The 72,089-nt window shown below is 40.6% G+C and overlaps 3 protein-coding genes and 1 long non-coding RNA gene across 6 annotated transcripts; all 4 read right to left on the reverse strand.

Annotated features, from left to right (window-relative positions):
- Positions 1-1,800: 1,800 nt before the first annotated feature.
- Positions 1,801-10,238, reverse strand: LOC307152043 (eosinophil peroxidase-like; the record flags this gene model as incomplete). Of its 2 annotated transcripts, XM_079860436.1 has the most annotated exons (14): positions 1,801-2,246; positions 2,457-2,510; positions 3,687-3,883; positions 4,148-4,385; positions 4,538-4,708; positions 4,797-5,055; positions 5,155-5,315; positions 5,462-5,819; positions 5,913-6,119; positions 6,220-6,349; positions 6,435-6,567; positions 6,669-6,844; positions 6,936-7,029; positions 10,181-10,238. In XM_079860436.1, the coding sequence occupies 14 exons, from the start codon at positions 10,236-10,238 to the stop codon at positions 1,801-1,803; spliced, it is 2,682 nt and encodes an 893-aa protein (XP_079716562.1). The 2 variants fall into 2 exon arrangements, with proteins under 2 accessions (XP_079716562.1, XP_079716563.1); XM_079860437.1 differs by lacking the exons at positions 1,801-2,246; positions 2,457-2,510 and adding an exon at positions 3,444-3,481.
- A 10,564-nt stretch (positions 10,239-20,802) lies between these two features.
- Positions 20,803-22,430, reverse strand: LOC307152044 (fish-egg lectin-like). Its single transcript, XM_079860438.1, has 6 exons — positions 22,338-22,430; positions 22,179-22,240; positions 21,791-22,018; positions 21,459-21,670; positions 21,137-21,261; positions 20,803-21,035 (listed from the first exon to the last, which is right to left on the reverse strand). Exons 2-6 carry the CDS (start codon positions 22,234-22,236, stop codon positions 20,891-20,893), a joined length of 768 nt encoding a protein of 255 aa, XP_079716564.1. The 5' UTR covers positions 22,237-22,240; positions 22,338-22,430; the 3' UTR covers positions 20,803-20,890.
- A 3,669-nt stretch (positions 22,431-26,099) lies between these two features.
- LOC307152045 lies at positions 26,100-27,367 on the reverse strand. Its single transcript, XR_013819960.1, has 4 exons — positions 27,273-27,367; positions 27,014-27,207; positions 26,693-26,894; positions 26,100-26,515 (listed from the first exon to the last, which is right to left on the reverse strand). It is a non-coding gene; the product is annotated as an uncharacterized lncRNA (long non-coding RNA).
- Positions 27,368-49,498: 22,131 nt separating this feature from the next.
- LOC307152042 (eosinophil peroxidase-like) lies at positions 49,499-55,442 on the reverse strand. Of its 2 annotated transcripts, XM_079860435.1 has the most exons (16): positions 55,396-55,442; positions 54,978-55,037; positions 54,573-54,666; positions 54,307-54,482; positions 54,074-54,206; positions 53,859-53,988; positions 53,513-53,719; positions 53,061-53,418; positions 52,762-52,922; positions 52,404-52,662; positions 52,141-52,311; positions 51,750-51,987; positions 51,304-51,500; positions 51,031-51,068; positions 50,575-50,628; positions 49,499-50,421 (listed from the first exon to the last, which is right to left on the reverse strand). In XM_079860435.1, the coding sequence occupies exons 2-16, from the start codon at positions 55,033-55,035 to the stop codon at positions 50,407-50,409; spliced, it is 2,289 nt and encodes a 762-aa protein (XP_079716561.1). In that variant the 5' UTR covers positions 55,036-55,037; positions 55,396-55,442; the 3' UTR covers positions 49,499-50,406. The 2 variants fall into 2 exon arrangements, with proteins under 2 accessions (XP_079716561.1, XP_079716560.1); XM_079860434.1 differs by lacking the exon at positions 51,031-51,068 and having other exon boundaries at positions 49,505-50,421.
- Positions 55,443-72,089: the final 16,647 nt, after the last annotated feature.

Consider the following 72,089-nt stretch of genomic DNA (forward strand, 5'->3'; position numbering starts at 1 on the left):
TAAATTTCAGATGGTTTCAGCATGTGGAGAGAAGAGATTGGGGAAGAGGGGGTGAAGGGGAAAGAAATGTAAATTAAGACAATACTGAGGTGATTGATTATGATTGAACATGTTTATTTCCAGAAAGGTCCTTTGTTTTCTCAGTGAGCATAGAGCCCTTTTCTGGGACTAGTCTTACATGTTTAAAAACAGTCAATTCATATAATCAACTTATTGCTTATTGAACTGATGTATAAAATGAATATCACATTTGTAATTGTGCTGATATTGTTATGATGATGAGGAAGGAGAACCCAGGCGCAAACAGAGTACACCAAACACACGATTTATTGAAGACAAAAAGGGGAAAATAAAGCCCACAATGGGGTAAAACAAGACAAGGCAGAGGATGACTAACTAAACTATGATCTTGACAGATGACTAGACACTAACTAAGACAAGATGCTCACAGGTAATATTTAGCAATGACTCACACGTAACTTTAGCAAACACAGGCAGGATTCACAGAGTAACATCACAGCACGTTTCACAATGAACTGACACAGGACAACAAACACAAGGGGATTAAATAGGGAGAAACTAATGATGACAGGTGACACAGGTAAAGCAATAATGACTAAACAAGGGTAACAAGGGGGCGGGGTTACGTGACGAGACAACGCAAGCACACATAAAACATGGGTCTGTCATGATCCTGCCTCAAGACCAGGGAAAATTAAAGACTAGATGGCAGGATCATGACAGATATTTGATAAAATAGCACTCTTGCTCATGTAATAGCCAACTGCTTAACTGTATTATGTTATAAACACTATATACAATAACTCATTCAAGGGCAATTCATATCTCAATTTTGGGGGCATTTTATTAATTTTGGTGGCATTTCCAACCTTGCACAATGTTATTTTGTCTACAAAAGTAGACAAAAATATTCAAAAAGTATTCAAAAAATACACAATGTTATTTTGTCTTTTTGCTTGTTATTGCTTAATGGATGGCTATTGCGTAAGTTAAGCTGTATTGAGATGTTTTGATAGTGGTTTAATTTAGTGATGACAAACAGTGCCGAAGTTTAGGACAAACATGATTGTTACCTCGCTGTGTTGTTGGGCACATGCTTATATGTGAATTGGTGCCATGGGCCAAATTAAAACAAAAACAAACAAAAAAGTCTTGCAAAAAGCGCACTTATCTAATCAGAGGCCAAAAGGGCCGGTGTTTGAGAACCACTTGAAGTCTATCTGTGCACGTGCCTAATATTTTCCCTTTTGGTTGTGTATTCACACTCACAATTTAGAAAGTAGAACGAGCCCAATAATTAATTAATACGATTTTTATTAAAAAAAAAATTAATTTCACTTTGCTAAAAGCATGCACATAAATAACTGTCACAGAATGGACTACAGAATATTTTTGTTGCAATCTGACAAGAAAAATAACATTTATCATCATGCGGTGCATTAGCGGTTACATCAATGTACCTAAATTATGAATCGTTTTGCTTTTAAACAATTGAAAATTCCAACATTAAGTATAATTGAACCCTTCATTTTGCATAGCTAACATAGTCATAGTCATCTTATTAATAAAAAACAACAGAAACAACTACTTTAGAAATCACAGTAAGAAAAAATCAGTGTTTTAAAAGACAATGGAAAAGTAGCAGTTTGCGTTTTATAGGCTTTTTTTTCTGGTTATTCTTATCCGTAAGATATGTGCATTTGTACGCAACTGCATTTATAATAAATAAAAACAACAACTACATAAAAGGAAAATAGTAATGCATTAAAAGTAATAGTCTCAAACAGGGAAGAGAATATGGCCTGAGAAATAGCTGGAACTGCCTATAACATTAGCACCCCGAGAAGCCTCTATCCACACACGGTCTCCTATCTGTAGGTTCAGTATCACCTTCCCTTCAGCTAATGATCGAGTATTAATGTTGATTGTTTCAGCAGTTAGCTGTACAGCATTATTTCTCTTTAAGGTCACTGTGCCCAAAGTCTGAGTTCCTATGCATGAGAACTGGAATTCATATACACCAGGAATCTGGCAGAAGAACAGCCCTGATTTTTTGTTATAATGGTTCTGTCCATTGTAAAGGACCCGACTGAACACAATCACTTTAGCAGAGGCAGGAAGGTTGGTGCCAACAAAAGCAAAGAAGGCAGAATGTTGTCCTGTAGTGTTAATGGGGGGTCCTGGGGGTCCTGGAGGTCCAGGTGGGCCTGCTACACCTTGTGCACCTGGGAAAATTAAATATTAGAGAAAACATTAAAAAATATTTAAGTGATATTGATAACATATTGAATATCTTTTTTTATTTGCGGTAGTTTAAATCTTGGCTCTGTTGGTTTGTTCAGTTATCTGGCTTAAAAATGAAAACAATGAGCAAGGTTGGTGGCTTTGTTGAAGAAATATTTTAATTTAGATAGTCTGATCTATGACCTGCTTACCAGGTTCTCCTGGAGGTCCTCTGGGTCCCGGAGATCCTTGGAAGGACTCTGTATCTGAGGGTTAATGCATAGATGTTATATGTTTGTACTATACAGAGATTAGAAAAGTACACACATCCTTCACTCAAGACGAAGTTTCAGGCTGGGAAATCACACTCATCCAGGCCATCCTAGACACCAATAACAAATTCTGAAACCATGGACAACCCTATTTTTTTGCATGATGATATTAATGGGGTGCTACTGCTAACAGTTGTTAGCAGTTTAATGCTTAACTAAGCAAACAAAAGACAAAACCATAGTAGCATATTAAACTGAACTGCACTTGAAGTCTTGAACAGATCAAGTACTTGAACGGAGTCTCTCGCATTGATTACTCTGATCAAAAGAAACCTTTTGCCGTTGGTGCGGAGCCAAATCATAGCATTTGCCAGTCAAGACTAGCCAATTCATGATTTATTAGAGATGCCACCAAATAGAGATTAAAACTAAAGTAACGAGCCTGGTTTGAAAATGTAAGGAGAAAGTACAAATATTTGTCTAAAAATGTAAGGAGTGAAAGAAAGAAAAAGTACTGATTTCAGAAAAATCTACTTAAGTACACTAACAAAGCATTTGTGCTTCGTTACTTCCCATCTCTGGTACTATAGGCCTAACTGTTTGCACTAAAGTAGAATAAATCTGTTAAATGCAAAAGAGGACCATAACCCAAGCAACATTCTTTGAAGCATACAAAAGGTAGAAAGAGGGATTAAACAGCTTACAAAGTTTTGGTGCAGTTCATGTGCAGTCATAAAACATTGCTTGACAGTTGTGACATCCAAATGTATTAATTTATGTCAATGCACCAGTCCAGTGTACAGCAAAGAAGAAATTACTCAAGCTGTGTCCAGTCTAGAGGTTTTGCAGTGAATTAATTGCCATGTGCACAACATCAACATTCGTTCTTTGTTCTTGCAATTAAGAGAAAACAAACACTTGTTTATCCTAATTTCCAATGTCTGAAATGTTGATGCCACTGTCACCTGCAAGGTCAAATACCAAATCACAGGTGAACCAAACCATGGTGACCATGCAAACAGATTATACAATTTCTACAATAACTGGTATGTGCCTATACTACCATAAATGAGGTACTCTACAAGCAAAAGGTAGTAAGAAGCTTAGGCAGAAATTTGCAGTCAGAGGAAGACAATTTATGTATGACCACATAGCACATAAGCACCTTACCAGTTTCAATCCAAGGGTTGAGGTCCAAGGCGGGGATATCCCCACAGTTAACGAAATCGGCTGAACTTGTGAAGCGGAAAGGATCTCTGGGAACTCTGCTGATTCCTGTGTTGTCACAGATGATGCGGGCCAGCGACACAGAGGCCAGTGATGCTTTTTGTTTGGTGGTAAACACTCCTTTGTTCTCCCACCAAAACCTGAACAAGACATGACACCTGACGTTAACACCACTCAAACACATACTTTTGTCTCATAGATTAAATCAGGGGTGTCCAATCTTGCTCCTGGAGGGCCAATGTCCTGCAGAGTTTAGCTCCAACGTGCCACAGTGCATTTACCTGGAAGTTTCCTGAAGACCTTGATTACTGGGTTCAGGTGTTTTTAATAAGGGTTGGCGGAGGATAGTGGTCCTCCAGGAGAGGGATTGGACACCACTGGACTAAATACACAGAAATCTTTACCTGTCACCCTCGCGAATGTGGTGGAACTGTGTAGAGATAAGGCAGGCAAAAAGAGAACCAACACGACCACCAGGAACAAAAGGCTCAGCAACACCTCCCAACCAAATGTCAATGTTCTCAGGGGTGCCATAAAGCTCAATCAGCCTGCGAGCCAATTCAGTGTTGTTCATCACCACAGCCAATTCTTGCTCATTCTGAGGTTCAGACAGTCCACAGAACCGACGCCATGCATTATAGCCTTATGAGGAACAACAGATGGATACCGGTAAGTCTTCTCTCAAAAACACATGCAGTGGTAATGCACCATGAAGCTGAGTTGGCTTCACATGGTTCAGATTAAAGGGTTCTAAGACTTGGTGTGCATGTTGAGTATGAGTCCAGAATATTTACCTGGTAATGCATGGTCACGGCCTCTTTGGATATCAAGGGCAGCCAAGTCAAAAGCAATGGGGACTGTAAATTCAAACAATCTCTCTCTAAGAGCATCCACCATCATGTGGTCCTGCGTATTCAGTTTTGCCGGCCGACCAATCAGTCCACGCAGCAGAGGATCGATGCCCCCTAAGCAAAAAGCAAAGCAGAAATAAAGATAGAAAGAAGACAGATTTAAGTCTCTGTAGGTATGCTGTAACAAGCCTCACAAACACACCCTCGAATATCACCCTCCACGGTGAGAAGAAGGCCTCGAAGAGGGGAATGCCTGGAAATTCAGGATGGTTCTGGTAATTTTCATCAAGACGAAATATGATAGGTTGGATGGCCAGGTGGCCAAAACGGAAAGCTGCAGTGGCAAATACGTTTGCAATGGTAGGGTCCACATTTTCATTGTAACCTGGATATTGTCCAAGGCGTCTATTATAAGCATCAGGACCCACAATTATCGGCAAGTAGTCCTTAATCACCAAGATCTAAAAGAGAAAGGAGAGGTTGAATATATGAATATATGTTGTACTCCTCATGTAACTGTTTGTGCTTGTGTTAATGCACTTTTCATTGAGTGTCTTTACCTGGTTGTAGGCACCTACAATTTTTCTTGCCTCTTGATAGAGGGTTTCACTACTCCAGGTAGGATTGAGCACATGGAGGGCACGAGCCAATCTATTGTGCTCTCTCAAGAAAAGTGCGTGTAATGAGGTAAGACCAATGTTCTCATCAATACGAACATCCCCTACACGCATCAAGAGTTTATTAGCAATTGCAACATGAAGTTGTGCAAATAACATACATTTTAAATGCTGGATTTACCAATAACGACTATGCCTGATAATTGGATATGAAGGCATAAGATTTGCTAAAAATTTAAAAGTTACTGACCTGCAATGAAGCAAGGCACCTCTGTTAGGGTGGTGTCATTGAGGGTTGTCCTACGCGTGGCACAGACGTTACTTTGAAAATTGGTGAAGGGCAGGTGCTCTCGTCCATTGTCCTGGAATTGATCATTGACACGTAGAAGACCACCATCATTAGTCAGGTCTCGCAGTTCCTTTGCTAGCCCATCCTCTGCTCCATAAACCTGTCCAGCATCTAGGAAAGCTGTACGAGCATTTATCTGTTCCCGAACTTTAGGGACCCTACCAAAGATCATGGCGGTTTTCCCAGAACCACAGACCGGTGATGAACGGAAGAAAGAGAGACAGGAGTCAGGAAGCAGGCGTTGATCTCCTAGAGGAGCCTGTGTTTTGACAAAAAGTATAGCATGAATTATAGCTATTATACAACAACCAGAGTGGGACAATCATTGACAGAAGGACAATCTTTGACTGACTGGAATTGGGAAGCAGGGTTCAGAGCGCTCACAGCTCTCGTCACAGTTGAGGCCACTGCTAAAGGACCTAATGCTTGGTGAGGTGGGCGCTAAAGTCAGATCGTGGTCAATCCATTGCCCAAAAGTGGAAAGCATGGAGGTAAAGTCAAGATCACTCTCTATGTCAGCATCTGCAGTGCTTAGAATTAGATTGGAAACCAGTCTGGCCTGAAATCAATAAGGTAGACAGAATTCAGACATTGTTAACTTATTGATGGCCTAGTTGATTGTCAAGTAGACTTCACTGAACTATTCATTATCATCATACCAGGGGCAGCGCTGCACCATTAAACAATTTGTTGGGATCCCACCCTTTGGCCTGGGAGATGTCATCCTCATAGACAGCAGGCAACCAGCTGGCAAAAGGGGTGTTGGATGCACCAAGAAGTGGGTTATTCCTGGGAATGATAAATTTAGTTGCTTAGCAAGACAAACACTGAGTCTTTGAATTAGACTACTCTGAATAAGGAGGGCAAGACAGACCCGTTGTTGCAGACATTGTTGGCAGTTCGATACTTGTTTATGTGGGGTGTGGTCCTACAAGAAGGTGGCCGGACTTGAGCAGTACAGCCGGTCAGACGTGTAATCGTGTTAAGCTCGTCTTGAGTGAGCAGATCTAGGGGAAAACACATAACGACAGTTTATAACAAGGAACATCAGTCAGTGATGGATCTTTTCTGAGCTTTGCTAGTTTGGCAAAGTTTTTTGTTCTCATACCTGTAGCATTGATGGCCCTCTTGTGTATATGATGGGCTTTCTCACTGATCAGTCTGAGAGTTTGCCCCATGTAGTCTGCGGCTCTCACAGCCTCTCGTGTCTTTCGAGCTGGCTGTTTCAGCAGACGTAGCTTGTCGGAAGGCTTGATGGCATCTCCACGCACCCTTGCTAAACTCCTGGAAGAGGGGAGATTTACAAAAAATAAAATAGATCAATGACTGATGATGGCACAGGAATATTGAGCAATATTCTTAAAATTTTACTCACTCATCACGAGAATACTTGTAAGCAGCATTTACTATTTTCTTTGCTTCCTCAATTGAATCCAGAATGAAACGTCTCCCGGGACTCTCTTGTTCTGCTAAAAAAGAAAAGGGTATTTCATAATGATATGGTCCTAGAAAGGCTAATAATGACTAATTTTAGTGAAGCCTGTCATTTATTTATTTATTTTGTAGGGTAGATGAATTTACTTCACTTAGTCTATAGATATTTACACCTGGTATTAAAACAATTCTTTGTTTATTTTCTACAAAATGGAGCAATTGTAAAAATGTTGCTGTAATAAATGAATCACACCTTGACAATACAATTACAACAAGCTTTAATATAACTTGCAGGAAAACTCAGAAGAATAAGGGTACACAGCTACTGGTAGAACGAGAACAAACAAAAGAACAGACATAAACTCAGTGTATAAATCCATGAGGCAAACAAAAGAGTATGATCAGGTTCACAGCTGAACAGAATAGCTAACAGCCAGGATGGAGGGGACACCCCAGAGTGGAGTCGAAGACAGGAGAAGGCATGGTGGAGTTGACTTGATCGAATGTGGGGACAACCTGGGGACGACCGACGAAGATGCAGTCACCGAAGATGGAGACACTGGTGGAGCCAATGAGCAGATAAGCCTACGCAAGACCGATGGCACTGGAGAGGGCGAGGTGGAGCCGTGTCACTGAGCGTCCGAGGTGGAGCCGGCTAACCAGAGAAAAGAGGCAGAGCCGGTGGGACCGAGGATGATGGCAGAGTCGTGGGAGGGGGCAAAACCTGACGAAGGCGCAGGCAGGACGATATCTGACCAAGGCGGAGCCTGCTGGATGAGGGAGTCCGGTGGAGCCGTATGGCCGATGGTTTTAGGTGGGAGGGAGGGAGGAGTCAGGGTGGAACCAAAGCCAGGGGATCCTCTAGGCTTGGTGGAGCTGGTGGCCTGAAGACACTTGGCAGATTCTGTAAGAGGGAGAAGCAGAAGGGCTGAAGGACACTAGCAGAGGCAGGGCTGAGGAACAGGCTGTTTGAGGAGGTGGGAGAGGGAGGCTGGGCAGGTATTCTGGAGAGACAGGGGGTGCTGGAAAGACATTGAATACTGGAGATACTGGGGGACTGGGAATAAGTTCTCCAAAAGGTCCATTAAGTCCTCAAAAATGTCCTTAAGTTCCTCTAAAAATGTAGCAGAGGCCATAAACATCTCCTCCACAGCTGTGGGGTTGTGGGCGGGGTTTTCCTCCCAGTCTTCAAGCTCCACTAGCACTACCTTCGCACCGAGCCGCACATGTCAAATCGCTTGTAGATGAAGGATGGCTGGTCTCTGGCAGTGCTGGAGTGTGGGTAGTGGCGTTGTCATCCTCCGCAGGGCAGATGGTGAGTGGTGAGGTGTTGTTTACTGGCACCCACTCCACGAATAAGGCAAAATCCTCACGAGGACCACTCCCTGAGAGGCGTGCCCGGGACCGCTTCCTGAGACTGGAGAAGTAGAACACACAGAGTGAGCAGTCGAGATAGTGCATTAGGCATGCCAACTCCAAAAAAATCCCTGGTGTGTTACTCCAGGGAGCGGTCCTTCTGCTCCAGGCACAATAACTGGACAGCGGGAAAGTACATGGTGATGGAGAGAAAACAAACAAAAGAAAATGCCACAAAAGTAAACACTGTTTTGGTACGTTCTTCTGTAACAATGTTGCTGTGATAAATGAATCGCACAATGACAGGAGTAAATTCGTGAGGCAAACAAAGGAGACTAATTAGGTTCTCAGCTGAACAGAATAGCTAATCAATGAATGAATGAGTGAATGAGGCATTTATATAGTGCTTTGTACTACTGTACACCCAAAGCACTTTACAATCATGTCAGGGGTCTCTCCTCAACCACCACCAGTGTGCAGCATCCACTTGGATGATGGGACGGCAGCCACAGAACAACGGTGCCAGTGCGCTCAACACACATTGTCCATAGGTGGAGAGGAAAGAGAGTTATAGAGACAATTCAGTTGATGGGGATTATTAGGAGGCCATGATTGATAAGAGTCAATACTTCGGTTTAACGTCTCATCTGAAGGATGGTGCTTACATTTTACATTTACATTTACATTTATTCATTTAGCTGACGCTTTTATCCAAAGCGACTTACAATTGCTATACATGTCAGAGGTCGCACGCCTCTGGAGCAACTAGGGGTTAAGTGTCTTGCTCAGGGACACATTGGTGTCTCACAGTGGATTCGAACCCGGGTCTCTCACACCAAAGGCATGTGTCTTATCCACTGCGCCATCACCACCCCCCTGATTGTGGGGGGTTACTATACTGTTACTGCTTGTTACAGTATAGTGTCCTTTTCACTATACTGGGGCATTAGGACCCATGCAGACCACAGGGAGTGCACCCCCTGCTGGCCTCACTCAGAAACCAAGGAGATTAATGAGAACTCCAATAGGCTGATAAATAGGGAAATTAATGAATATATATATATATATATATATATATATATATATATATATATATATATATATATATATATATATATATATATATTCATTAATTTCCCTATACATGGAGTACTTTCCATAAGATCATCTCTCAATGCAAATCAAACCAGCTATTAGGCTAACTGAAATAAAACCATGCCAATCTCTAGGTATGGTGAAGGGTGTGTGATGATGTGGGGCTATTTTAATTCCAAAGGCCAAGGGAACTTTATCAGGATGCATAGTATCCTGGATCCATGAAGTAACTGGCCTTTAAAAAAAAAAATCTGCCTGCCTCTATGGGAATTTAACATAGGGGTGTCCAAACTTACCACCCTGTATTTTAAGGAAGAACATTTATTTTTGTATGATACATTATTCATTCACAAAGAAAATCTGTGTCCTTAAAGGTTGGATTTTTCCTAATTTTTTTAATTAAGGCATTAAGTTCAATTTCCAAAAGATGGTTTTTTATTCCTCTTTTTAGTCAACTTTAGCATGGGTGTCTAAACTTATGCATAGCACTGTATATATATATATATATATATATATATATATGTGTGTGTGTGTGTGTGCGTGTGTGTGTGTGTGTGTGTGTGTGAAATTGACACTCCAGAAGACGGTTGTCAAACCAGGTATAGCTTAAATGACTAAAGAGCACAAGACTGAATTTCATGCACCAAAAACAATTTAACACATGTGTTTTGATAGGATTTGATTCTTGTTAATCATTAGCCGTTTGATTTTTGATGGCATGATTGGTAAACTTACCACCCATTGAAAGGGCACAACAGCACCCTACCACAAAAAGAAAATTGGAAAGATTCATCTCTGAAACACAAATTGCGACAATTAGAGAGTGAACATAAATAGATATTATGTTTATGAAAATTGCACTGTTTTGTGTATTTCAACCATTTTTTAAGATAAATTCCTCTACATTTAAGATAAATATATATGAGAAATTAACTTGAAACATAAAATACTTAAATAACTTATTAAAAACTATTTTAAACTATTTTTTTCTATAAAAAATGCTATTTTTATACTGTGTAGACATTTGCTATTTTTAAACAAAATTTATTGTTTAAAAATGTTACTTATTTTACATTTTAAGAAAAAAATTATAATACTAACAATTCATTTAAAAAATAAGTCTATATCAGAATAAGTGTCTCTTAAATGTAACAATTATTTACTCTAAATTATTTGCATTTGTAATCAGCATCATAGAGTTGTTTTACATAGAGTACTTTATTACTATTATTATTCCAATTAAATTGCTAAGTAATTTAATGAGAATTTTTGCATTTCTCACCTGGTGACAGGTCTCAGGCTCTCCGGTTCTGGACTCAAGGCTCAGAGTGTGTTGGACTGACTGGATGGAGCAGCCGTGCTTTATACCGTCCCTCATCCTCATGTTAAGCATCACTGAGAGAGTCGTAGGCGGGGCAACTGGTTTACTTCCTTCTTCCTTTTTACTGAAGGGCATTTACCATAGGTGGAGTTTGATTTATTATATATTTATTTGAGTCTGACACATATTTACTCTTCATTGCTCTACATTACAGGAAGTTAAAGATTTCTGTACTTAGCTTCTTAATACTAACACAAAATATTTAGAGGGATAGTTCACCCTAAAAAGGGAAGTTCTGTCATTATTTACTTACCCTCATGTCATTCCAAACCTGTATGCCTTTCTTCTGTGGAACATAAAAGAAGATATTTTGCCAGATGCCTCAGTGTTTTTTGTCCAATGCAGTTTAATAGGATCCTATGTTGTTTGGTTCCCATTGTTCTTAAAAATATCTTAGTTTGTGTTCAGCAGAAGAAAGAAAGTCATACAGGGGCTGTATTCACAAAATACTTTATTTTACCACTAAGAGCTCTCCTAAATAGCAGTAAAAGTTCTGAGGTAATAGTTTCCTCTTAAAACCTATTCACAAAGTTGTTGAGACAAACTTTTACTAAGGAACAGAGAGAAGTCTAAAGCTTAGAGAAAGGGTGGGATTGACCTTGCATAATATGTTTGGTCTAAAACGCAGAGGTGGACAAAGTACACAACTTTTATTACTTGAGTGAAAGTAGAGATACCACCGATCAAATATGACTCCATTACAAGTGAAAGTTGTAAAGACAGATTTTTACTTTAGTAAAAGTACAGAAGTACTTGCTTTTAAAAGTACTTTAGTATCAAAAGGAAAAAAAAAATATATATTTATAAAGTTGTATTATTGTTGCACTGTTGTATGTAATATTTACAATTGGCAACTTTATGCCTATCTGTCGAATAAAGCGCTTTTAGAATGTTACAAAACCTATAGAAATGAAACAACTGAATTGACAAAAAAGACAGCCATAACAATCTTAATTTTTACTATCTCACCTTCCTAACCCCCCTCAGTAAAATTCAATTCTCCCACGATTCTGAATGCCAACTAAACAAAATTGTAATTTATTGGAGGTTCTGACAAAATATTAAATGCTGCAGTCTATTTAAAACTGATTTGAATTAACTATGTTTGAATGATTCAATGACTCTCTTGTTTCATGACTGGATGAATCAGTATTTTTGAATGAATCTCTTGAATGAATGATAGTCACCGAAACAATATAATCGGTAAAATCATTTTTGTAAAGTAAACTTTCAAAAGGTGTTTGTCCTATTTTGATCGTAGACATCAGTATTTATATGCGAACTGGAAACTTTTATCCTATTATTTCTGTGATAATTTAATAATATTTGTAACGCAGAAAGAAATACCCCTAAAAAACACCTACCAACCCAACAGTCTACTAATACTCAGTATGCAGGCTCTAATGAAATTTCTAATCAGCAATCTAGACATCATCTTCCTTACAGAAACATACTCGACAGTAGTCATAACTTTGTCCTAAATGAAACATCTCCACCAGATTTGAGATATTTCAGTGTCCCTAGACTTAATAAGAAGGGTGGTAGAGTTGTCTGCCTGTTCTGATATGCTGTCAGCATATTTTTCTGGTGGATTTTGAATCATTTCAATAGAAGAACATCTGAAGAGTGAACATTCTGTTATTTTATTAGTTCTCTATCATCCTCCTATAAAAAAGGCTTTCTTGATGATCTTGGAGAACTGCTTTCTAGGATTTACCTGACTTTGAATATGTCTTAATCATGTGGCTTAACCCTCAGCCAGCCAGATATTGTAGATGTTGCCATATCTGACCATTATTGTGTCTTTTTTTGAGATTTCAGTATGTTCCAAAACTGTGAGTGATAAGAAAACTGTCAATAAGCGTTATCTCATTGCTGATTCTGCCACAACCTTCATGGAGCTCATGTCATCCAAGGCTCGTTTTAGTCGCATATGACCCATTTTGGTCGCATATGCTCCCGAAATTTAATCCGTGAGACCTCAAAATATATTTGGGAGCATTTGTGCGAATACACATAATTGTTGTGGTTTTAATTTTTCTACAAAACGTTATAATTACTGCACAGTATGTGCCTGCTGTGAGCTGATACAGTAGTTGTGTCCCAATTCAGGGGCTGCATCCTTGGAATGCCGCGTCCTTCTAAGGACGGACCGAGATTTGTTAAATACTGTAGGGGCGGTATAGCAGATTGTGTCACCAGAGCACAACGAAGGCTGTCCAAATTCCAAGGCACCTTCAAATGCAGCCTACAAATGTGGCCTTCGTTTCCCGTGAAATGAAGGATAGATGGACCCTTCGTGGCCTTGCCTACCACAGAATTCATTTTGAGCCGGTGACAACAGTTTTATTTTAGAGAAATTGGAAGATTACACTTTTAAATGTAAGCATTGAGTTTCAATTAACTTGAATAATCTTATGTCTCTACTGATACAAATGAAAAAAAAGGTTTTCTCTTTATTATGTACATAAAAGTGAAAATTTTTAGAAAGGTTTTCGACCCTGTTTTGATTTTAGGCAGTTGAATATAACTTTAAAAAGTCCAGTACAAACGTTACTGCCGCTCATCAACATCAGCTATCACAGTTGGTGAGAACAGACTGTCCCATTGAACAACTCCTGGGACGGAGCTCTAGTTAGCAACAATTTGTTAATATTGACAATAAATGTTGTTAGTTTCATTTTCCAAATAACCAGTGGTGGAATGTAACAAATACATTTACTCTGTAAAAAGTTCACTTCATATCAGAGACAAATATTGTACTTTTTATGAAATATTACTTTTTGCAAGTTGATATTAGATTTTTGATTTAGATATTAGATATTGTTTTAAAAAATATAAACACTATATAATAGAAACACTAAAAATGTGGTCTTATAGATCAGGGATATGCAATGTCAGTCCTGGAGGGCCGCTGGAGAGTTTAGCTCTGCAGTCATAGAATGGTTTTGCTTGTTAAAATATTCAGAGCTGGGTAGTAACTGATTGCATGTAATCTGGATTACGTAATCCGATTCCAATTTCGAGCCCTGCCATCTCTCCATCCTCTCACAGGTGCTATGTTAGACTGGTTCAGATCCTACTTAAGCAACAGGGAATACTTTGTCACAATGGGCATCTCCAACTCCAGGCATTACATCATCTCTTGTGTTCTTCCTCAAGTCTCAAGTTTGGGTCCACTATTATTTAACCTATACATGCTTCCTTTTGCTGGTGTAATTAATCAGTACAATATTTTATTTCAGACACTCAACTCTATCTTTCACTTGCTCCAGATGCCCACAATTCAATTTCCAGCCTACTGTACTGTATAGAGAGCATACAACTGTGGATATCACAAAACTTTCAACATCTAAACAAAGATAAGACAGAGGTACTTGCTATCGGCATGTATCGGTATCGGTACTTGCACAGAGAACATCTATTGCTCCACATATAGACTCTCTATCACTAAAAGCCAGTAATCAGGCCAAGAACTTAGGAATCATGTTTGACAGTGACCTCAGTTTTAAAAAAAACATATTAGCAATGTTACTAAAACAGCATATTATCACCTCAGAAACATCTCCAAAGTATGTGACATTCTTTCCCTTCAGACAGTGAAAAACTTGATCATGCATTTGTTACGTCTAGATTTGACTACTGCAATAGTATTTTTGCTGGTCTACCAAAAAACTCTATTAAACACTTACAAAGAGTTCAGAATGCAGCTGCACGAATGCTAACTCACTAGGGTCTTTCCTTGATTTATTTCACTGTTGTATTTTATTATCTTATTTATATTATGTGATTTTATTTTTGGTCATTTTATTATCCTTATTTCTGTGTGTGTATGTATGTGTTATTTCGCCATTGTAAATCACTTTGTAAGCACGTTTTTAAAAGGTGCTATATAAATAAAGCTTTACTTACTCTAATGAGAGTTAGTTAACATGCAGTTAACAAGTTACTTAAAGTGAGTAGAATGTCTGAAGTGGACTATCGAAATAAAGTGTAACCGAAATATTCATTGGAAGTATGGGAATTATATATAGTGGCAAAAGTGCAAAACAAAATAAAACTATCTTATATTTGATCTGCTTCAAAGTCAATTTCACCAATGGACATTGTCTTAAACAACTTCCTGCTTTTTAGACTATATTGGAAGAGTTTAAATGTATGATGGTTACTTGTGGCTGCTTTTAATTAATATGACATATCAAAGTGCCACCAACACACAAGTGATAACCACAGAACATTAACTTTCTTCCCCCAGTGTTAAAATTCCTCTAACATTTCCATTTTAACCTGACAGCATAATGATTTTAAACATCTTTTAAATGTACCTTAAATGTAAATGTAATGTGAGCACAGTGAGAATATGTATGCATACCATCTCAGTGCATACTATTTCCTCAACAGGATCACTCAATAATAAAGTCTTTTAAATCTCTCAGGCAGTCTGATTTGTCTCTGTGGTCTCATTTATGGAGCCACCACACCACCTAGTGTTTTACTCTGGTTAGGTATTTTGTCAGAAATTATTTGCCCAGTTTTCTCTGTTACTTATTTGACTGGTTCTCTTGGTATTCCCGTTCAACTGGACTGTCATTTACATTCTCACTGAAGAATTTAATCACAAATGTCGTGTTCCTTTTATTATGCGTTCCAACAGTGTATGGATCTTGGTTGAATGTGGTTGTCAGTTTGTCTTTCTATTCTTGTCTCATCAGAGCCTGATCTCCCACATCCATCGGAGTATTTTGCCCGATCATAAGATGCGCAATATGTCAGGAGACATGGTGTAACGGTCCTTCACTGTCGGGGAGTTTGAGGAGGACCTTAACCTTAGACATTTTTTGGGAGGGGGCAGTATGCACCAAGCTCCGGTGGCCGTGGAGCTTAGCCCACCAAGTTCACCACCATGTCCAGTGAAAATACCTGCCAAGTCTGAGTCTCTTCACGTCATGCCTGCCGCCAGCCCAGAGCCTCGTCACGTCATGCCTGCAGAGCCTGAGCTTCTTCACATCATGTCTGCCGAGCCTGAGCATCTTCACGTCATGACTGCCCACAGCCCAGAGCCTCATCACATCATGCCTGCCAAGCCTGAGCTTCTTCACATCATGTCTGCCGAGCCTGAGCTTCTTCACGTCATGACTGCCGAGCCTGAGCATCTTCACGTCATGACTGCCCACAGCCCAGAGCCTCATCACGTCATGCCTGCAGAGCCTGAGCTTCTTCACGTCATGTCTGCCGAGCCTGAGCTTCTTCACGTCATGTCTGCCGAGCCTGAGCTTCTTCATGGCATGTCTGCCGAGCCTGAGCTTCTTCATGGCATGTCTGCCGAGCCTGAGCTTCTTCACGTCATGTCTGCCGAGCCTGAGCTTCTTCATGGCATGTCTGCCGAGCCTGAGCTTCTTCACGTCATGTCAGCCGAGCCTGAGCTTCTTCATGGCATGTCTGCCGAGCCTGAGCTTCTTCACGTCATGTCTGCCGAGCCTGAGCTTCTTCATGGCATGTCTGCCGAGCCTGAGCTTCTTCATGGCATGTCTGCCGAGCCTGAGCTTCTTCACATCATGACTGCCGAGCCTGAGCATCTTCACGTCATGACTGCCCACAGCCCAGAGCCTCATCACGTCATGCCTGCAGAGCCTGAGCTTCTTCACGTCATGTCTGCCGAGCCTGAGCTTCTTCACGTCATGTCTGCCGAGCCTGAGCTTCTTCATGGCATGTCTGCCGAGCCTGAGCTTCTTCATGGCATGTCTGCCGAGCCTGAGCTTCTTCACGTCATGTCTGCCGAGCCTGAGCTTCTTCATGGCATGTCTGCCGAGCCTGAGCTTCTTCACGTCATGTCTGCCGAGCCTGAGCTTCTTCACGTCATGTCTGCCGAGCCTGAGCTTCTTCATGGCATGTCTGCCAAGCCTGAGCTTCTTCACATCATGTCTGCCGAGCCTGAGCTTCTTCACGTCATGTCTGCCGAGCCTGAGCTTCTTCACGTCATGTCTGCCGAGCCTGAGCTTCTTCACATCATGTCTGCCGAGCCTGAGCTTCTTCACGTCATGACTGCCGAGCCTGAGCTTCTTCACATCATGTCTGCCGCCAGCCCAGAGCCTCGTCACATCATGCCTGCAGAGCCTGAGCTTCTTCACATCATGTCTGCCGCCAGCCCAGAGCCTCGTCTCGTCATGCCTGCAGAGCCTGAGCTTCTTCACGTCATGTCTGCCGAGCCTGAGCTTCTTCACATCATGTCTGCAGAGCCTGAGCTTCTTCACATCATGTCTGCCGCCAGCCCAGAGCCTCGTCACATCATGCCTGCGGAGCCTGAGCTTCTTCACGTCATGCCTGCCAAACCATAGTTTCTTCACGTCATGCCTGCCGAGCCTGAGCTTTTTCCCGTCGAGGCCGCCCTTCCAGAGTTCTCGAACAAGATGGCCGCCATGCCTGAGTCAGCTCCAGATGATACAGCGCTGATCATCATGGCCACAGCTCAGTGCCGGCTACTGGCCTGTCAAAGAGGGGAAGCTCATTTTCGGCCTACATCATAAAATTGTCCATTTATTTAAAAGTAAATTCTGTCCTACGTTCCTTTTCAAGAAAATGGTCTGTGACCCTGTCGTACCAACTAGGCGTCTTTTCCAGTGACTTGACCAGTGTCCTCTCAATGGCCAGCAGAGCTAGGCTGCTTAAACGGCCTTGGCCCATTGTGTTACGGGTGTAGGACTTGAGCCGCTTTTGTCACGGTTCATCAAAAAATCCTTCTTGTCTCGTGTAACTGTTGTTTTGTGTGTGTGGGTGTGTGTGAGTGGGCGTTACCGCTCAATTCCAGCAGATCGGCGATCCAGCTGATCTCATTCATCATCACCAGCTGCAGCTCTTTCACACACCTATAAGACCTATAAGAATTTCACAGCGGTTTCCGAATCAGTGCCGAAGTTTAGGACAAACATGATCATTATCTCGCTGTCACCAGGTCCGGAAGACATGGATGCTGCTCCGCAGAGCGCTGTGGTGGCTGTCACAAGGGATTTCGGAGTGTATGAGGGACTTGTGTGGTCTCACAGAATTATAAGAATAAGTTGTTGGGCACACGCTTATTTGTCAGTTGGTGCCAAGGGCCAAATTTAAACAAAAACAAAAAAAGCTAAAATAAGTCTTGCAAAAAGGGCACTTATCTAATCAGAGGCCAAAAGGGCAGATGCTTGAACACCACTTGGAGTCTATCTGTGCATGCAGGGGCACCGCTACGGTTTCTGGGCCCCCTGGCTAATTTGTAATCCGTGCCCCAAGGCCCCAAACCCCAAATATCTTATCTTTTTGCCACATGTAACAACAATCATTATCTATAATCATAGCAATTAATGCATATTCATTAAGTTTAAATTCAATTTAAATAGTTGTATTAAATTAACTGAAATTATGCTTTTATAACTATACAAATAATTACATACTGTATACAGTACAACACCATTGTACTGTCTCATACACAGACACTATTTAAACTCCATTTGGATATCTTATAAGCAGTCTTATAAAATAAGCTGTCGACTTGCAAATTCTTATTCCCCAAGTGCCAAGTGCTGTGTTTTTCTAAAAGCAAAATCTTTGATAAGATCTTTGAAATTAAGCTATCTTGCTAAATCGTATTCAATAGACAGCATGGCTAGACCATTTAGTCTTTCCTGAGACACTGTTGATCTGAGGTAGTTCTTTAAAGAAGGCTCTCTCTCCACTTGCAGTGCAAAATATGCACAAGGCTATGCACTTCACTGAAAATCTGGAACCGCATCTTGTAGATTTGATTCAAAAGCTCAAATTTTATTATTATTATTATTATTATCACCAAATGAATAATATGTTTAACACGCAGCAGCTCCAGAAATAGACGTGAAAATTAGCTAAAACAGCGACAGGATAATTTAATCAGTGATTTGAACTCAAGAACCAATTCAGTTCTATTCAAGAAGGAATTTTATCAATAGGAGTTTCTCCTATTCATTCAAATTTACCGACTCAAATCATTAATTTACGAATCGGACATAATTACAATGCTTATTTCATAAACTCTACCGGGACAATTAAAGCGGATGTATATAACTAGAAGCCTACTACATAGTAATTTTAGATCAATTTCTCACAGAAAGTGGTTCCAGGCTTCAGAAAGCCTGAATATAGCTACATCACTAGTTTGATTGTTGCTTAGTGATTTTCCGTCTTTTTTGAAACTCAGTGCTCAATTACTATTGCTCAATTGCAAGGAAAAACACACAGTACTGTAGCCTAATTGTAAATATTGTTAAACTTCCAGTGGATCAACATCGGGATGAGTATTGATAGAATTAGTTTGGGGGCTTTGGGGAAGCTTCAGAATCAGCACAAAACTGGGAACATAAATCACCTTTCTAAATCACCAAACTGGGTGACTAGCTGTCTTCCCCGTCTTGCTCTCTTCTCTTTTTCGTGCTTTTCTTGACTCTTTTGGTATCCTAATTTGCCTGCGCCATCTCTTGCTATACCCGATGCACGACGATCAGAACTGTGAAGTGCACGTCTTAATGGGACACACGCTATAATGAATGCCAGTTCATTATAGCGTGCTTCTTAAAAGATTAAGAAGTCATTTAAATACCAAAATAATACAGAGAATTATGGGGTTCTGCTGGGCCCCCTGTGTCACCAACAGATGCAAGAATCACACAATGAAGATTAAGATCAGGCAAATTATGTAAATTATTAGTTTTCAAATAAGAAAGTTTTCTAAGTTTGGGGTCAACATTATGTGAAGAGTTACTCCTGTATATTCTCATTTAGTTTCATTAAAGTCTCTTGTAAATCGATCATTCTGTGCCACTTCAGAATCAACTACAGAGCACCCGTGCCATGACAGTTTAAAAATTGGTGCTGGAATGACTGCATCAGAGTGATAATGTCATCTCTGTGATTCAGTCTGCTGATGGATCTGTGAGGGGACCATTTCAAATCAATCTTAACATTATCAAGCTTTCAAACAGCTGCATTTGTTTAGTTAGGGTCAGTCATTTAGAGGGTCAATTTAGAAATCAAACAGCTTTTTTGAAAAACTTATTTTAAATTTCAGAATTTTGCAAATGTTAATTCTTTGGTATGTTAATTTGTTAAACATTTTTTTTTAAAAATGTTGTAATTTAACATTTTTGTTAAAAAAGTTAATTTGGTAACTCTGTACATGTGAAATAAGGTTTTTAACACCAGAGAATGATGTTGTGAAGCCGTAATCTTCCACTGCTTTTGATTTGGTATAGTCTAATAACATTTGCTGATTGTGTACAAATGAGAATTAAGAAATATTTTTACTTCATCACCTGCTTCCTGCGCTTCCCCTGCCTTAAATATTTGATATTTGTTTAATCTTAATGAAAAATTTAAAATTATAAAGCCATTGTGTCGAGCAATGAGAGAGAAAACAGCACAAGGCCGGTGGCGGGATTACTGATGAGCGACGCACCAGTCTTGTATCTCTCACAGAGGAGCAGAAGCATAAAAGGAAGAGCAATGACAGTGAAGGACAAGAGAAGCCAGGCCTTTTATGTTAGTTTTATTATATGTGGCAGCAATCATCCGTGAGGTGCAGCTGCTTTTATGTATTTGTTCATTTTATTATTAAAAGTCTTTAAAAATGTTCGTCGGTTCCCACAACAACGAACTGTGTTACAGCCATTAATATACAAATTGCTACATTAGTGTATGTATATAGAAATTAATGAGACAGATATAGAAACAACAAATGAAGTTAAACAGATGAATGTTTGCTCTGTTGAAGCTGCACAAACACAAGTTGCTCAAGTGAATCCTTAGATCCTTCACTAATAACTTCGTGCAACTTTTAAAAAGTGTGATAAAATTAGACAAAAACATGTTTTCTAATCAGACATAAAATGCAGTTGGTGAACCACTGAACAAAATGATACACAAAAGAAACATTGATAAGATGATATCATAATGTTTATTGACTCAAGAGATGAACCAAACTTTTAGATTTGTTAATGACTGATTACTTTGAGGTTTCTGTTAATGATTGAGCTCCGGTTGCTGTAGTGACTCTTAACAGACTATAAAGTACATCTACGGATGGAGCCGTCAACACAGACGACCCACAGTAATCCCAGGTCAAAGCTCACATGCTTGTGGTTATTGGGACAGGCAACCATCGGGATCCAGTCTGTGCCAGCGGGGTTGGATTGAGTGACACCAGTTCTGCAAAAATCATCATTTCTTTAATGTAGCATTTGAGTTATATCAGAAAGTTAAATCACTTTTGTTCATACAACATTTAATATGATGAAGGTTCTGTTCACCTTTGCCATAAGTTCCCTTGAGAGTTGACACCAAAGACACTGCCATCAGTTGCTACTTCAATCATGGACAGAAGTCCAGGAATATTCACAAAGCCGGACCCGGAACAGGCATTACTAGACACATCCTGCACCAGACCCAAAGAGACAAACCAGTCAACCATAATAAAGTCACATGAATTAACGGCGTTTGCCGCTTCCACACCAGTTTCTTTATTTCTTTAGTTATGTCAGAAAAATCAAACGTGTGTGAGGTCTAGTTTGTTAAAAACCTGGTGTATCTAAACTTGAACTCATGCCCTTGTATTTAACATTATGACATCACCTTCAAGATGTAGATTTGGTCAGCGCTGTTCACTCCCCAACAGCTGTACGGGCCACAGCTGAAATACTTCAGCTTTCCATTAATTGAAACCCAAGGAATAGTGCTGGATGGTGATTTGTTGTTAGCATCCATATTTAAGCAGAAGATGTCATCATTCACATTGACACCTGAAATGATCTGATCACCTCCAGCATCCACCTGTTTGAGAAGGCCTAACAGTACAATCAACAGGTTGGATGAGAGATTAATTTGAGAACAACAATAAGATAATGTCTTAAAACAAATTAATGACCGATTAAACATGTATTGATTTCTGTAATTTCTCTTTTCACCTGGAATCTGCACAAAGCTGCCACCCTGCAACTTGAAGATCTTGTCAGCTGTATTCACCCCGAGCTGACCAGCAGGACCAACACTGAGGTGCTTTAGAGACGTGCCAAGCTTTATGAAGACATTATCATTTAGGGCAAACGCTTCATTTTGATCATTCACTCCAACCACTGAACCAGATCCAGCGTCTATCTGCTTCAGTGTGCCATTCATCACTCTACAGATTAAAGCTGTGAAAACATGGAGCAAAATGAGTAAATAGACACTTTCACAAATGAATTACATACTGTTATATTAAACACCAGCAAAAAAAAAAAAAAAAAAAAAGTTCTTTTTTTTTTAAATGGATTTATAATATATTGATGTTACCAAATCACATTAGTAGCTTACCCAGAGTGGGAAGGAACTGGCAGCTGACGAGTAGCAGGACGCTCTGAAAAACCTTCATTGCTCTGTTCATAACCATAAATCATTTATATAAGTGAGTTCAATATGAGTAAAGATAAAACATTATGAATATTAAATTAACATCAATTAAATGAAGACAACCTTCTCTTGATAGATCAGAATTCAGCAATCAGTGTGGATTCTTTTCTTCTGTGATACAAGTACTAGAAATTTGCATCCAATGTTGACAAATGCAGTTGAGGGGTCATTTAAATAGCCGAAATATGTTGCCTGATTAGACTGGGGGCTGATATGTTGCCTGATTATGCTGTTTGTTTCTATAGTTACATATTGCCGTCACCTGCAGCTAGTTTAGTTCCTTTGTTTGCCCAGTGTATTTATACCCCCAGCTTAATTCAATCTCTTGTAGGTTCTTGTTTGGACGTGTAAACTCGGCTCAATCGGCCCAGTGGAGGCATCTGGTCAGCGGGTGAAGGTTTTTGCGTGTTACTGTCTTTCCTCGTGGCAAAGTATTTTGATTAAATGAAATACATTTTCTCATATGCATTAACTCGTTATTTCATCTGACTCCATAAATGAAAAGGTTTTAATGATATATGTTCATCATTAAATGTGAGCGAATGTTTGACTATTCTTTTTCACTCTTTCCTGAAAATAATGTCACAGTCCATTAGAATAAAAATCAAATGTTTACAATTTATGTCAGGTAAATGTATAATGCCAATTTCATAATCACTTCAAAGATAATAGATACAAAACATCAAATGCTCTGGAATAAAGAGAGAAGTTGCGAACCTTGACATTAGGAAATGCATGAATCGCCCTGAGCCTTTTGCTGCATTTCATTATATAGACAGAAACTTCTTTCACATGGAAACATCTGCTAACAATGGCAATTTGCATTCAGAGTTTACACATTTTGGGAACAGAACGCCATTTGCCTGGAAGACACACCCTCTTTTGTGTACAAGTTATCCCTAAAACTCTTAATAACTTATTACAGTACCTTTTGGTTTACTACTTTGGGAATGAGACATTTGTCCCAGTCGCACTGAGATATTTCAAATGATAACAAACATGTATAATACTGTATGATAATTATTCACATCAAACCATATCGATTTTTGGGTGAATTTCAGGTGATCTCAGCATGAAAGAGAGGGGGAAGTGGGAAAGACATGTAGATTAAGATGATTCTGAGGTGAGACTTCGAATGGTGTCTCGAATGGTGATGCTACCTTCACGAGAGTGAGTTCAAATGTAAATTTCTTTTGTTCTCTCAGGAAGCAGACAGACTGGCTAAACCAACCGACCGTCTGCTAGCTGTCTAACGTCACTAAGGTCAGATAAATCCCATCACATAGAGACTCTTTCACCTAGATATCATCATATAGAGACTGTCTGTTCCCCGAATTAGGACATACAAAAAACATCCAAACCCATCTAGGGTAAAAATGTAATTGATGTTCAACAAATAAAAAACAAATATAATACAAATGAGCAAATGATAAAGCTTGGGTTGCTGAACATTCAATCCCTTACTTCAAAAGCACTTATTGTTAATGATATGATTGCAGACAATAACTTAGATGTTCTGTGTTTGACAGAAACCTGGCTAAAACCAAATGATTAAATTACTTTAAATGAGTCCACCCCCCAAGATTATGGTTATAAACATGAACCTCGTCTGAAAGGCAAAGGGGGAGGTGTTGCTGTAATTTATAGTAATATTTTCAGAATTACTAAGAAGTAAATAAAATTCTTTTGAAGTGTTGGTGCTTAATGTAACAATATATAGTGTAAATGATAAATCACGTTTGAGACTTGTGCTGGCTACTGTATACAGGCCACCTGGACACCATACAGACTTTATCAAAGAATTTGCTGACTTTCTATCAGAGTTAGTACTGGTTGCAGATAAAGCCCTAATTGTTGCTGATTTTAATATACATGTAGAAAAAGAAAAGAAAAAGATTCATTGGAATTGGCATTTAAAGACAACCTTAACTCTATTGGAGTTAGACAACACATGTCAGGACCTACTCATTGTCGTAATCACACTCTAGATCTAATATTATCACACGGAATCAATGTTGATGCCGTTGAAATTCAGCAGCAGAGCGATGACATCTCAGATCATTATCTAGTCTTGTGTAAACTTCATTTAGCCAAGGCTGCAAAGCCGACTCTGTGTTACAAATATTTTAGACCTATCACTTCTACCACTAAAGATTGCTTTATTAATGATCTTCCTGATCAGTTTCATCATCTCAGCATCCCAGATAGCTTAGAAGAACTCGATATTGCGACAAACTTTTAACTCTCTCTTTTCCAGCACTTTAGACACAGTTGCTCCTTTGCACTTAAAGAAGATTAAAGAAAATAGTCCAACGCCGTGGTACAATGAGCACACTCAGCCCCTTAAGAGAGCAGCCAGAAAAATGGAGCGAAACTGGAAGAAAACAAAACTAGAGGTATTTCACATTTCATGGAAAGAGAGCTCGATTGCATACAGAGAGGCCTTAAAAGCTGCTAGATCTGCTTATTTTTCAAACCTATTAAAAGAAAATAAACAAAACCCTAGGTTTTTATTTGAAACGGTGGCTAAACTAACGAAAAATAAAGCTTCAAGCCCAGACGTTTCCAAGCAGCACAGCAGTAATGACTTTATGAACTTCTTCACTAATAAAATTGATAATATCAGGGAGAAAATGATTACTATTGGCTCTTTTCCACTGAGCGGTACGCATTTATTTGCGTTTCCACTATCAAAAGTTGTGAATGGTACCAAAATGCCGAACCGTACCGTACCACTTTTTAGGTACCCTTCCATTGGGGTACCTAGCACAGTGGTATGGTACTAAAAGGTGGAGCTAGACTCACTGCAGGACGTTGATTGGTTGACAGAGAATCGTCACTTGCGCGTGCTACAAGGGAAATGACAACATAAGAAGCGCCATTTTTTAATACAGTTTAATATAATACTGTTACTGTGTCACGAAATGTAATTTTAAGAGTTTTTCAGGCGAGAATGTAGTTGTTTAAAGCTCAAATCTGTGGTTTATTTATAAAGATGATTTTTTTCCCCGGTTGTGAGATCCATGCGATCAGCGGGCGCTCGGCGCTCATGTTTCCCGGCTGGATGAGTTTTTCCTCGGCTAGTTCTTCTGACGTTTGTCTTGTGTAGACCTAACGGGCGATCTTTGGTCTCGTGAATATATAATTCGTTCCCTGTCAATCGTTTTGGCTGAGGGCTAAGTTTAGTTTCATATTATAGGCTATTTGTATTTAACTTTACTGTTGTAATGTTAGACTAGAGCGCTGCATTTGGATATTTGACTGAATTGTTTGCTTTATTTCTTATTGTATAGCTTCTTGTACCTTTTACTTAAACTTTTATATTGGCTATTATTGATAAAACTGAAATTTTACAAAGAGAAATATGGTTTCTTGTCATTTTTTTATTACAAGATTATCACTGATATTTATTGCAACATTTGTACAAATGCATATATTGCCTGGAATATGTGTAATTTTTTTTTATTTAAACGAAAAGAGGTAACGTTAGGGTTGTGTTTTAAATTTCGTTTTGTTATAAATAGAATAACGTATAACGTGCAGTGAATAATCAATATGCGTTGTGCATGAACCACATTTGTGTCCCTATAATGTTTAATTTATTTAAATGAAATCGAAAAGTGGCAGAGTGGTGTTTTATAACATATTTCGTTTTATTGTTGCTTAAAATGTACATATAGTAACAGAGATAACCGGAGTAGCAGAGCAAGCTGAGTGACGCTTTTAAGAACACGCTGTAGCCTACCATTTGCATGCAGGAGTCGCACATGGCAAGTACAAACTTTGTGTAGCGGCACGAGGATGGGATGGAATGATTTTAAGCATAAATGATCTCTGCTAGCGACTACGCCACCCTGGAATCTTGCCAGGGAAAATAAAATATAGTTTACTTAAGGAAACACAGGTTCGTCCACAGTAAGGCGGCAGGAGACGTGGGAACAAAAATATATAAATTTGTTTTATTAAAGATATAATCAATATAAAAATGCACAAACATCAACAACACTCAATGTAGACAATTTTGTGGTTCAACAAACACACATGGAGCGACCTGAGTCAGCGGGACAGGAGCCGAGGCAGAGCAGTGGATAAGGGCACATAAGGCCTCCACGACAAGTCACCTTTTCCGTACACCTGTGCATATACACTCACACCAGTACACACACTCACACCACTCAGCACACAACACTCGTGAGGGAGACCACCACCAGCAATCCGCCCCTGCTTTGTGCACTCAGCTCCTGGAACAGAAATGTCACTGTTGAGACACACTCAGAATTGTCACTCCAAGAGACAGAAATTGGAGTAGAGATATTCACAGTTTCACGTTAAACATATTACAAAATTCTGAGTCAAAATACAAAATAAAAGCCAATACAAATGAAAAGGAAATTTCCCCCCCGAAATAAAGGGCTCACATGGAGGCACACACACTAAAATAGACACAAAGGACAGTGTTTTCAGTCCTTTGTCCACAGCGGAGCAAAGCAACCGCAAAAGGAGTAACGCAGCAAAGCCATAAAGCAGCAAAGCAACAGCGCCTCCAGAAGTAGTCCCACGCAGTCAACCGCACGGAAACTAATCGGTGGTGCAGATGCGACCCATTGGTCCGTACTACATCTATAAATTTACAAATAAACAATCAGACAAACTCTGTGATTTAACTGCTAACCATTAATAAAAACTGTTTCTCTCAACAGATTGCCATTTAACCTAGGCGCAAATTTAAAACTACATACCTTTTAAGCGCGATCTCTGGGGACCAACTCAGTCAGGCAGACAACATGCATGTGGGCTCATCCCATCTATCAGGTGGACAGCGTGCGCGTCGGCAATAACTAAGCATTCCGGGCATGAAGTATAAACAACCATACTTTGACCATCAAGGGTACAACCTCAGCCGAATGCCAGCCGTGAAAGCTTGCATGTCGCCCTGGAAATAAGCTAATGTTAGCTACAGTATGCCATTGATCGGCCAGCTCACAACACCCAACATACCTGAATGACAACAGAAAATGACGACACGGGAAGGGGCGGTGCCTCATGGCACCATACACTCTAACCAGCTTATTTATATGCGCTACTACAGCTCACTGATAGGACGAGCTCAAATGAATCAATCAGCCACCTGCAGGCAGGATATATTTCATTAGACCTGCCACATTTGCGTACTTGATATTGAGAAAAGCCTAATGTCGGCGCTTGTCTTCTTGTGACAAACATGTCGAGGAGCAAGAACAAGATCTGCTGTATGTCATCCATTGTAGTTTACTATGTTCTTCTTCGCGCGAAAATGACGTCGATCGAAACACCACGCTTATCAAGTAAGGGTACTGTTGGCAGTGGAAACGCTAGCCAGATCATGGTTAACAGACCCGAATCATACCGTACTGTACCGTACCGTACTGCTCAGTGGAAACGAGCCATATGCAACCGTCTACTACAGTATCGCATCAGGCAGTGCATTGTAGTCTCCCTAAGCCCTAAGCTATATTGCTATAGGAGAGGAAGAACTTGTTATATCATCTAAATCAACAACATGTATGTTAGACCCTATACCGACTAAGCTACTGAAAGAGATGCTTCCAGAGGTCATAGATCCTCTTCTTAATATCATTAATTCATCTTTGTCTCTAGGATACGTACCAAAAACCTTTAAGCTGGCTATGATTAAACTGCTTGTTAAAAAAACGCAACTTGATCCTACAGAATTAGTCAATTACAGGCTGATCTCGAATCTACCTTTTCTGTTAAAGATACTAGAAAAGGCAGTGTCTTCACAACTATTTTCCTTTTTAGAAAGAAATGATATCTGCAAGGATGTTCAATCAGGATTTAGACTGTACAGTACCATAGTACTGAGACAGCTCTCATAAGAGTCACAAATGACTTGCTCTTATCATCCGATTGTGGTTGTATCTCTCTATTAGTGTTACTCGATCTTAGTGCTGCATTTGACACAATTGACCACAACATTCTTTAAAGGAACACTCCACCGTTTTTTCATATTAAACTATGTTATTCCCTTAACTAAGACGAGTTGATACATACCTCTCTCGTCTCAGTGTGTACACTCTATCGCTCTGGCACGCGGCGCCACTTTGATAGCACTTAGCTTAGCCCAGTTCATTCATTAGGATCCAAACAGAGATGAAGTTAGAAGCGACCAAACACCTCCACGTTTTCCCTATTTAAATACAGTTACACGGGTAGTTACACGACCAAGTATGGTGTCACAAAAAAAGAAGGGGGTAAAAAGGATAACTATAATGTATGGTGGAATAGCACTTGGGAGCACTTCGACTCGGCGCAGTAATATCATCACTCCTGAAAAATCCTCTCCCCTGATATTACTGCGCCGAGTCGAGGGAAAACGTGGAGGTGTTTGGTCACTTCTAACTTCATCTCTGTTTGGATCCTAATGAATGAACTGGGCTAAGCTAAGTGCTATCAAAGTGGCGCTGCGTGCCAGAGCGATTGAGTGCACGCACTGAGACGAGAGAGGTATGTATCAACTCGTCTTAGTTAAGGGAATAACATAGTTTAATATGAAAAAACGGTGGAGTGTTCCTTTAAAGTATATAGACTCGAAAATTATGTTGGCATTAGTGGAATTGCATTAGCATGGTTTAAATCATACTTATCTGACCGTTATCAGTTTGTAGCAGTAAATGAAGAGACCGTTCATGACCATTCTAGGACCGTTGCTGTTCACTCTGTACATGCTACCCTTGGGAGATATCATTAGGAAGCCTGGCATTCGTTTTTACTGTTATGCTGATGATACGCAGCTGTATATTTCTTCACGCCCTGATGAAACTTACCAATTCACAAAATTACCGGAATGTATAGCTGATATAAAAAAACTGGATGACAAGCAATTTCCTACTACTTAATTCTGAAAAAACAGAGATTCTAATTATTGGACAAAAAACTTCCTCACGTATAATCTAGAATACTGTCTAACTCTTGATGGCTGCTCTGTTAAGTCTTCGTCGTCGGTTAGGAACCTGGGTGTGCTCTTTGATACCAATCTTTCATTTGAAAGTCACGTGTCTAGTATCTGTAAAACCAAATTTCATCATCTTAAAAATATATATAAATTACATCATATGCTCTCAGTGACAAATGCAGAACAATTAGTTAATGCGTTCATGACATCAAGGCTAGATTATTGTAATGCTATTATGGGTGGTTGCCCTGCACGCTTAATAAACAAACTACAGCTGGTCCAAAATGCAGCAGCTCGAGTTCTTACCAGAACCAGGAAGTATGACTGGCTCCCTATTAAACATCGTATAAAATTTAAAATTGCTGATTACTTACAAAACACTAAATGGTTTGGCTCCCCAGTACTTAAGCGAGCTCTTAACGCATTATAGTCCTTCATGTCTATTGCAACGCTAATATTAGTCTCTCTGTTTATCCGAGGTTTACCGCAGTCCGCCGTATCCAGGCCGTATCCAGATCTGATGAAGGACATGCGCCTGGACACGATGACAACACAGTCCTGAAGTGTCAACCAGTCCCTCCCCTGTGAAAGTCTCCTTCCCTTCCCCTCAGTACAGATAAAATGTTGTCGGGATAATTCCGGTTCGCATGGCTATGCAGACGTGTTTTTTTTTTTTTTTTTCTGTACTATAAATTAAAGCTAGGAGCGGCCGGAGCGCTTTAAAGGTTTTCCTTTTAGAACGGTGTTGTGTTAGTGGCTCCTAAGTTAATAACTAATGATCTTCGCAACGGAAGTGACTCAATCAATCAAAACTAACTTTAGCTGGACAATAACGTTATCCTAGAGCTGTTGTAAAGCCTAAACAATTGGTAATTTCCTATTATCACTGTAAAGCTGGTTTGAAACAATCCATATTGTTAAAGGCGCTATATAAATGAAGGTGACTTGACAAGAGTGAGTTCAAATGTTAATTTCCTTTGTTCTCTCAGAGAGTAGCCCTCTCTTCCAGTTATTCCAGTTTTTCCAGTCTTACAGCTATCACCCTTCACCGTCTGTTAGGGAGGCAGAAGAGGAAAAGGACGTCTGCCCCGTTCCAGCCACGGACCCCAAGCCAGAGCACACTCCCGCTATGGAGCCAGAGCCAGCCACCATGTCCATCCCGGAGCCTGAGCCAGTCACCATTTCCGTCCCCTAGAGCCTACCGCCAGATCTATCCGGGAGTCAGTGCTTGTGGCCCAGTCCATCCCAGAGCCAGGAACGGATTACTGTCTGATTGATTTGTAGTCTGCAGATCCATGTCTCTCCCTTTTCTTCACCCTCAAAATCTCTCCTTCTCTGCCGGTCCTGTCCGGCTATATGGACTATCCGGTTCCGCCCAGAGTCCTTCCTCCTCCAGTGGTCAAGCTCTCCAGCTCTCGGGCTCCACCTCAGGCTTCTCCACTAAGTCCACAAAGGTTTTTGAGGCTGCAACACAAAATTAAAAAAAAAAAATAAATAAATAAAAAAGTACACTGATGCAAAGTGCACTCTAAAAAAAGATGTTTATTTAAAGGTTCTTTACACGTAGTAACAGTTCTTTTTAGAACTGTATCATCCTGAAGAAGCCTTTATTCGTTCGGGTCACATGACGTCACTGTAGCTTTGCGCCGCCATCTTTACGACCAACGGTCTCAGTAATGCCTGCAATATGTTGTGCAGTTGGCTGCAACAACAGCCGAAAGAGGAACCCCGAACTGGTATTTTATTCTATACCAAAAGAAAAGGATAGAAGAGAGAATCATTTATTTAAAAGACTTGAAGTCTCATGTTGGTTTGTGGTTAATTATATTTCCATTATACTCTCAATGCCCAACATTATACAGATAGATATCGACAGATAATGTTTTTTCTTCATTTTATTTGTTGGATCTGTTTAAATGTTAAAGCACTTTATCATGGTTAGTAAGTTAGTAAGATTTGGGGTTGTTTTGAATATAACTGTCTGTCTGTCTGTTAGTTAATACCTACTTAAATCTAATAAATAGTTTTCTGAAGTTCATAAAGATATTGTCTTCGTCACATGCGCTTTAGATGTTATTTTGTATAACATGCAGACGATGCATAATCTCAGCCTTGAAATGCACATTAAAGGACTAGTTCTTCCAAAAATGATCATTCTGCCGTCATTTACTCACCTTCATGTGCAAATCCTTAAGGTTACTTTCCGTGGAAGACAAAGGGACATTTGTGAATATGTAATGGAGACTCTTCTTGTCGATGTAATGAAAGTGAATGAGTAACGTTAGCCTACTGGGGGCTGTCAAGCAAAAAATAATAATAATAAAAGACAAAAAAACATCACAAAAGTATCATAAAAGTGATCTAATACGACTCGTCCGTTATCGTTATTTATTCATATGATAGCTTTATGTGACGAACAAACTGCAATTTAAGTCGCTATATTATAATCACTGATGAGCCTTACCTCTTGATAGCTTTTAATCGCAGCCGAATCGTGAGTGAATCATTCAAAAAGATTCGACTCGAAAGATTCATTCATTTCGATATTTGTGTGCATTAAACCTTCTCTATAATTGAACATCTGTTCTTTCGGACAGATATGGCAGTCTTATATGATCTTTGGCTGATGTCTCTGGCTGTGCTGATGCTGGTGTCTCAGCTGGACTCTGCCAGTGCTGCTGTTCGGATTAGATAGATTCATTCATGCCAGCCGAACAGCTGCAGATTCATAGATTCATTCATGACATCGCCCCGACTCTCATGAACGCGCGCCATGAAGCTCTATGACTTAAGTACTTCTACATATATATCATGGAAGGCCAATTGGGGCAAGTCTGGGGCAGATAATAATGGACAAAAGAAAACTGGGGGTAACAAATAAGGATTGCCTAAAATTTACATTTTCTCCAGGTATCTCTGTCTCTCTCTCATTCAAATGGGCAGTTTGGGTGGCCATACCGGGCGAGATCGGTCGTAAATATGGTGGCGTTCTATTTGGTAGTGACGTAGGTAGGTGGCATCTATGAATATGCTGAAATGGTTCTTTGTGTTCGAGTTTAAGGTTCTTTTTTCCCGCCTTATTGTTTTTCAGTCACCTCATTACTGATGTTTAGAGCTCAGCTACAACTACACAGACTGTCAACATACTCTCAACAGGTAAATTATTTCTTTCTTAAAATGTTTATAAATTATAACTTTTTTATTTTTTTTACTTTTTTAAAAATTGTAACTGATTTCCTAACAATCATATCTTTTTCTCTTTTTAGTTTAACTGAACATGTAAGTGTGAGCAGCTCTGTTCAGTTAAGGATACTCATCTTCTCTGCTCTAAAGCAGGGTGGTTAAAGCCTCTTTGTATTCATCCAGATTGTTGGTAGCATTTCTGAATACATCCCAGTCAGTACAGTCCAAGCATGCCTGAAGTTCCTAAACAGCTTCTCTGGTCCACTGCTTTGATGTCTTCACAAGCGGTTTGGAGAGTTTTAATTTCTATCTGTATGCAGGGATCAAATGGGCCATGACATGATCAGACCGTCCTAATGCAGATCGTGGCACAGCGTGATAAGCTCTACTTACTGTAGTATAACAGTGATCCAGAATGTTTTCCTCTCTGGTCGGGCATTTAATAGATTGTTTGTATCAAGCACTATTACAAACGAGTCGGTAACACTTTATTTTACGGTGCCCTTGATACAGAGTAATTACTTAATTACTTACTTAGTAATAGACTTTGTAATAACATGTAACAAAATGTACTTAACATGTAACTAAGTTATGGAACAGCCTGTACTTACAGATTGTAATTACACACATGTAATAGGCAGCTACTGTTACACATGTGTAACAAGCCGAATCTGTTACATAAGTGTTACGGACTTGGTACACTGTAATTATGTAAGAAAGTACTTAGTATAACACAATGTAACAACAAGTACTTAAATATGTTAGGCTACTAAGGTCTGCAGTTACACATGGGAAATGTGTATGTTCTGTAGCATTACTTGTATGTAACATAAAATAAAGTGTATCAAGATTGTACTTAAGTGCACTTCCTGTGTATCTACATATGTTATCCATCTGAATTAACCCACTAGTTCATAGCTTAAATACATGCATTAGCTTCCTAATTGCATTGCAATTACAAAATATTACAGAGGTATAAGCTACGTAAAATAAAGTGTATCAAGAATGTACTTAAGTGTACTTTGTGTATACATACCTTATCCATCTCTGCCTTAGTTTGATTTAACTTACTAGTTCACAGCTTAAATGCATGCAGTAGTTTCCTAATTATAAAGTGCATCAAGAATGTACTTAAGTGTACTTTGTGTATACATACCTTATCCATCTCTGCCTTAGTTTGATTTAACTTACTAGTTCACAGCTTAAATGCATGCAGTAGTTTCCTAATTACATTGTAATTACATAATATTACACAGGGATGAGCTACGTAAAATAAAGTGTATCAAGAATGTACTTAAGTGTACTTTGTGTATACATACCTTATCCATCTCTGCCTTAGTTTGATTTAACTTACTAGTTCACAGCTTAAATGCATGCAGTAGTTTCCTAATTACATAATATTACACAGGTATAAGCTACGTAAATTAAAGTGTATCAAGAATGTACTTAAGTGTACTTTGTGTATACATACCTTATCCATCTCTGCCTTAGTTTGATTTAACTTACTAGTTCACAGCTTAAATGCATGCAGTATTTTCCTAATTACATTGTAATTACATAATATTACACAGGTATAAGCTACGTAAAATAAAGTGTATCAAGAATGTACTTAAGTGTACTTTGTGTATACATACCTTATCCATCTCTGCCTTAGTTTGATTTAACTTACTAGTTCACAGCTTAAATGCATGCAGTAGTTTCCTAATTACATAATATTACACAGGTATAAGCTACGTAAAATAAAGTGTATCAAGAATGTACTTAAGTGTACTTTGTGTATACATACCTTATCCATCTCTGCCTTAGTTTGATTTAACTTACTAGTTCACAGCTTAAATGCATGCAGTATTTTCCTAATTACATTGTAATTACATAATATTACACAGGTATAAGCTACGTAAAATAAAGTGTATCAAGAATGTACTTAAGTGTACTTTGTGTATACATACCTTATCCATCGCTGCCTTAGTTTGATTTAACTTACTAGTTCACAGCTTAAATGCATGCAGTAGTTTCCTAATTACATAATATTACACAGGTATAAGCTACGTAAAATAAAGTGTATCAAGAATGTACTTAAGTGTACTTTGTGTATACATACCTTATCCATCTCTGCCTTAGTTTGATTTAACTCACTAGTTCACAGCTTAAATGCATGCAGTAGTTTCCTAATTACATTGTAATTACATAATATTACACAGGTATAAGCTACGTAAAATAAAGTGTATCAAGAATGTACTTAAGTGTACTTTGTGTATACATACCTTATCCATCTCTGCCTTAGTTTGATTTAACTTACTAGTTCACAGCTTAAATGCATGCAGTAGTTTCCTAATTACATAATATTACACAGGTATAAGCTACGTAAATTAAAGTGTATCAAGAATGTACTTAAGTGTACTTTGTGTATACATACCTTATCCATCTCTGCCTTAGTTTGATTTAACTTACTAGTTCACAGCTTAAATGCATGCAGTATTTTCCTAATTACATTGTAATTACATAATATTACACAGGTATAAGCTACGTAAAATAAAGTGTATCAAGAATGTACTTAAGTGTACTTTGTGTATACATACCTTATCCATCTCTGCCTTAGTTTGATTTAACTTACTAGTTCACAGCTTAAATGCATGCAGTAGTTTCCTAATTACATAATATTACACAGGTATAAGCTACGTAAAATAAAGTGTATCAAGAATGTACTTAAGTGTACTTTGTGTATACATACCTTATCCATCTCTGCCTTAGTTTGATTTAACTTACTAGTTCACAGCTTAAATGCATGCAGTATTTTCCTAATTACATTGTAATTACATAATATTACACAGGTATAAGCTACGTAAAATAAAGTGTATCAAGAATGTACTTAAGTGTACTTTGTGTATACATACCTTATCCATCGCTGCCTTAGTTTGATTTAACTTACTAGTTCACAGCTTAAATGCATGCAGTAGTTTCCTAATTACATAATATTACACAGGTATAAGCTACGTAAAATAAAGTGTATCAAGAATGTACTTAAGTGTACTTTGTGTATACATACCTTATCCATCTCTGCCTTAGTTTGATTTAACTCACTAGTTCACAGCTTAAATGCATGCAGTAGTTTCCTAATTACATTGTAATTACATAATATTACACCGGTATAAGCTACGTAAAATAAAGTGTATCAAGAATGTACTTAAGTGTACTTTGTGTATACATACCTTATCCATTGCTGCCTTAGTTTGATTTAACTTACTAGTTCACAGCTTAAATGCATGCAGTAGTTTCCTAATTACATAATATTACACAGGTATAAGCTACGTAAAATAAAGTGTATCAAGAATGTACTTAAGTGTACTTTGTGTATACATACCTTATCCATCTCTGCCTTAGTTTGATTTAACTCACTAGTTCACAGCTTAAATGCATGCAGTAGTTTCCTAATTACATTGTAATTACATAATATTACACAGGTATAAGCTACGTAAAATAAAGTGTATCAAGAATGTACTTAAGTGTACTTTGTGTATACATACCTTATCCATCTCTGCCTTAGTTTGATTTAACTTACTAGTTCACATCTTAAATGCATGCAGTATTTTCCTAATTACATTGTAATTACATAATATTACACAGGTATAAGCTACGTAAAATAAAGTGTATCAAGAATGTACTTAAGTGTACTTTGTGTATACATACCTTATCCATCTCTGCCTTAGTTTGATTTAACTCACTAGTTCACAGCTTAAATGCATGCAGTAGTTTCCTAATTACATTGTAATTACATAATATTACACAGGTATAAGCTTCGTAAAATAAAGTGTATCAAGAATGTACTTAAGTGTACTTCATGTGTATCTATAAACCTTATCCAACTCGGCTGTTACACATGTGTAACAGTAGCTGCCTATTACATGTGTGTAATTACAATCTGTAAGTACAGGCTGTTCCATAACTTAGTTACATGTTAAGTACATTTTGTTACATGTTATTACAACGTCTATTACTAAGTACCTAATTAAGTAATTACTCTGTATCAAGGGCACCGTAAAATAAAGTGTTACCAAGGAGGGTGAGTATGTGCGCTCCACACACAATATCTGATCCACAAGTATACGCTGTGCCTCCTGCAGGGTGGAATGTAAACACAGATCAGTATGAATGAAGCGAACTCGCGCAGTGAGTAGAGGGCTTGCAGTTTATAGAAAATGATTTAAGATCAGGAGAACAATACTGCTGAATCACTGTCACATCATTGCACCACTATTTGCGTAGAAACCAATTCCTCCACCCTTTGTCTTGCCTGAAAAATCACGGGTGGTGATCTGGAACATCAGAGCTTGAGGATTTTGGAACATATTACTCCACTTTGGAAAAGCCTGACAGAAAACACAGAACCAAACTTAAAGTGCCAGATAACGAGCAGCACACCAACTTACTGCCATTGTTCAACAGTGAATCACACTCTTTATTCTCTTTGTACTTTACAGATTATGGCTAATTAACGATAATCCCTCCCTCTTCATTAACAGTCATGATTCTCCAGACTTGCATGAGTGGGAGTTTATGCAACTGGGTGTTTCCATTTGTTCTTAAGATTAAATATTCCTTGTTTTTCCACCTTTTTTGAACATAGTCAAGTCAAGTCACCTTTATTTAATATAGCGCTTTTTACAATACAGATTGTATCAAAAAAAATAATGCAACAAAGTTTGTTTCTAGAAGAAAATTGCATCATCGTCCACGTCCACCCATAATAAGGCAGATCAATAATATTGTTGAATATTAAATGTCCCCAACTAAGCAAGCCAAAAGCCAAGGCAACAGTGGCAAGGAACCAAAACTCCATCAGGTGACAGAATGGAGAAAAAAACCTTGGGAGAACCCAGGCTCAGTCGGGGGCCAGTTCTCCTCTGGCCAACGAGTGAACAGTGTATGATTATGATCCAGGCAGCATTACTGGTCAGAAGTCAGAGGTCGTGTCGATGAGGCCTTCACAGGGCTGATGAGGCTGGCACTTCAGGATGCGTCATGGTTAGGTCCAGGTACAGATCCACCATCTGATCTGGATACGGCCGGGGTCCACCTCACATCAGGAAACGGAGAGTCTAGTTGAAACTTCAGGACTGCGTTGTCGTCGCGTCCAGGCGCTGATCCTTCATCAGATCTGGATACGGCCTGGATCTGATGGACTGCGGTAAACCTCGGTATAAACAGAGAGACTAATATTAGCGTAGACGCCATTCTCCTTAGGATGTAATGAGTACATCAGGATTTATGGGAAGTGTTCCCGGTTCCGGCTGGCCTAATCTATGCAACCTAATATGGAATTATAGAAGTCTATAATGTGTTATGTGTATGCTATTGGTCAAAGAGATGTGTTTTTAGTCTAGCTTTGAACTGACAGAGTGTGTCTGCTTCCCGGACAATGTTAGGAAGATTGTTCCAAAGTTTTGGTGCTAAATAGGAAAAGGATCTACCGCCAGCAGTCGATTTTGGTAATCTAGGTATTATCAACTGGCCGGAATTTTGAGATCGCAATAGACGTGAAGGACTATAATGCGTTAAGAGCTCGCTCAAGTACTGCGGAGCTGAACCATTTAGTGCTTTGTAAGTAATCAGCAATATTTTAAAATTTATACGATGTTTAATAGGGAGCCAATACAGTGTTGATAGAACCGGGCTAATATGGTCATACTTCCTGGTTCTGGTAAGAACTCGAGCTGCTGCATTTTGGACCAGCTGTAGTTTGTTTATTAAGCGTGCAGGGCAACCACCCAGTAGAGCATTACAATAATCTAGCCTTGATGTCATGAAAGCATGAACTAATTGTGCCGCATTTGACAATGAGAGCATATGACGTCATTTAGATATATTTTTAAGATGGAAAAATGCGGTTTTACAGATACTAGACACGTGACTTTCAAATGAAAGATTGGTATCAAAGAGCACACCCAGGTTCCTAACCGCCGACGAAGACTTAACAGAGCCATCAAGTGTTAGACAGTATTCTAGATTATTACTTGAGGAAGTTTTTTGTCCAATAATTAGAATCTCTGTTTTTTCAGAATTAAGTAGTAGGAAATTACTAGTCATCCGATTTTTTATATCAGCTATACATTCCGTTAATTTTGTGAATTGGTAAGTTTCGTCTGGGCGTGAAGAAATATACAGCTGAGTATCATCAGCATAACAGTGAAAACTAATGCCATGTTTCCTAATGATATCTCCTAAGGGTAGCATGTACAGAGTGAACAGCAACGGTCCTAGTACTGAGCCTTGTGGTACGCCATACTGAACTTGTGAACGATAAGACATCTCTTCATTTACTGCTACAAACTGATAACGGTCAGATAAGTATGATTTAAACCATGCTAGTGCAATTCCACTAATGCCAACATAATTTTCGAGTCTATTTAAAAGAATGTTGTGGTCGATAGTGTCAAATGCAGCACTAAGATCGAGTAACACTAATAGCGAGATACAACCACGATCGGATGATAAGAGCAAGTCATTTGTGACTCTAATGAGAGCAGTCTCAGTACTATGGTAAGGTCTAAATCCTGACTGGAAATCCTCGCAGATATCATTTCTTTCTAAAAAGGAACACAGTTGTGAGGATACCGCCTTTTCTAGTATCTTTGACAGAAAAGGTAGATTCGAGATCGGCCTGTAATTGACTAATTCTGTAGGATTAAGTTGCGTTTTTTTAACAAGCGGTTTAATCATAGCCAGCTTAAAAGTTTTCGGTACATATCCTAATGACAAAGATGAATTAATGATATGAATGATATTAAGAAGTGGATCTGTGACCTCTGGAAGCAACTCTTTCAGTAGCTTAGTCAGTATAGGGTCTAACATACATGTTGTCGATTTAGATGATTTAACGAGTTCAGTAAATTCTTCCTCTCCTATAGCAACGAATGAATCAAATTTTTCTTCAAGGAGACTACAATGCACTGCCTGATGCAATACTGTAGTAGACGGTTGCATAGTTACAGTACAATTTTCTCCCTGATATTATCAATCTTGTTAGTAAAGAAGTTCATAAAGTCATTACTGCTGTGCTGCTTGGAAATGTCTAGGGTTGAAGCTTTATTTTTCGTTAGTTTAGCCACTGTTTCAAATAAACACCTAGGGTTTTGTTTATTTTCTTCTAATAGGGTTGAAAAATAAGCAGATCTAGCAGCTTTTAAAGCCTCTCTGTATGCAATCGAGCTCTCATTCCATGAAATGCGAAATACCTTTAGTTTTGTTTTCTTCCAGTTGCGCTCCATTTTTCTGGCTGCTCTCTTAAGGGCCTGAGTGTGCTCATTGTACCACGGCGTTGGACTATTTTCTTTAATCTTCTTTAAGTGCAAAGGAGCAACTGTGTCTAAAGTGCTGGAAAAGAGAGAGTTAAAAGTTTCTGTCGCAATATCGAGTTCTTCTAAGCTATCTGGGATGCTGAGATGATGAAACTGATCAGGAAGATTATTAATAAAGCAATCTTTAGTGGTAGAAGTGATAGGTCTAAAATATTTGTAACACAAATCGAGTCGGCTTTGCAGCCTTGGCTAAATGAAGTTTACATGAGACTAGATAATGATCTGAGATGTCATCGCTCTGCTGCAGAATTTCAACGGCATCAACATTGATTCCATGTGATAATATTAGATCTAGAGTGTGATTACGACAATGAGTAGGTCCTTACACGTGTTGTCTAACTCCAATAGAGTTCAGAATGTCTTTAAATGCCAATCCCAATGCATCTTTTTCGTTATGTATATTAAAATCACCAACAATTAGTACTTTATCTGCAGCCAATACTAACTCTGATAGAAAATCAGCAAATTCTTAGATAAAGTCTTTATGGTGTCCTGGTGGCCTGTATACAGTAGCCAGCACAAATGTTAAACGTGATTTATCATTTACACCAGATAGTGTTACATTTAGCAACAACACTTCAAAAGAATTATATTTAAAACAAGACTTCTCAGTAATTCTGAAGATATTACTATAAATTACAGCAACTCCTTCCCCTTTGCCTTTCAGACGAGGTTCATGTTTATAACAGTAATTTTGCGGGGTGGACTCATTTAAAGTAATATAATTGTCTGGTTTTAGCCAGGTTTCTGTCAAACACAACACATCTAGATTATATTCTGTAATCATATCATTAACAATTATTGCTTTTGAAGTAAGGGATCGAATATTCAGCAACCCGAGCTTTATCATTTGTTCATCCGTATTATATCTGTTTTTTATTTGTTGAACATCAATAAAATTTTTACCCTTGAATGGGTTTAGGAGTTTTTTGTATGTCCTAATTCGGGGAACAGACACAGTCTCTATATGATGATATCTAGGTGAAAGAGGCTCTATGTGATGGGATTTATCTGACCTTGGTGACATGAGACAGCTAGCAGACGGTCGGTTTAGCCAGTCTGTCTGCTTCCTGACCTGAGGCAAAGAATACACATATTGAGCTGAATTCAGAATAGTTTACAAGTACTATTTCTGCCGTTCAGAATTCAGCCTTTGTTTTATGCTTCATCATGTGAATATAATAGTTGATGTTTTGGCAATTCTGGATCTTGTAGACTGTCTCAAGAGTTTGACATGCAGGGTTGTGTTGCAATGATATGGCAGACTTTATCAGCAACAGCTGCTTTATTCTTAAATTGTGTCAACAACAAATTAACAATATATTCACATAGATTTTGAAACACCTTGAAGGTGCAGCTTGGACACATCTTCAGTGAAGGACCCAGGGTCATAGGGTGTTTCGGGTCTTCGATCTTCAGACACCCTCACCTGGGCGACCCAACCGGGGTTGATCAGGCCCCGGTTTGTGTCCAAGCAGCGCGCTACTCCATACTTCTCCCCTTTTGATCCACAACCACCTACAGGCTTTTTCGGCGGCCTCACTGATATTTTTGGTGGCTCTTCTTTCACGCAACCCTCTGATGCCAAGGAGTCTGAATGCCTGATGCACAGATTGACTTAGAAAGCCCCTGCAGCCCACTTCTATTGGTTCGCAGCGGGCCCTCCATCCTCTCCCTCTGCATGCCTCAACCAGCTCTAGATATTTGGCCTTCTTCCTTTCGTAAGCCTCCTCCATCCTGTCCTCCCAGGGGACAGTAAGCTCCAGTAGCACAACTTGCTTTGTTGAGTCAGATGTTAAGACCAGATCTGGCCTCAGTGACGTCCTTGCTATGTGCTCTGGGAACTTTAACTGCCTCCCAAGGTCCGCATGCAACTGCCAGTCGCGGGCCATGGCTAGCAGTCCAGTTGAGGCCTTACGTTCTCCCTGAGGTTTCTCCCCTGCCCTGACAAAGGAGATGTTGTGCCTCACTGGGACCTGATGTTTAGACTCCCGGATTGCGGTGCAGATGGTGTCCGCTACTGCCTTCAGCACCTGGTTATGGCGCCACGTGTACCTCCCCTCTCCTAGTGCTTTAGGGCAGCAGCTCAGGACGTGCTCCATGGAACCATAAGCTGGGCACAGAGGGCATATTGGTGTTTCTGCTAGGCCCCAGGTGTGAAGGTTAGATGGACTTGGGAGGATATCATACACCGACTGGATCAGGAACTTAAGTCTTGCGGGTTCAGACTTCCATAGTTCTGTCCAGGTGATCTTCCGGGCCGATGCATGATTCCAATTGGCCCAGGCTCCTTGCTGGCACATTGCGACGGTCCTACTGAGGCGTTCCTCCTCCACCTCTGCACGAATCTCTCCCTGCACCATCTGGCATCTCTCTCGTCCTTGGGCCTTGTCGTAGCGTGGTTTTGTGTTGCTACCTAGACCAGCTCTACCAACTGCCACAGAGCCAACTAAGACACTATGTCTCAGTCTCGCTTCTGCCTGGTCGACTGCCTCTTGCGCTCGCCATTTCCTCCCAGTTCTGACCGTGATACCGGCGTAAGAGACTCTGATGTCAGCAGAGTCTCTGTAAAGCAACACCTCCCTGGCTCTGGTGACTTTGAACTCCTCGGTCAGGCCAGTAAAGGGAAGCTGCAGCTTGTTGTTGTGCCCATACAGAGCAATGCTGCTCAGGCTCTTCGGCAGACCCAGCCATCTACGCAGGTATTGGCTGATATTGCGTTCAAAGCCCTCCACACTGGTTACTGGGACTTCGTAAATCAGTAGTGGCCACAGGAGTCTTGGCAGGATACCATGCTGGTATATTCATGCCTTGAACTTCCCCGGAAGACCGGACTTGTCCACCGCCGATAGCCAAGTCTTCAGCTCCATGTGGGCTGCCTCCACCGCTGCCTTGTCCTTCAGGGTGCTGTCGAAGATCTTCCCTAGGCTCTTCACGGGCTTCTCTGACACTGTCGGAATAGTGACTCCATCCACATAAAAGCGGTGTTTGTCCTCCACTCTCCCCTTTCTCAGGACCAGGGATCTGGACTTGGCTGGCTTGAACATCATTCTTGCCCATGCCGTGATCCTTTCCAGACCGCGGAGGAGCCACCTGCACCCTGTCACTGATGTTGATGTGACAGTCAGATCGTCCATGTAGGCTCGGATTGGCGGTTGGCGAATGCCGGATCTGGACAGGGGGCCCCTACATTCCACCTCAGCAGCCTTGACCAGCATATTCATCGCTAGGGCAAACAATACCACTGATATGGTGCAGCCAGTGATAATGCCCTTCTCTAGGCGGTGCCACGCAGATGTTACTGCTCCAGAGGTGAATCTCAGGCTGAAACTACTGTAGTAGTCCCTTATGAGTTCCGTGATCTTCTCAGGAATGTGGTGTCTCGTCAGAGCTGTTGTCACCAGTTTGTGTGGAATGGATCTGTAGGCATTGGCCAGGTCAAGCCAGAGGACTGCCAGGTCTCCTCGGTTTTCTCTCGCCTCCCGGATCAACTGGGTGATCACCCCTGTGTGTTCCAAACAGCCCGGCATGCCTGGGACTCCGCCCTTCTGCACCGAGGTGTCAATGTAGGAATTCCTCAGGAGATACTCAGATAACCTGTTGGCAAGAATCTTGAAAAAGATTTTTCCTTCCACACTGAGCAGGGAGATGGTGCGGAACTGCGTGATGTCACTCGCGTTCTCATCCTTTGGTATCCAAACACCCTCTGCGTGACGCCATTGCTGGGCCACCTTCCCCGTCCGCCATACTACCCTGATCTCAGTCTCCACAGCCTCTCCAGGAGTCTCGGGCAATATTTATAGACTTTGTATGGCACTCCACTTGGGCCTGGGGCTGCGCTGGTACGTGCAGCTCATACGATGTTCCTGACCTCTGCCAAAGTGGGCTCCTTGATGTTAAACTGGAAAGATGGTTCTGGTGGTGTGGGTAGCTCTCTGCAGGTGGGCAGATTTTCCTCTCTCCTGCTGTCGCTGTATGTGTCACTGAGATGCTGATTGATCTCCACCTCTGGGCATCGCAGGGTCCGACTCTGCTTCTGCCCCAGCAGCTGCTTAGTAAAGCTAAAGGGATTTGCAACGAAGGCCATTCGCTTGCGAGCCCTCTCTCTGCCTCTCCTCCTGTGCCACTCAGCCCTTCGTAGAGAGATGAGTTTCTGCCTCAGGATGTCCCGGAGCTCTGTAAGGGCTGGCCTTTCCTCCTCGCTCGCCCTCTTATACTGAAGGTTTAGGGCCTTCAGCTCTTTCCTGAGCTGGGAAATCTTGGTCTCACGCCGGTTTGGCCTAGCGATGTTCTGAGCCTTCGGTAATTTGATGCCAAATCTCTCTGCACCGATGCTGATGATTAGTGTGCTCATCAACTGCAGTCGCTGATCAACTTCTCCTCTGCATGATGCATCTAGAGTAGCCTCAACATCCTCGTCAAACTGTCGCCACTCGGCCTCCTTGTTTGCAGCAGGCCATAGAACCCGACGGTATTCTGATGGTTTGCTAGGTGTAGCATGTCGAGCATGGAGGTTCTGGACACTGTGGGGTGACTCCGGTTCCTGCTCCTCCTCCATCTCACCAGGGTCAGTGCTTGGCACTGGCTCTGTGTGTTGCTCCACTTGCTTCCTCCTTGTGCATCCCATCTTGGCCTGGTGGATCCTCAGGCCTCTGAGGTTCTTACAGACCTTGCCACAGAAGCAGGTTGCTGTCGTCAAAAATCCATTGCGTATGTCAGGTACCGTGAAGTCCGTCCATTTGGGGTGCTCATCCTCCCCCCCTCTCGGGCACCCCTGGGGGTATATCTCTGTAGGGCTTTCTGTAGCAAGGTGTGGTTGCCCCCTCACGGGAGCTGCAGCTCAGGGTGCTAACCTTTACTGCACCGATTGCCGTCTCTCCGAGCTGTCCACTGTCTCTCCAGTCGTCACCATACTTTCACGGTCGTCATCCAGCCTTTCCTGGAAGTCACTGGCTAAGCCAGTTATGCTAGATTTTGAAACACCTTGAAGGTGCAGCTTGGACACATCTTCAGTGAAGGACCCAGGGTCATAGGGTGTTTCGGGTCTTTGATCTTCAGACACCCTCACCTGGGCGACCCAACCGGGTCAACAGCTATTTAAAATTAGAATAATATTACACAAACTTTATTTTATTTTTGATCAAATAAATGCTAAAATGCTAAAAATCTTAATTCAAACTTTTAGTATTCTAATATGAATTAATATGACACCACAGAGAGAATTTGCTTTGATGCCTGTCTGCTAGAATTGACTCACTTCCCCAACTCTGTTCATTGTGGTCTGGAGATGAACACGAACATCTATCATTAGAGCGGCATCAGAGTGAAGCTCTCAGTAACTGACAGCCAGCTCAAGCTCTCCATTCCAGCTCCTCAAGGGCCAATTGAGCTCATTAGCACCATGTAAGACATCTGGATTATATCATTGCGATAAAGGAATTTAAAAGCCCTTCACATGAAACAAGTAGGGCTGCACAATTATGGTTAAACTGATAATGATTATTCTCATAAGAAATTTTTACATTTCATCAGAATTATTGCACTTTTATGTGAGCACAAATCAAGAGAACATCAACTCATGGACAGGGTTAGAATGTCAGAAGGGCAAATAAGTCACGATTACCTTTTTATATATTATGTGCAGAAATAAATGGAGGAAAAACGAAATGCAAAAAAAGCACCCTGCTACATAAAATAGTGCTATACAGAAGCATAGGGGCCCAGGTTAGCAACTGGAGCTTGGTAAGTAGTTCATTTAAAAGCTTGGGCAGAAGCATGGCTTATTTAGTTCAAGTCAAGCACCCCATTCAGAATAAACAAAGCTATAGCAAAAACGCATCTACGGTTTAGTAGTGTGGCCCAATAAATAAAACAGAACAGTCATGAAAGATCCAACTCCAGTTGAAAATCAATACCAAAGAGACACTGTTGGGTTTCATGCAATTTATTAAATCAAAATTCACATGACCAGTTTAACTTCTCCACTAGACACCACAGTTTGCCCACTAGAGATTGTCTTGATGGGAGAGTCTCTTCCTGCAAAAAAAAAAACAACAAAAAAAAAAAAAAACATAAGGAGCATTTAAATGCCAAATTCTCAGTTCCTGAAGTCGGTTTACAGAAAGCACTCACTTTTCCTAGTGCAGCTTTGCTCACAGGAGCCAGAAGAGGGATGGCACACCGCTGTACTACAGTGGATGAAGATCTAACAGCAGGGGAAAGAGTTAAGCCATAGAATTCACTATAAAGAGCACTAATATTAAGGGTTGAGGTAAGGCTGCAGAGCATACGGTTTCCTGGAGAGGAGCCAGTGATGAAATGTGAACATCTTCACAATAAAGCGCTTGTAGTGGGTTGGGAACTGAAGACCAGACGATCCAGTCACTGGAACCAATGTGGTCAGGTAACAATCATCCTGGTAAGGGCATCTGAAAGGCAAAGAGGCAGTCAGAAACGCCTTACAGCACACTAGATGGATAAAGAGCAGCCTTACTCACCCATCAACCAGAAGGTCCCATTGGGGTAAACTAAGTGGACTGGGGGTTGATGTCACCCAGCATCAGGACAATGTTGGGGTCGGTCCTCTCCAAAATGTGCACCTCAACATACACAGGCTCCCGCAGGACTTTTGTAACAGGATAATCAGCATCACTGTAGTAGGACATGTACGCCTCATCCCCTGAGGAAGAATACCGGCATTTAACCAGAAACTGCTGCAACCTGGAGTTTTAGAAAGGCTTTAGGCGCACTTGGGACAAACACTTACCTTCTGCACAGCTTTTGGTGACACACTGACCATTTGCCAGTCTAAGCTCCACCCTGTGGGGTCCAGGAGCAGCTACTGGTGGAGGTGGAGGAACAGTGTTGACCTCCACAACCAGAGCTTCCACTGAAGTACCAGAGTACCTACACTGGAAGAGAAGCCTGGAAAACAAACAGTGAGCTTGTAGCATTTGCCAAGGATTAACAAATGTGCTAAAGCATACATCACTTACTCAAAATGGCTGTCCCTTGTGATGGAGCCAAGAGGTCCGATGCCCACTTCATACGAGGAGGTCATTCTGTTCTCATACACCACATATCCACTGTCCTCCTGCAAATAGTAACACTGTTGGCATCCAGTCCATTCTAAGCCATGCATAACAAAACCACAAGCAGCTACTCACCATCATGCTGGTGCCGCACACAGTGACAGGGAACTTGTATATAGCAAAGAAAGGTGTTGATCCCACAGGACTGCAAGCTGGATCATGTCCACCCAGGAGACGGACTGAATCCAGGCTCAAACGAGGCAGCGTGACATCTCTAGCCACCACTACCACAAACTGACCATCTCTTATACACTGGACATTCACTGGAACAAGGTACAAGAGCAGGTTATTGCTGAGGATCAGTTTAACATGAACACCTTTACATTGACTCAACACTCTTATCTGCCTTCCCATACTAACACTGCTGTCCATTAAAGCAGCAGTTAATAGCTGCACACTCAGCACCACAGCTCAGCTCCACATTGGATCTGCTCATAATCAGCTACAGCACATTTGTCAAGCAGCTCTGCCTGTGCCACTGGCTGCTTAGGCTGAAACTGCTGAGGAAGCTGTTGACTAGCTTGTTGTTGAATTGACTGAGGAAACTGTTGACTAGCTTGCTGTTGAACTGACTGAGGAAACTGTTGACTAGCTTGCTGTTGAACAGACTGAGGAAACTGTTGACTAGCTTGCCATTGAACTGACTGAGGAAACGTACTTGGTTACTTACGTAACCTCGGTTCCCTTAGAGATAAGGGAACGAGTACTGCGTTGCAAACACTATGGGAAAACTCCTTTTCTCGAGAATATTGAAGCCTTAATTTTAAAACGCATTGCAGCTGCACAGCGAGAGCATCATAGCTCGTCTGAGCGAGCTGATTGGCTGTGCTGCGGCAACTGCACGAACCTATGGCAAGTCAACAGAGGCGTGCGGTCCAATCGGAGCGCTTGGTGCCTTGCCAGCCTCGAGCGCGCCAATATGGGGTGGCTGAAGAGCATAAATTCAGAGAAAACTTGCCATATGACAGGTTTAAATCGACTGAAGCGAAGTACCTGATATGAGCGAAATAGCACGACAGGGCAAAGCAGTTATCTCTAAGGGAACCGAGGTTACGTAAGTAACCAAGTACGTTCCCTTACGAGAACGTTCTCTCGTACTGCGTTGCAAATGCTATGGGAACCCATTTTAAAACGCCGTGCTATTCACCAGTGACTACTCTGAAGGTGTCCGGGGAGCCCCGAGACTTATAAAAGAGTAGTCTGAATCATCATAGACCAGAAATGTCGGGCCTTAGAATGATATACACTGCACATACTGAAGCACAAAAGGGCCACTAAGTCATACATAGGTCTGGGTCGAAAGAGCCAGGGACCTAGAATATATTACACATAGAGAGTGCAAGGCCACCGCAGGATGGGTCTGGGTCATACATGGGCCTGGGTCAGAAGAGCCAGGGCCTCTAGATAGAGAGAACTCATGCCTGCAGGGCGGGAACCTCTAGGTTATAGAATCTTGCAAATGTGGATGGAGCAGACCAGCCGGCCGCCGTACAAATGTCTTCAATGGGGACTCCACTGGACCATGCCCAAGAGGAAACCATGCCTCTTGTGGAGTGAGCTCTTACACCTATGGGGCACGGGAGACCCAGAGAGGTGTAGGCCAGAGAGATGGCATCCTCTATCCATCTTGACAGTGTGAGTTTCGTGACCGGCAGCCCTTTGGTGCGGGCCCCGAAACAGATAAAGAGCTGTTCAGACTGTCTGAAAGAGGCAGAACGCTCCAGATATATTCTCAGGGCTCTGACGGGGCAGAGCGTGAGGGCATCACTATCTTCTTCCGATACTGGAAGAGCTGATAGGGAAATAACCTGGGCTCTGAGCCGGATTTAAATGCTAAGTGTTGCATTTGTTAAGACTTGTGTTTGTTAAGACAAATGTTAAGACTTTTGCCTTTATTTATTTGCTGTGGTTCTGCGTTCAATTGTTCAATTAAAGTTTTATTAAAATGTTAAATAATAGTAGGCTAAATTTTTGTTGTTGTTGTTGTTGTGACGAAAAAATGCATAAAAAAAAGCTTTTATGAAAACACTGAAAAAAAAATTGCTTACCAACACACAAATCATTCACAATTGCTAAATTGGACTAAAATAGAAGGCTCCGAGTGATACTAAATGAAGAGCCATTTGGGAGCCGGAAGAGCCGGCTCTTCTAAGGGAGCCAAGCCAAAAGAGCCGAATCTTTGAAAAGAGCTGGACTTCCCATCACTAGTGAGCTGTTCTGAAGAGTTGGAATCCTGCCAGCTGTAGCGCAGAGTCCGGTATAAGTCCAGACTGCCACGTTTCGGTGAAGCACAAGACGGAGGATGAAGAAAATTCTCTGATTTTCCCTACCAGTTCCTTGTTGTCATTAGTCTTTGTGTATTAAAGTTTATGTTTATTTTGTGTTTCATGCTTTGGATTAACTCATGGTTTATGCTTCATGCTTTTTTATTTTTTATTATCACCATTATAATAAACTGCACTTGGATCCCCTACATCATTGTTTTTGTCTGCTTCCATGTCAGCATCATTCCTTTAAATACAAACTTTGCAAAACAAACAAGATGAGCAAACGAAACCAAATGCTATGTGAAAACGTGACAGGACCCTGCCCCCCAATCACCACCACCACCACCATTTAGAAAGTAGAACAAGCCTGATAATTAATTGATATACAAAGTTTTTTTCTTTATTTGTTTATTACACTTTGCTAAAAGCATACACATAAATAACTGTCACAGAATGGACTACAGAATATTTTTGCTGCAATCTGACAACAAAACCAAAAACAACTTTTATCAACATACAGTGCATTAGCGGTTACGTCAGTGTTTCTAAATTATGAATAGTTTAGCTTTAAACAAAAAGTATAACTGAACCCTTAATTTTGCATAGCTAACATAGTCATATCGTATTAATAAAAAGACAATAACAGAACTACTTCAGAGATCACAGTAAGAAAAAAAATCAGTGTTTTAAAAGACAATGGAAAAGTAGCGGATTTACAATTAGCATTTTATAGGCTTTTTTTTTTTTGGTTATTCTTATTTGCTGGATATGTGCATTTGTTGCACTGCATTTATAATAAATAAAAACAACAGCTACATACAAGTAAAATTGTAATGCATTATAAGTAATAGTCTTAAACAGGGAAGAGAATATGGCCTGAGAAATAGCTGGAACTGCCTATAACATTAGCACCCCGAGAAGCCTCCATCCACACACGGTCTCCTATCTGTAGGTTCAGTATCACCTTCCCTTCAGCTAATGATCGAGTATTAATGTTGATTGTTTCAGCAGTTAGCTGTACAACATTATTTCTCTTTAAGGTCACTGTGCCCAAAGTCCGAGTTCCTATGCATGAGAACTGGAATTCATATACACCAGGAATCTGACAGAGGAACAGCCCTGATGTTTGGTTATAATGGTTCTGTCCATTGTAAATGACCCGACTGAACACAAGCACTTTAGCAGTGGCAGGAAGGGTGGTGCCAACAAAAGCAAAGAAGGCGGAATGTTGTCCTGTAGTGTTAATGGGGGGTCCTGGGGGTCCTTGAGGTCCAGATGGGCCTGCTACACCTCGTGGACCTGGGAAAATTAAATATTAGAGAAACGATAAAAAATCTCGGCTATGTTGGTTAGTTCTGTTATCTGGCTTAAAAATGAAAAAAAAAAAATGAGTGAGGTTGGCAGCTTTGTTGAAGGAATATTTTGATTTAGCTTGATCTATGGCTTGCTTACCAGGTTCCCCCTGAGGTCCTCTGGGTCCTGGAGGTCCTTGGAAGGACTCTGTATCTGAGGGTTCATGCATAGATGTTATATGTTTGTACTATAAGCCAAACTGTTTGCATTAAAGTAAAATAAATCACATAAAATGCAAAAAAGGCCCCTAAACCAAGCAAAATTCCTTGAAGCATGCAAAAGGTAGAAAGAGGGACTAAACAGCTTACAAAGGTTTGGTGCAGTTCATGTGCAGTCATAAAACATTAAACATTGTTTGACAGTTGTGACATCCAAATGTATTAATTTATGTCACTGCACCAGTCCAGTGTACAGCAAAGAAGAAATTACTCAAGCAGTGTCCAGTCTAGATGTTTTGCAGTGAATGAATTACCATTTAAGCTAATAAATCATGTGCACAACATCATCACTCTCTCTTTTTTCTTGCAATTAGAAGAAAAATAACACTTTTCTAACCTCATTTCCAATGTCTGATATGCTGATGCCACCAACACCTGGAAGGCCAAATACCAAATCACAGGTGAACCAAACCATGGTGACCATGTGAACAGATTATAAAATTTCTTCAATACCTGGTATGTGCCTGTACTACCATAAATTAGATACTCTACAAGCACATAGAAAAGGTAGTAAGAAGCTTAGGCAGAAATTTGCAGTCAGAGGAAGAAGATTTATGTATGACCACATAGCACATAAGCATTTAAGAGCTCTAATACTATGGTGCCTTACCAGTTTCAGTCCAAAGGTTGAGGTCTAAGGCGGGGATATCCCCACAGTTAACGAAATTGGCTGAACTGGTGAAGCGGAAAGGATCTCTGGGAACTCTGCCGATTCCAGAGTTGTCACAGATGATGCGGGCCAGCGACACAGAGGCCAGTGATGCTTTTTGTTTGGTGGTAAACACTCCTTTGTTCTCCCACCATAACCTGAACACAATGTGACACCTCCTAAACACATTCTAGTCTCATTGACCAAATCAGGGATGTCCAATCCCGCTCTTGGAGGGCCAGTGTTCTGCAGATTTTAGCTCCAACCTGCCACAGGGCATTTACCTGGAGATTTCCTGAAGACCTTGATTAGTGGATTCAGGTGTGTTTAATTAGGGTTGGAGGAGGATAGTGGCACTTCAAGAGAGGTATTGGACACCCCTGGACTAAACACACAGAAATCTTTACCTGTCACCCTCGCGAATGTGCTGGAACTGTGTAGAGATAAGGCAGGCAAAAAGAGAACCAACACGACCACCAGGTACAAAAGGCTCAGCAACACCTCCCAACCAAATGTCAATGTTCTCAGGGGTGCCATAAAGCTCAATCAGCCTGCGAGCCAATTCAGTGTTGTTCATCACCACAGCCAATTCTTGCTCATTCTGAGGTGCCGACAGTCCACAGAACCGACGCCATGCATTATAGCCTTATGAGGAACAACAGATGGATACCCGTTAAGTCTTCTCTCAAAAACACATGCAGTGGTAATGCACCATGAAGCTGAGTTGGCTTCACATGGTTCAGATTAAAGGGTTCCAAGACTTGGTGTGCATGGTGTGTATGAGTCCAGAATATTTACCTGGTATAGCGTGGTCACGGCCTCTTTGCATATTGAGGGCAGCCAAGTCCAAAGCAATGTGGGCTGTAAAGGCAAACAGTCTCTCTCTAAGAGCATCCACCATCATGTGGTCTTGCGTGTTCAATTTTGCCGGCCGACCAATCAGTCCACGCAGCAGAGGATCGATGCCGCCTACGCAAAAAGCAAAGTAGAAATAAAGTAAGTTTGAAAGAAGACAGATTTAGGAATCTCTGGGTATGCTGTAACAAGCCTCACAAATTCACCTTCAAATACCACCCTCCATGGTGAGAAGAAGGCCTCATAGAGGGGAACACTTGGAAATTGAGGATTGTTCTGGTAATTTTCATCAAGACGAGATATGATGGGTTGGATGGCCAGGTGGGCAAAACGGAAAGCTGCAGTGGCAAAGACGTTTGCAATGGTAGGGTCCACATTTTCATTGTAACCTGGATATAGTCCAAGGTGTCTATTATAAGCATCAGGACCCACAATTATCGGCAAGTAGTCCTTAATCACCAAGATCTAAAAGATAAAGGAGAGGTTGAATATATGAATATATGTTGTACTCCTCATGTAACTGTTTGTGCTTGTGTTAATGCACTTTTCAATAAATGTCTTTACCTGGTTGTAGGCACCCACAATTTTTCTTGCCTCTTGATAGAGGGTTTCACTACTCCAGGTAGGATTGAGCACATGGAGGGCACGAGCCAATCTATTGTGCTCTCTCAAGAAAAGTGCGTGTAATGAGGTAAGAGCAATGTTCTCATCAACACGAACATCCCCTGCACACATCAAGAGTTCATTAGCATTTGAGTTGTGCAAATACCATACATTTTAGATGATGGATTTACCAATGAAAACTATGCCCGATACTTGCATATGAAGGCATAAGATTTTCTAAGAATGAAAAAGTTACTGACCTGCAATGAAGCAAGGCACCTCTGTTAGGGTGGTGTCATTGAGGGTTTTCCTACGCGTGGCACACATGTTACTTTCTACACTAGTAAAGGGCAGGTGATCTCGTCCATTGTCCTGGAACTGTTTGTTGACACGTAGAAGACCACCATCATTGGTCAGGTCTCGCAGATCCTTTGCTAGCCCATCCTCATTCCCGTAAACCTGTCCAGCATCTAGGAAAGCTGTTAGAGTGTTGATCTGTTCCTGAACATTGGGGAATCCACCAAACATATAGGCGGTGTTCCCAGAACCACAGGCCGGTGATGAACGGAAGAAAGGGAGACAGGACGCAGGACGCAGGCGTTGATCTCCTGGAGGAGCCTGTGTTTTGACAATAAATATAGCATGAAATATAGTTTTTTATAAAACAACAATAGTGGGATAATATCTGACAGAAGAACAATCTTTGACTGACCGGAATTGGGAAGCAGGGTTCAGAGCGCTCACAGCTCTCGTCACAGTTGATGCCACTGCTGAAGGACCTAATGCTTGGTGAGGTGGGCGTAAAAGTCAGATCGTGGTCAACCCATTGCCCAAAGATGGTAAGCATGAAGGTAAAGTCACGATCACTCTCTATGTCAGCATCTGCAGTGCTTAGAATACGATTGGAAACCAGTCTGACCTGTAATCAATGAGGTAGACAGATCATTTACTCAGTCTCATGAGCATGAGAGTGAGTCTCACGAACATTCAGACATTGTTAACTGATTGGTGGCCTACTTGATTGTCAAGTAAACTATTCATAATCATCTCCATCATACCAGGGGCAGTGCTGCACCATTGTGCAATCTGTTGGGATCCCATCCTTTGGCCTGGGATATGCCATCCTCATAGATAGCAGGCAACCATCGGGCAAAAGGGGTGTTGGATGCACCAAGAAGTGGGTTCCTCCTGGGAATGATAAATTTAGTTGTTTAGCAAGGCAAACACTGAGTCTTTGATTAAGACTCCTCTGAATAAGAAGGGCAAGACAGACCTGTTGTTGCAGACATTGCTGGCAGTTCGATACTTGTTTATGTGGGGTGTGGTCCTACAAGAAGGGGGCCGGACTTGAGCAGCACAGCCGGTCAGACGTGTAATCGTCTTAAGCTCGTCTTGAGTGAGCATATCTAGGGGACAAACACATAACGACAGTTTATAGCAAGGAACATCAGTCAGTGATGGATCTTTTCTGAGCTTTGCAAGTTTAGCAACATGTTTTTCTCATACCTGTAGCATTGATGGACCTCTTGTGTACATGATGGGCTTTCTCACTGATCAGTCTGAGAGTTTGCCCCATGTAGTCTGCGGCTCTCACAGCCTCTCGTGTCTTTCGAGCTGGCTGTTTCAGCAGACGTAGCTTGTCGGAAGGCTTGATGACATCTCTGCGCACCCTTGCTAAGCTCCTGGAAGAGGGGAGATTTATAAAAATAAAATAGATCAATGACTGATGATGGCACAGGAATATTGAGCAACATTCTTAAAATTTTACTCACTCATCACGAGAATACTTGTAAGCAGCATCTACTATTTGCTTCGCTTCCTCGATTGAATCTAGAATGAAACGTCTCCCGGGACTCTCTTCTTCTGCTAAAAAAGAAAAGGGTATTACATCAGGATCTAGCCCTAGAAAGGCTAATGATGACTAATTTTAGTGAAAGCTGCAATTTATTTATTTATCTATTTATTTACTTTACTTTACTAAATGCAACAATGTGCAGTAAGTGATAGATGTAGTCATGAAATTGAATCTCCAGAAGATGAATGTCATACCAGGTGTAGCTTAAATGACTAAAGAGAACAAGACTACATTTCTTGCACCAGAATTTTTGATATGTTTTGATTCTATATTGTTAATTATTAGCCGTTTGATTTTTGATGGCATGGTTGGTAAAACTTACCACCCATTGAAAGGGCACAACAGCACCCCACCACAAAAAGAAAAGTGGGAAGATTCATCTCTGAAACACAAATTGAGACATGTAGAGAGTAAACATAAATAGATTTTGTTTATGAAAGTTGCACTGTTTTCTGTATTTCAACAATTTTAATTTTAATTTGAAGATAAATTCCTCTACATTTAAGTGAAAAATTATATGATTAACTTTTTTAATAGAAAGGACAAAATAATACTAAGAATTTATCCTGAAAGATAAAAAATCAACAGTCTAGAATAAGAAGTGTCTATTAAATATAACAATTATTTACTCTAAATTCTTTGCATTTGCAATCAGCATCACAGAGTTTCATGATACTGCTTTTTTTTAAAAGTGCAATTAAATTGATAGATAATTTAACGAGAATTTTTGCATTTCTCACCTGGTGACAGGTCTCAGGCTCTCCGGTTCTGGACTCAAGGCTCAGAGTGTGTTGGACTGACTGGATGGAGCAGCTGTGCTTTATACCGTCCCTCATCCTCATGTTAAGCTTTACTGAGGGAGTCGTAGGTGGGGCAACTGGTTTACTTCCTTCTTCCTTTTCACTGAAGGGCATTTACCATTTACATTAATCATAGTTTGATTTATTGATTTATTTGAGGTGACAGTCTGACAATTATTTACTCTTCATTGCTCTACATTACAGGAATGCAAGGACAATAGTTACAGATTTCTCTACTTATCTTAATACTGAGACAAAATATTTAAAGGCAATAGTTCACAAAAAAAAAAAAAAAATCTTATTCTGTCATTATTTGCTCACCCTCATTCCAAACCTGAATGCCTTTCTTCTGTGGAACATAAAACATAATATTTTGACAAATGTCTGAGTGTTTTTGTCCAATGCAGGTCAATAGGCAAATGTTTTTTAGTTTCCAATGTTCTTCAAAATATAAACTTTTTTTTGTTCAGCAGAAGAATGAAAGGCATACAGGTAGACATTGTTCATGAAATAGATATAATAACTTTAAGTAACTTTGCAACTATGTCAGCTACCAGTCATTAGAGTATTAGTAGACTGTCAGTATCTGCTAACACTTGTGATGGTCCACCAACAGACATTCTACTATAACTTTGCAGCTACATGTTAACTTATTCTACTAACCTGAATCTTATCACATACAGTAACTATGACCAAACAGTCTGACCTAACAGTCAACTACAGTCTACTATACTCTAATGAGTGTTAGTTAACATGCAGTTGACAAGTTACTTATAAGTAGTAAAATGTCTGAAGTGGACTATCGAAATAAAGTGTAACCGAAATATTAATTGGATGTATGGGAATTATATATAGTGACAACAATATTAAACAATATAAAACTCTCTTATATTCTATCTGCTTCAAAGTCAATTTCAACTTTGGACATTATCTTAAACAACATTATCCTGCTTTTTAAACAATATTGAAAGAGTTTAAATGTGTGATGGACACTTCTGGCTCTTTCATTATCCACGCCAGTTCATCCATAATAATAATAATAATAATAACAATGTTAGTTGCATAAAAAAATCTTATTCATACATAAACAATTTATATTGCCCACAAATCTCATTTTAAGCATTTAAGCACAATACTTTTAGAGAAAAAGTTTTTAAAATCACAGGTAACATAAATTCAATCAGGTGTGTTGAAACTTTTGACTGGTTAGTGTTTATTACTGTCATCATGTTTCTTTTAGTTTTCTAATTTAGGAAGTTAATAAATCTCTATTGTGCGACAGCCAAACAATAGTTGAAATTGTTTAACAACCTAGTGACCTATAATCTCTCACTAAGATGTCGGGAAGCTCTCTTGCTTGGAAACATTTCCTTCTCTAAATTTATCAGTGTCTGGACTAATGTTTTTTACCAGCACTGCACCTGTCATAGAGTTTATGGCAACAAACCACATGATGTGATGAATCAGAGCCTGTTTATGAAGTTGTTTTAAAGCAAATGTTGGCCTGATTACAGAGAATTTCATGAAAAACATGCTGGCACACACAAGGGCTTTATTAGTAACAAGATATTTAATGTTAGCTTTAATACAGACTTAATTTGTCAAATTATTATCCCTACTTTTATTGGGCACAAAGTCTGCCTCTGTTTTTCATCTTTTCATTTCTGTTTTTCAAAAAATCTACTTCCTTAAGACTCTTTCATTATTGGAGTCATATGAAGTTTCAATTCATGTCATTTTTATTGCATTTTTTACCACTAAAACTACTTGAAAAACAATTGAATAATTTTGTTTTTGGTCTTGCAGAATTTTTCTCATACAGATATGTTGAAAGTATTTAGAGGAACTTACTTCACATGGTTGGCTAAGTGAAGGCAAACCTCAAGACCAAATTTTCAACAGAGATATTACTGACGAATGAACTACAAACTGTCACTCCAATCTGAGACTCTCAACTTATTTTTGTGGGTTTTGTACTTCTCTTTTGTACTTTTTTGTGTGTTTTTTTTACTTCTCATGGTATCAATCAATTAAATTTAGAGTTTAACATTTAACAAAACTGTAAAAAATTTGACTTTTCTCTTTTTGTTTACCTGAGGTGATGTGATTTTATCTATTTTATTAGATAAAATAAATAGACTCAACCTAGACTTTTTTATGAAGTGACACAGATAAGGTACAGTAAAAATTTGTCAATATTTATTTTATTTTTATTGCTAAAAGAAAGCATATGAAAGATTATTAAAGCTAGAGGATAATATTTTACTGGTATAAATTTGTTATACTGCTGTATAACGCATGTGACAAAACAGACTTTTGGGAATTAGTGAAATTGTCCTGTCAGCACTATTTAAAGAGGTTATCATCGAAAATTATTCTTATTCTTTCTCGCAAATAAGGCGATTTTGTATGTGGGCTGTTTGTCAATTATTGAGTTAATTCTTTAGACATCAGGTGACAACCCGACACAGACAGTACAAAAACATTTATCGAAAATAGAAGCCCTTAAAATAAATAAATTAAATGTATTCATTTATGTTATATAAAAAAGTGGAGTTTGATTGGACGCACAGCCTTTGATGGCAACAACAAAAGATATGGGAAGTGTTTCGTTCCTTTCAGAAAGCAATACGCCATTTATTATCCTAGCTGTATGATTATATCAGCATAATTGTATTTTTTTATCTTAAGCAATGTTTTTGCTGATGTCTTTGATCCTATCAGAGAATGACCTACCATTTGAGCTTTAACACTTTGAGTTACTGGGTTACAGAACTGGGTTAACAGAACAAACCATTTTTTTCCCCCCACATGCACTCCAGTGCTGAGCCCAGGCATCAGCCCAGGCTCAGTAATGTATGTTACTGCATCAGCCCAGGCTCAGTAATGTATGTGGTAGGGATGTGAAAAGATTAATCGCGATTAATCACATCCAAAATAAAAGTTTGTGTTTACATAATATATGTGTGTGTACTGTGCATAATTATTTTGTATATATATATATATATATATATATATATATACACACACTTGCATGTATATATTTAAGAAAAATTTGTTATTTATATATAAAATATTTATATTTATATATAATATTAATCATATATAAATATATACAGTATATACATGCAAATACTTCTTAAATAAATACATGCTTTATATATATAGGCTACAAAATAATTATCCACAGTACACACACATATATTATGTAAACACAAACTTTTATTTTGGATGGGATTAATCGCAATTAATCTTTTCACAGCCCTAGTATGTGGTTATATCGTTTGCTCTCAAGTACTTTCTGTACTTTCTCTTTCTGGCAGGAGGGGAGAGTGGGGTAAGCAGTGTTAAGGAGAAACTAGTTGCATGTAAAGGAGTTACGTAATTTAATTACAAAATAAATGTAACTCTAATCAGTAACTGAAAAATTGTGTAATTACAGTTACTTATGAAAATGTTAACGATTACAAAGGGGGTTACATCTGAATATTTTCTGTAAAAGCTAGGTTATGTTGAATATTAATATTTTGTTGCTTTGCTTGTTTTTGATGTGCACGATGCCTCCTGCCATTTAAAGGCCGTTTAGTAAAGCGATGCTATTCTGAAGCCTTTGATTGGTTCTCTTGTTTGAATTTGCAGCGCACCACGTCTGCCAATTACATCAATCCACATTTTCCCCAAAAGCTTTAGGCCAAAATCTGTCTAAGAGTTGCCACCATGGCAAGTGATAAAAATGCTGTGTGCTGGAAATAAGAAATGTAATCTAAAAGTAACCAAATTAAATCAGTTATATTACTTTAATATAGTAATTGGAATAGTTACACCACTTATTACATTCTAGGGTAACTTGAAATCAGGCCAGCTGACAGTCTTGCCTGGGCCCGGGACAAGATAATCTTACATTAGGCAGTTTAGGACATCGCACAAAATTTGTGTCAACACAGAAAACATTTCATCACTGGATAGGTTTTTTCGTTTACAGAAATTGTGGTTAATGTTAGCTGAATTGGCGGAACGCTTTTTAGGAGAGAAGATAAGGCAATTCACAATTCACACACTTGACCACTATATTTCAAGGACAATTAGGAAGAAAACAAATAAAAAGCCTTTATGTAACTCAAATATTACATATTTTTTTACACAAATAGGCCTATTTAAAAAAAAAAATAAAAAAAAATTCCATAATATACAGTTTTTCTCAATTGCTAATACACAATTTCTTAAACCTTGCTCCATTTTCTGAAAACATTAAACACAAAACCTCATCTTCAAGCACTATTTACAGATCCTCTGACTCCTCTTGCAAAATGAAACTTTCGCCTCAAAACAGTTTTACCTGTGTTCAAAATCAAACACTGCTCTCAAATCATAAACAAAGAGATCAAAATGATATACACTATCAAGCAGTCAGTAAACAATACACCAAAAAAATAGAAAACACATTGTTAGAAACATATAGTTCTCAGAGAGAAGTACATTTTTAATCTCAAAACAAATTTCATATTTTTCCGTCATTGTCTTTTGATGAACAAAAACATGTTCTATCATAGTAGCTCAAAATTGATCAGAAATTACTACTCTGCTTTGCTCTTTGCAATTTTTTTTTTGTTCTTCCTCCTCCTTGTACCCCTATTTTTACAGTACTGTACCCTGCATCTCACAAACTTGTCCTTTGTCTCTGTGATACTGTAATTATTGTTCTTTGTTGATATGAACCTGCAACCAGTCAAAATCTATTGAGCAGTCAGTCCTGTTAACAAATGGTACTGTTGACAATGTTCAGGGCCATACAATTTGTTCATTGTACAGTATACAGCCTACAATGCACTGTACTACAGTATACAATACTAAAAGGGACAAAAATCAAGGAGTAAACGTGTGATCAATGTGCTTCCTCTTGTCTTTTGGCTGGGTCAGGCCAGGCCAGAGCACTTCGTCGACATCACAAGCAATATTGTCCCTCCTCCTTTCTTTCCCTCCTCCCCCTCTTCCTCTTTCTTGCCCTCCTCCCCCTCTTCCTCTTTCTTGCCCTCTTCCTCTTCCTCCTCGTCGCCCACCTCGCATACGCACTCGTCCTCTCACATAGTTTCTTCTATCCATTCTCAGACTTTCTACTTCCCACTTTCAGCAACCTGTTTGCTCTTTGAACTGGCTTATATTGGTTGTGTCACATCTTTCGAAAAAGGTTAAATCAATTTTGAGTGGTTGTGTTCAATCAATGACACATGTTCTCTATTTGTATTTGATTATTGCCACTTGTGTTTACCAGTATGGACGACATGTGCATTAGAGTGCAGAATGTGTTTTGAGAATGAGAATGTGTTTAGAATTTTGCTGAAAAGTCTAAGTGAGATCTCCATATTGTGTTTTACCATGTGAAATGGTTTAAGGTATTGACAACAGACTGCACAATTAGCTAAATGAGTTCAGGCAACTGAGAACTTTGTTCAGCCAATGGGTTTTAGTGTTTTAGCAATTGAGAAAAACTGTAATGAGGGCCAGTTCTGGGCCCCCTACCCTGGGCCCGGGACAACAGACCTGTTTGTCCCCCCCCCCCTGTCGGCGGGCGTGCTTGAAATCTGTAACCCATTACATTTCCAAAGTAACCTTCCCAACACTAGCGGTAAGATGAGCCAGTGGGTGTCAAGGCAAATTTACAGTTTTTCACAATTGCTAAGACACATTTCTTGAAACATTCACCCATTTTCTTACAACACTAAATACAAATCCAAATTTTCAAACTAAACTCACAAAACAATTGACTCTTCTGGCAATGTCAAACAATTGCTTCAAAACCATTTTGCCTGTACTCAAAATCAAACAATGCTTTCAGATCATACACACACCAGTCAATAAAATAAGCAGTACAGATCATTCATTGGACACTACATCAATGGAGAACACAGCATCCAGAATGTTACAGAAAAAACAAGTAATAAAAACTCAGTGAGTGTTTTAGCGCAATTTTCTGACGTCATGGGATCACAACACTAAGAGATAGTAAATGTTTTTATGGTTTTTTTTTTTTTTTTTTGTGTGCGTTCCCGAGATTAGACCTTCCTTAACATAATGCCGAAAACCCGAAGTCTCTAGGTGGTCTGGTTGAGGAGGAGATAGAAGTGCAAGATTGGTGCGCACAGACAGAATAGAAATCATGAGTTAACAATCGCAATTTTGTCCGTAGGAAAATTGCGCTAAAATAAATTGTATAGTAAACAATTTTTGCAATTACATAAAAAAGTATAGTAAGTGCAACTAAGTATAAGGTCGCGGTGAATATACTGTGTACTGTATTCACTGCAAGTATAGTATTGTACTGAATATTGAATAGTAGGTCTGTTGAATGTCTGCATAAAAAATAAAACAAATAAAAGTCTAAATGAAATGCATGTACGGAACACTCAGATACTGTAAGTTGTGCAAATGCAAAATCAAGGTCAATGAGAGATTAATTCTGCTTCAGCATCATGTTTTCCTGATGGCTCTGGCCTGAGGACTTTGTTCACATCACAGACAATGTTGTCTCCCGCCAGAAAAAAAAAAAAAAACCTTCTAGTCTGACTCATTGAGCCTTGACAACACTGTCCACACCTTGCTCTTTCTTGTCCTCATCCTCTTCCTTCTCTCTCTCTCAGACTGTTTCCATATATTGTTCATATCATCAGTGCACCTGTGTCAGCTGTGCACTCTGAACTGGCTCATATTATACAGTTGGTTTGATCACATCATAAGAAATAAGTGTGAAGAATTTTGAATTTCGATGACAACTGTGTTGTAGTTGTGTTTAACTTTTGCCTCTTGTGTTTAGAGTTTAGCGACACAAATGCATCACAGTGCGAAATGTGTTTTAATGAGTGAGAATGTGTTCAGAGTTTTGCAAAAAATAGTGCAGGAGATTTGAAAACAGTGTCTAACTGCCTGAACGTGTTTAAGGTTTTGCAGAAATAGTGATTTATTCGACAAATTGGTTTAGGCTATTGAAAATTTGGTTCAAAGAATGGAGTTTAGTGTTTTTACTAGCAATTCAGAAAAACTGTAATGTTTAATGACAAATTATTAGCTGTAAAGTTAACATTCAAATGAACTGTTAGGGACTTGAAACCTAATGCAGGAAATACCATTACATGACATGATTTAGAAACTTTGCTAGAACAAGTATAAGCTGGATTTTAATGAAAAAAATCAAGGAAGAAACTTATGCACACCTTAAAGACAAACAATTGGGGATTTTCACCGTGAACTTCTGGGTTCTAGAAGTAAATAGATCTCAGCCTCAGCACTGGCGAAACACAAGGAAGGAGGAACACTTCAAATTCCCTAACGACCTTCATGTTGAAACTTTGAATGTTGACAAGTCTTATAAAGACTGCCATTGTCAAGGCCAATGATTGATAGAGAGATTTTTGAAAAAATAATTCTGCATATGTGATCACATTTACAGGTTTTCTCGATTGTTAACACGCTATAACTGGTTCAGTTGGCCCAATTTCCCAAACCATTCATTCATTTTGAGAAACAAAGATCCGTTTCTCAAAACGTTCAATTGTTTTCACACATATTCCAATTTTCTCAATGTTTTCTGCAAAACTCTACAAAAATGCCCGCATTTTACACAGGTTTAACCATGTTCTCATTCAGAAAACGCAAACACGTGATATAATTACCTCAGGTGTCACACTGTGAACTCGAACGGCACACATTTATCCATGTGTAAACATTAAGTATCAAAACTGATGACACATCAATCAGAATCTTAGGATAATATAAATAGGGCCACGAAGAAAACAAGGAAGAGGAAGAGGAGAGAAAAAGAAAAATTAAGGGGACATTTGGACATTTGTGTCACAGTGTCAACAGAGCCATCACTTCCGCCCATTGCACTCCGCCCACCAGATCACAGTCACCTGAATTCTAATCACCTGATGATTACACTCCCTATATCTGCCACCGTGTCCTTCACTTCAGTGTCTGGTCTGGTTGATCCTCTAACTTACCTGCACCATAGATCTACTTACCCGAAGCAATGGTCGTCGTCGTCGTCGTCGTCGTCGGTTCTGTAAAGACGAAAGACGGAAGCAAGATTGAAACCAAACTATTTATGTTTTTACTGTAAGCATGTGTGGTTGTGAATGCAGTATTACACAGTCTGAAAAACCTATAACTTGACCTTTGGCCTATCTATAGGCCTATTCTAAAGCCATGATTGGCTTGTGTTAAGTTAAGCAATGAGTGTTTGCACATGTGAGGAGTTAGTGTGAGGCACTAATGAATTAGTATGGCATTTTGATAGGTTGTGTTTGAAAAAGGAAGTCAAGATAATTCCTGTTAGATTTGTGTGTGTTACATAGAGAATTGTGTGTTGTGGTTTGCAAAAAGTGTTTTATAAAATTTGAAATAAAAGTCGAAGGCTGAGAATTAGTGTATGGTTTTGCAGATTTGGTGTGTGGTTCTGGTGTTTGAGTGTCAGGTTTCAGAAACTGTGTGACAAGTAAGGATTTTGTGTATTAGCAGTTGAAAAAAACTGTAAAGCTTGTTGTTGAATTTCACTGTATCTGTCATATTTAACATATATCTGCTCTATTTATGTTGTATACTGTAATAGACAATGAGCTGTAAAATGATTCCTAATGCCAAAACTAAGTAACAGAGTTTTGAATTGATCGCACTTGTGTGTAAGACTTGTAGTGTGTGTGTTTTTGAGGGGTTGTGTGTCATGTCTGAGGGCAAAGTTTTTTTTTTGTTTTTTTTTTTAGCAATATTGAATTGTTTTGAGTGGAGAGCGTAATTTTGACCTGAAAATAGGAAGTATGCAGAATTGGGTGAGAAGTTATGGATTTGAGTTCAGTTTCGAGTCATAATTAAAAAAAAAATGTGTTTAAAAACTGTAATGGTCACTAATAAATTTGAAGGACTAGATTTCCTGATCACCTGTGTGAACCTGTCCTGCAGCTGCTGCAGGAGGCTTGAGGACTGCAGATGTGAACAGAGTAATAAACTGGGTTACACTTTACAATAAGGTCTAATTTATTAACATGAACTAACAATGAGCAATACATTCGTTACAGTATTAATTAATCTTTGCTAATGGTTCATTGTTTGTTCATGTTAGTTCACAGTGCATTGTTGTTAACAAATACAACTTTTGATTTTAATCTATCTATCATATAGCATGCTTGTGAACAGGGGCGGACTGGCTATCTGGAGCACCGGTAGTTTTCCCGGTGGGCCGGTCCACCCGGTAGGCTACACAAATATATAAAAAAAAATTAAAAAAAACAAAAAAAAACGGAAATCATAATATTACCTCTCTACGCAAATAGATAAGTGAGTCGATCGCGCGGGCGCGGCCGACAAGGAGTGTGTTTTGTGTGCATGTGAGTGTATTGCCCTCCCTCCCTGTTAATTAGTTTGGTCTACTCCATTGCGTATCTTGAAATATGCCCCCTTTCACGTCTCATTTACAGAGAGAGAGAGAGATTGATCCGTTACAGCGAATTTCTCTGAGCAGATAATTACAAATAAATAATTGTCCATGGATGAAAAGGTGGAAGAAAAGAAAAGGTGGAGCTGAAAAGTTACGCGGTAAAAAAAAGCATCGTTTAATGTCACATGATAGCCTAATAGTATGCCATGAGGATTCGTGTTAATCAAGCGGCAACCTCCCCGTCTCTCTCTTGAAACCAACACGGAAGTGAGTTAAACTGCAATTCATTGACTGGCCGCTTGAGGCTGGCTGCAGAAGTGAGTCAAATCTGTATGTTTACAGCCTGGTTCTCTATGTGGCTTTGGTCTATACAGCTAATTTTGCCCTTCATAACAACTGTGAGGGGGTTGAATTTTTTTATAACTCATCTGTTTAGTTGATTAATATTTAAAGTTCTGCATAATTAAGGGTGTGTCCACTTTTGAGTGACAGGTGGATTCCCGCTGATGTCAATGCTAGCCGTTTGTCTGCTGTTAGCCGCGTCACTACTCACTTCACCTCAGCAAATTTTAGCTGCTGCCATCTCTGCAGTGTTTGTGCTTTTTTCGGGATTATTTTCATACAATTTAATATACCCATTACTTCGCCCACGGTTTAGGATTCCGTCGTTGTCATCGAGTATCGTTCGAGAGAACAACCAGCGCTGTATTTCAGTTGTTTTCCTCTGTGAACATGCACTAATGGATGTCTGACAATTTCGTTGGTTTTTGGAGTTTTCAGATTTAAAAACGTCAATAAAGGCTCGTTCGTTCTGCTCTCCCGGAACAGATTGATTATAATATGCTTATGTACCGTCAGATGAAGTCCTGCAGGTGTCGGCGCTTTCTCCGTCCATGCTATAAATGCACATCCTTGAATGAGCGCGGATTTCTAGCGCATTTACTTGAACTTCATAGGTAATGTATCTATGGTTTAACCCGTTTGAGAGGCGGCCAAAATCAGAATTTAAAATGGACTGAATAAGCTCTCTACGAACTTGACGAGCGATGCCGCGCTGACGGACCAACTGTTATGCACATAAATCACTGTCACACACACTCTCAGAGTAATAGTTACTGTATAATACATTTTCAACCAGCAGAATAGTACAGAATCACGATACACAGTCTCACTTGTAGCCATGTCTTTTAATAATATTTCGAAGGGCAAAAACAGGAACTTTTAATTGGCGTTACATCATCAACTGTCACTTTAGCACGAGGCCCTGTGCAGTCCTTATATACTGTCTATGGTGCAGTCGCAGACTTGGTACTTTCAGTAGCATATAGCATTACCTCCCAAGCCTGAGCTAACTCGATCACGTCGAGCGGCTCCTCCAGCTCCACCCACGCCCCGCCTCTTTGCCCATTTTCTGTTATCCGAGAGTGACGCAAGGTGACGCGAGGCCAAGATGGCGACAACCAACTCCGCCCACTTTAGGCTTCAAAAATGCTCTTCAGAAACCTACGGGTGACGTCACGGACACTACGTCCATATTTTTTTACAGTCTATGGTGTTAATGCAAAATAGTTTCAATCTTGATTCTGGAGTTGTACAGCTGAGTGGTGCAGCCTACTCTGCTGAGTAGTGTATCTTACACTGCACCAAGATGATACCCCTTGACTAGCTGATTTGCTGTCTTGATAGTTTTATATTAATAATGTTGTATGTCTTAATGTTTTGTTTCCCTTTGTTTTACAAATATGACCTAATATATGTTGTGTTACTTAAAATAAATGTTTAAATAGCATTTATTTTTGTATTGTGTTATATTTTTATGCTGTGGTGTTAAATATTATGGGGGGGGGGGGGGGGATTTCAAAAAACGCCCGTGAGTGAAAGGCACACATTTTGTTATCTGCTTACCTTGATTGTCATCCAAACGTTCAAACGCGCATCAGTGGCTCCGACTCCGAACATATGCTCTGAACTCTCTCTGAACTTCTCACACGCAACTGACGTATCAGGTGCAAGGTTTTCAGCTAATCAACGATCAGAATACTGCAGTGAGAACGTTGTGGGCAGATATTACAGCTGTGTGCCTTAAACTCCTCTCCTGTCATTAATACGCTGTGATCTAATCATCAACAGAAAATTAACGGATTTAGAGGGGAGAAACATGGATTTTGGCGTGACATTTCTTGCGCGTGTATGAGAGCGTGAGATTGATGGTGAAAGCGTGAGTGTCACGCCAGATGCGTGAGAGTTGGCAACCCTGGAAATATTGTTTGCAGAGTTTCACAACAAGGACGCAATTGTAAAGCAAATTAAAGGATTACAATTATCTGATACCACCATAATGAGGCGTATTGAAAACATCGGCAAAGATGTGAGTGACCAGTGAGCACGCACATGGCATGCCAGTCGAGTTTGCGCACGATTATTTATGCCCCAGCCTGGGAGCACACGAGACTGTTTCTTTCGGGCTGGAAGATGTAATTTATACTGCAGCTTCCGACTCCGAGGATTTCTGGCCTGCTTTAACCGATGACGTTATCCCGCCTAGCGGCCAGGAAACGCGGCCTACTGCGGCTTACACGGAGCTTATGGACGTGCTTTCGCACGCTACGGAGAAGCTCGCTATCGACTGGCCTGACGAGCCCTGCGAGTCACAGTCGTCTAAGCTCGACGAGAGATTTATTAGTGGCCCTAATTCTAGGCCAGAGCAAAGAAAGCTGCCCTTTTTCAGTTATCTGCATCATGAGATTTCCAGATCCTGGAAGCAGCCTTTCTCTGCTTGTCTGACAAATGCAGCAGCCGCTGACTTCACCAACCTCGTGGGTTCTGTGGAGCAGGGTTATTCCGCCATTCCAGCGGTCGAGGACTCATTAGCTAATCACCTTGCTCCGTCGTCTGCGGCGTCATGGAAGTCGCGTCCCCTTCTTCCTTCTAAAGCGTGTAGGACTACTTCCTCCCTTATCGGGAAATCCTACATGGCAGCTGGTCAGGCAGGCATGGCCCTACACACTATGGCCATTCTTCAGGCCTACCAGGCGGACATCCTGAAGGAAATGGACGAGGGAAATGGAGTGACTCCTGAAGCTGTCAAAGAGCTTCGTAAAGCCACGGATCTGGCCCTAAGAGCCACCAAGCACACTGCACGCGCTGTAGGCCGTTCTATGGCGGGTGCAGTTGCCGCGGAGCGCCATCTATGGCTTAATCTCACGGAGATCCGCCACAAAGAGAAAGTTTTTCTCCTAGACCCCCCAATTTCACAGTCTGGTCTGTTTGGGGAGGCGGTCAACACGGTGGTTGAGAAATTCCGAGCTGCTAAGTCTCAGTCGGCTGCGTTTAAGCAATTTATGCCTAGGAGGGTTAGGGAATCTTCCAACCCCTCCCCTTCTCAACCCAGAGAAAACCTCACAGACGTCTTCAGCTGAAGCGGTCCAACAAACCGGCCGCTCCAGCTTCCTCGAGCCGTTCCTGACCCTCTGGTCAGAAAAAGGAGAGCCCCTCTCCATCTACGAGGTTGGGACAGACCGCGCAAGCGTTTCTGCCCGCCTCTAACCAGCTCTCCTTTTCCTACCCTGTCACCTTCGCCACCCAACGTGTTTTGAAGTGCAGTCCCTATTTTACCCTTTTCACTCAGTCCGGTGCGGGAGGAAGGAGATACATTTTGCTCTCTCCCCTCACCCCCGACGCACTTTATACCTGTCGATCGCATCCTTGGAGGCACATTTCGTTTTCCTCAGGAGCAGGCAGACCCAGTCACTCTGATCCAGGCAGTGGTACCTCCCATCACATGTCAGGACGCCAGGTGCTCTCCTCCACGGCCAACCACGCCACCCCAGGGGAATCAGTGCGACACCCTGACTCAGGTATGTCCTCTGCACTGCAACACCCCTCTTCCTCTATCACATTTCTTTCAAGAATGGGTCGCCTACCAGGGGTATCGCCTTGGATCCTTCGCACAGTTCGACTCGGCTACACGCTTCAGTTTTGTCACAACCCCCCCTGCTTCAATGGGGTCTTTCCTACTGTAGTCGACAGTGGCGCAGAGGCTTCTGTTCTACAGCAGGAGATTTCGTCCCTTCTACTCAAAGGGGCGATAGAGGAGGTTCCTTCGGGGGAAATCGAACAGGGCTTCTACAGCCATTATTTCCTAGTCCAGAAGAAGGGTGGTGGCCTGCGACCCATACTAGACCTCCGCCGACTAAATTTCTCCCTTTACAAAGGGAAATTCAAGATGTTGACGCTGAAAGCTATCATATCTCAAATTCAGTTGGGAGATTGGTTCGTGACAGTAGACCTCAAGGATGCCTATTTTCACATCCAGGTCGTACGGCGACACAGGAGGTTCCTCAGGTTCGCCTTTGGAGAAAGAGCGTACCAGTACAGGGTCCTCCCCTTTGGCCTCGCTCTAGCACAGAGGACGTTCACAAAGTGTATGGATGCTGCTCTGGCCCCGTTGCGGCTCCAGGGCATCCGTATTCTCAATTACCTGGACGATTGGCTCCTTTTAGCCCACTCCAGGGAGTTAGTGACTTACCACAGGGACATTGTCCTTCGTCATATTCAGTCTCTCGGTTTGAGGTTAAATGCGGAGATGAGCGTTCTTACCCTAGCTCAACACACAGCTTTCTTTGGGGTACACATGGATTCCGTTCTTATGCAGGCTCGCTTGGCTCCTGTGCGGATTTCCAGTTTGATGACATGTTTGGCCCGTTTCACGCTAGGCCATCATGTTTCTGTGGGCACTTGCCGCAGGCTTCTGGGCCTCATGGCCGCAGCCTCCCCTGTGCTACCCCTAGGTCTGCTCCACATGAGACCTTTTCTGTGGTGGATGAAGCTCTCAGGGGTCTCGGCCCATGGGTCCAGCCCTTCGCCTGTTGAAGGTGTTGCTTCCGCGCCCTATCAATTTGGCGGGACCCCCTCTTCCTTCGGAAAGGGGTCAGCATGGGTGCGGTATTCCGTCGCCAGATGATTATGACGGATGCCTCTCTGACCGGCTGGGGAGTGGTTTTCGAAGGCAGACCAGCATGTGGGATCTGGACTGGCGAGACCCTCTCTTTGCACATAAACAGCTTGGAGCTGAGAGCCGTCTTTCTGGTTCTGCATCACTTTCTCCCTTTTCTCAAAGGACACCATGTGATTGTCAGAACAGACAATATGGCGGTAGTGTCCCATGTAAACCGGCAGGGGGGTTCACGGTCGCGCACCCTGGACAGGCATGCGCGCCACCTCCTCCTGTGGTCTCAGGACAAGTTCCTCTCACTGAGGGCAGTCCATGTCCCTGGGATCCTGAACCTCGCAGCGAATTTTCTGTCGAGGCAGAAGCTCAGGTCGGGGGAATGGATGTTGAATCGCCGAACAGTAGCCCTGATTTGGGACGTGTTCGGAAAAGCAGAAGTGGACCTCTTTGCATCACAGGAGTCGTCCCAATGCCCACTTTGGTTCTCCCTGAGCCCCCCAGCACCGTTGGGCATAGATGCATTCGCCCACCCATGGCCGATGCGGAAACTTTATGCATTCCCGCCCGTTAAGTTGATCCAGGCGGTTCTGTCCAGAGTAAGGGAGAGCGGAGCCCGTCTCCTACTTGTAGCCCCATTCTGGCCGGAGCGGATTCTGACTCTCAAGGTTACTCTTTTGTTAGCTTTGACTTTGTTGAAGCGGGTGGGGGATTTGCAAGCTCTTTCTGTCAGCGAGTCATGTATGGACTTCGCTCCTGGTCTGGTCAGGGTGACTTTGAGACCGAGACCAGGATATGTGCCCAAAGTATTGTCCACAGCATTCCGCTCTCAGGTTATTAACCTTCACATTTTCCATCCTCCTCCTTTTGTTTCTGAGGAGGACAGGAAACTTAATTTGCTCTGCCCTGTCCGAGCATTGAAGTTCTATGTGGATCGCTCTGGCAGTTGGAGAAAATCTAACCAGCTCTTGGTATGGTTTGGTGCTGGCCGCCGCGGGCTTTCCGCATCAATGCAGAGAATTTCCCACTCGGTTACAGAGGCTATTTCACTGGCATATGAGGTGCGCGGTCTACCTTCACCTCTTAGCATCAGGGCACATTCCACCAGAAGTGTGGCTTCCTCTCAAGCACTTTTTAGAGGGGCCCTCCTAGAAGACATTTGTGTGGCAGCAGGCTGGTCCTCTCCACACACTTTTGTCAGATTTTACAGTTTGGATCTCGACATGACTCCAGGTTCCCAAATTTTATCTGCTTGAACCAGTCGTGTGAGTTATCTGGTCATTGTACTAGTTACGGCAGCGTATTAGCTTGGCGAGTTTGGTATTTCGTTCCCACTGCGTGTTAAAGCTACGCAGCGTTGAGTGAACCTATGAAAGAGAACGTCTCTGGTTACTGATGTAACCTATGTTCTCTGAATAGGGAACGAGGCGCTGCGTTCGCTGCCAAGCTCCTCGCGCTGCCGACAAGCTTCTTTTTCGGCAGAGAAATCTGAGGAGCAGATGGCGCGCGCGCCTGTATAATGTGACGACTTAAGAGCGTCGGGGCGGCGCCCGCGCCATCAGCCAATGAATTGGCGTTATTCTATAAGGGCTTCAGACAATCGGCACACCCAGAGGGCGTTCCCCACTGCGTCTTAAAGCTACGCAGCGTCTCATTCCCTATTCAGAGAACATAGGTTACATCAGTAACCAGAGACGTTTTCAAAAAGTTGAAAATCTCCTTGTGCTCATTCACATCTTTGAATCTGGATTCAAATTCCCCCCTCAGCTCTTCCACAAATCCTCTGTGACTTCTGGAGTTTGGTGTCTGAAGAAGATTTTCCCACTTTGAAGCCACTTGTGATGAAAATCACAAAAGTGATGCCATTCTTTGTGAGCACATTTACTTGTGAGTCAACTTTTTCAAGAATGAACATTATAAAGAGGAAACAGAGAACCCACCTCATCAATGCACATCTTGCATGTCTCATAAGGATTGCAACAACAAGCTACAAATACAACATGTAGAAAGTCAAGGAAATGCATGCATGCTTCCGTTCATCCCAACATTAAGGTAATCCTTTTTTTTTGTCATTAAGGGAAATCATCTTGTCAGTTACAAATTTGACTGGTTAATGATAAAGAATGATTTTTTTCCCCCTTTATTGCATTGCATATTGTATGTTCAGGGATGACAGATCGATAAGCAATGCTATTAATGACTGGATGTAACTTTTGACATTTTGCGGTAAAAGTGGCTCTCCTATTGACTTTGTCCTATCAG

The sequence above is a fragment of the Squalius cephalus genome (assembly GCF_949319135.1).
Source record: "Squalius cephalus genome assembly, chromosome: 24".
Lineage (NCBI taxonomy): Eukaryota > Metazoa > Chordata > Actinopteri > Cypriniformes > Leuciscidae > Squalius > Squalius cephalus.

Bases quoted from the DNA above. Each gene is read 5' to 3' on its own strand.
- LOC307152044 (XM_079860438.1), bottom strand. From the start codon at position 22,236: ATGAAGGTTTTTCAGAGCGTCCTGCTACTCGTCAGCTGCCAGTTCCTT. The intron at 22,019-22,178 runs GTAAGCTACTAA...ATGTTTTCACAG, and splicing joins CCAGTTCCTTCCCACTCTGG to CTTTAATCTGTAGAGTGATG. The intron at 21,262-21,458 runs GTGATGTCATAA...GGTCTGGTGCAG, and splicing joins ACCAAATCTACATCTTGAAG to GATGTGTCTAGTAATGCCTG.
- LOC307152042 (XM_079860434.1), bottom strand. From the start codon at position 55,035: ATGAATCTTCCCACTTTTCTTTTTGTGGTGGGGTGCTGTTGTGCCCTT. The intron at 54,667-54,977 runs GTAAGTTTTACC...TTTCTTTTTTAG, and splicing joins TTGTGCCCTTTCAATGGGTG to CAGAAGAAGAGAGTCCCGGG. The intron at 53,989-54,073 runs GTCTGTCTTGCC...TATCATTCCCAG, and splicing joins AGCAATGTCTGCAACAACAG to GAGGAACCCACTTCTTGGTG.